At 45.2% G+C, this 64,004-nt stretch overlaps 1 protein-coding gene across 11 annotated transcripts; it reads left to right on the top strand.

The window, feature by feature from the left end:
- The first annotated feature begins 1,718 nt into the window (after nucleotides 1-1,718).
- Nucleotides 1,719-55,590, top strand: LOC139273624 (zinc finger protein 436-like). 11 transcript variants are annotated; one of them, XR_011595255.1, is made up of 4 exons: nucleotides 1,719-1,805; nucleotides 2,542-2,772; nucleotides 8,710-8,813; nucleotides 55,388-55,590. XR_011595255.1 is itself a non-coding variant. In XM_070890590.1 (4 exons), the coding sequence occupies exon 4, from the start codon at nucleotides 22,014-22,016 to the stop codon at nucleotides 22,938-22,940; it is 927 nt and encodes a 308-aa protein (XP_070746691.1). In that variant the 5' UTR covers nucleotides 1,719-1,805; nucleotides 2,542-2,772; nucleotides 8,710-8,813; nucleotides 21,659-22,013; the 3' UTR covers nucleotides 22,941-23,596. The 11 variants fall into 11 exon arrangements, 6 of the variants coding, with proteins under 6 accessions (XP_070746691.1, XP_070746693.1, XP_070746695.1 ...); XM_070890590.1 differs by lacking the exon at nucleotides 55,388-55,590 and adding an exon at nucleotides 21,659-23,596; XM_070890593.1 differs by lacking the exons at nucleotides 1,719-1,805; nucleotides 55,388-55,590 and adding exons at nucleotides 1,828-1,858; nucleotides 21,659-23,596.
- The last annotated feature ends 8,414 nt before the right edge of the window (nucleotides 55,591-64,004 follow it).

Below are 64,004 nucleotides of genomic sequence, written 5' to 3' on the forward strand. Positions count from 1 at the left end.
TCACTGAAAGTGGGCACGCAGGTACAGCAGGCGGTGAAGAAGGCAAATGGTATGTTGGCCTTCACAGCTAAGGGATTTGAATATAGGAGCAGGGAGGTCTTACCGCAGTTGTACAGGGCATTAGTGAGGCCTCACCTGGAATACTGTGTTCAGTTTTGGTCTCCTAGTCTGAGGAAGGATGTTCTTGCTATTGAGGGAGTGCAGCGAAGGTTCACCAGACTGATTCCAGGGATGACTGGGCTGTCATATGAGGAGAGACTGGATCAACTGGGCCTTTATTCACTGGCATTTTGAAGAATGAGAGGGGATCGCATAGAAACATATAAGATTCTGACGGGACTGCACAGGTTAGATGCGGGAAGAATGTTCTCGATGTTGGGGAAGTCCAGAACCTGGGGACATAGTCTTAGGATAAGGGGTAGGCCATTTAGGACTGAGATGAGGAGAAACTTCTTCACTCAGAGTTGTTGACCTGTGGAAATTCCCTACCGCAGAGAGTTGATGCCAGTTCATTGGATATATTCAAGAGGGAGTTAGATATGGCCCTTACGGTTAAGGGGATCAAGGGGTATAGAGAGAAAGCAGAAAAGGGGTACTGAAGGAATGATCAGCCATGATCTTATTGAATGCCGGTGCAGGCTCGAAGGGCCGAATGGCCTACTCCTGCACCTATTTTCTATGTTTCTATAACTAAATCCGTCTGTTTCCACCTCTGTAACATTGCCCGCATCTGCCCCTGCCTCAGCTCATCTGCTGCTGAAACCCTCATCCATGCCTTTGTTACCTCTCGTCTTGACTACTCCAACGCACTTCTGAATGGCCTCCCACATTCTAACCTACGTAAACTTGAGATCATCCAAAACTCAGCAGCCCATGTCCTAGCTCGCACCTAGTCTCGATCACTGATCACCCCTTTGCTCACTGACCTACATTGGCTCCCGGTTAAGCAACGCCTCAATTTCAAAATTCTCATCCTAGTTTACAAATCCCTCCATGGCCTCGCCCCTCCCTATCTCTAATCTCTTTCAGCCTCACAATGCCACATGATATCTGCGTTCCTCAAAATCTGCCCTCTTGAACATTCCTGATCAGAACTGTTCAATCATCGGTGGACGTGCCTTCAGCTGCTGGGCCCCAAGCTGTGGAACTCCCTCCCTGAACCTCTCTGCATCTGGACATTTCTTTCCTCCTTTAAGACTCGCCTTAAAACCTACCTCTTGGACCAAGGTTTTGGTCATCTGCTGTAATTTGTTCTTATGTGGCTCGGTGTCAAATGTATGTGTTGTGTCCTGTAACACTGCTGTGAAGCGCCTTGGGACGTTTTACTCCGTTAAAGGCGCTCTATACAGAAAAGTTATTATTAATACTTCAGGAGTGTGCGATTGAGTGAGCTGGGAGTCCGGCGCAGGCGCACTACGAGCGGTCCCGCCTCTCAGCACCGACCGCCACATGTGATGTCACGTGGGTTGTGGGCGGGGCTATGACGTTTCCTGGCAACGGTTGAACGGCAGCAATTTTTGAAATCAGGAGCCACGTGACCCCCGAGCTGCCCAGCGCGCCTTCATCACAGGGGCACTGTGGCGCTGCCGGCTCCTATTGGTGGGAGTGGCTGGCAATCTGCTGCGTGCAGCTAATAGACGGTCCGGATGCTCTGAGAGTCATTAATTTTTGCAGGAACGCGCTCTGTGGCCGCAGTGCGCATGCTCGGTGCCTCCACACCCCCAGTCCCCGGATGCGGCGCAGTTTGCTGTGGGCAGCGGTTGGACAATGTGGGGAACGGGGGGCCGCAGGGAACCGGACTGATGGTGGGCGGCTGGGGCTGGGGTAGAGCGTTCGGCCGGCGGGCGGGGAGGGTGCGGTTCGTCTGTGAGGGAAAATACCGAACTGAACACAGCCCCGGAACTCAGGGTTTGGGGACATGCGGGAGATAGAGTGAGCTCAGACAGTGTGTAACCCGGGGGCCCAGTGAGATCAGACAGTGTGTAACCCGGGGGCCCAGTGAGATCAGACAGTGTGTAACCCCGGGGGCCCAGTGGGATCAGACAGTGTGTAACCCGGGGGACCAGTGCGATCAGACAGTGTGTAACCCGGGGGCCCAGTGAGATCAGACAGTGTGTAACCCGGGGGCCCAGTGGGATCAGACAGTTTGTAACCCGGGGGCCCAGTGAGATCAGATAGTGTGTAACCCCGGGGGCCCAGTGAGATCAGACAGCGTGTAACCCGGGGGCCCAGTGGGATCAGACAGCGTGTAACCCGGAGGCCCAGTGAGATCAGACAGCGTGTAACCCGGAGGCCCGGTGAGATCAGACAGCGTGTAACCCGGAAAGGATGGGCCCAGTGAGATCAGACAATGTGTAACCCGGGGAGAATTCTGGTGATTTTCTGAGAGTCCAGATGAGCGGGACAGAGATCTGAGGAAAAGGACGGAATCAAACAGAAATACTGGACATATACTTTTCTGAAACATTGTAAAAACACTTTATACTGCATTCCACTTCACAACATTAATATTTTTCTAATTTTCTGCCCTGCCATAATTAGATCTCCCGGTAAATGGCGGAGTAATTGAGAAAGTTCCACAGCTGGAAGGAAACAGGGATTGTGGACTGAGAAACAACAGCAGGTGAACCAGCACAGGATTTTGAGAGCACCAACCAGTGAGCCCCTTCTGATTGAAAGCGCTTCAATAGATCGACTGGGGAGAAAGATAAGAGAAAGTGCCATTTACTCAGATACACACCGGTCCTGTAGACAGTACACACAGGTTACAAGGTAAGGCAGGAAATGAGACTGGGAGAGTGACCACCGAGCACAATTATCCAGCATGAGGCCGTGCAATGGGATGTGAAGTGAGATCAGTTTCTGTCTCTCAACACACAGTCACAGTGAATCTTGTGTGTGTTTTAGAGTAAAGGGCTTTGATCTAAGAGGTGACTCCAGTTTGAGGCAGAGCCCAGCAGATGGACCGGTCTCTACATTAGGTGGGACTGAACTCACACCGACACCATCAGATCTCAATGTTCAAATATTTCCCATCTGGTGAGAAAGCCATTGGAAAGATTGAACCGGAAGCACGTTGTCAATTCACTGATCACGATGCACAGACCAATCTGAAATACCAGCACGACCTATCACCGATAGAATCAATTATTCATTCATGAACATTTAGAATTATAAGTAAATATATTGATAACTACGAATATTGAAGTATTGATCACTCGAGGTATGTAGTATTCTAATATACTGAAACACAGATATGGAGAGTTGCAATTTATTGATTGGCATTGTACTTGACCTCGGGATGAGCTTCTGAACCCGTATTCCCTCAATCACCAAGTACGTTTACTTCCACCTCTAACACCAGTGGTCTCTACCCTTTCCTCAGCTCATCTGCTCAAACCCTCATCCGCTCAAACCCTCATCCATGCCTCTTTTACCACCACATTGGACTACTCCAGTGCTTTTCTGATCGGCCTCACACCATGCACTCTCCGTAAATTTAAGTTCATCAAAAACACTCCTGCCCGTATCCTTATTCAAGAACACAAGAAATAGCAGCAAGCGTAGGCCGTATAGCCCCTCCCATCTGCTCCACCATTCAGTAAGATCTCTATTCGATAGAGATTTTCAAAGACTCACAAAAGTGAAGAATATCACATCTCAGTTTTAAATGGCAGATCTCTTATCCTAATAAAGTTCGAGACTATCCAGCCCTTGTCAATCCTTCTAAGAATTTTATATGTTTCAATTATATCACCTTCCATTCTTCTAAACTCCAGAGAATATAGGCCTATTCTACGCAATCTGTCCTCAGCCCTCTCATCCCAACTTGTACCAATTTCCTTTCACCCATCACCCCTGAGCTCGCTGAACTACATTGGCCCCTGCTCCATCAATGCCTTGATTTCAAAATGCTCATCCTTGTTTTGAAATCCGTCCAGGACCTTGCCCCTCCCTATTGCTGTAACCTCCTCCAGCCCTACAACCCTCAGAGATCTTTCCATTCCTCCAATTCTGGCCTCTTGAGCAGCCCCAATTTTCATCCCTCCAATATTGGTGGCCGTACCTTCAGCAGCTGAGGCCATAAGCTCTGGAATTCCCTCCCTAAACGTCTCTACAATACTCCTTAATACCTATCCTTTTGAACAAGCATTTAGTCACTTGTGCTAATATTTCTTTACATGATTGGGTGTCAAATTTTTGTTTGATAAGGTGCTGTGAAGTGCCTTGGGACATTTTACTACATTTAAGGCACCATATTAAAGCAATTTGTTGCTGATAACTGAAGATATTTCGAATTGTAATGACTCTCACTGGGGTACAGTTTCCTCTGGCACTGACTCTCACTGGGGTACAGTTTCCTCTGGCACTGACTCTCACTGGGGTTCAGTTTCCTCTGGCACTGACTCTCACTGGGGTACAGTTTCCTCTGGCACTGACTCTCACTGGGGTACAGTTTCCTCTGGCACTGACTGTCACTGGGGTACAGTTTCCTCTGACACAGATTTACTGTGTATCTAATTCGTGCTGTCCCTGCCCTGGGAGTGCTTGATGGGACAGTTTAGAGGGAGCTTTAACCTGAAGCTGATCAGGAGCTGCGGGTGGAAAGTTTTCAGTGCAGTGGCAGATCGTACTGCTGCTGAATTTTAATTGATAAGCTGCTCAGCACGGTCGAGGCGGACACTGAAGTTTGCCCTGCAGCAGTGTAGAGGAAACTTTACTCTGTATCTAACCCATACTCCACCTAGTCTCTGGGAATTTAGTGGGATTTTGAAAGCAATTGCTTGGGTAGATAGAGAGAAAGTTATTCTGCTTGGGGTGTCTAGGACGAGGGAACATAACCTTAAAATCAGAGCCAGGCCATTCAGGAGAGATGTTAGGAAACCCTTCTTCACTCAATGGATGGTTGAAGTGTGGAATTTCCCACAATAAGCAATCGATGCTTGCCCATTGAATAATTTTGGGCTGGTTGTGATTTCTGCCCAGTGACCCATTGTTTGTTCCCTTGGATTGGATCTTTATTTATTCCTATGGTTTCGTTTCGGTTTCGTTTCAGTTTCATTGCTGGACCCACCACTCAAAAGCACTTTGTCTGATCTGCCCCTGGGAATGAGCAGACTCCTCCCTCATCTCCCACACTGTACCGTGTCTCCTCCTCTTTCCCCCTTGGTTGTGTTCCACACTCTGGGCCTTGGGCCTTCCCTGGGGATTCTCAGTATGAACAGGGGGATGTGTATTGAGACAGGATATCCCAGCTCTCCTCCTCTTTTCCCCCTTGATTGTGTTCCACACTCAGGGCCTTGGGCCTTCCCCGGGGATTCTCAGTATGAACAGGGGGATTTGTATTGAGACAGGATGTCCCAGCTCTCCACCTTTAAAGGGACACGGAGAGGACCACCTGGGCTAAATGGCCTGCTTTATGACATCACTGCAGTGCCTAGCAACCAACCTCCCTGAGCCTTGCTCATTATGGGCTGGCAGTGTCTGATGGGACAATGTCGAGAGAGAAAGACTTGGATTTATTTAGTGCTTTTCAAGACCATCGGACCTCTCAAAGCGTTTTACAGCCAATGAAGTACTTTTGGATTGTAGTCACTGTTGTAATAAAGGAGATTTACTCTGTATCTAAACCCGTGCTGTGCCTGCACTGGGAGTGTTTGATCGGATAAGGTAGACTGAGATTTACATGTTTATCTAACTTGTGCTGTACGTGCCCTGGGAGCTTTTGATGGGATAGTGTAGAGGGAGCTTCACTCTCTGCCTAACCCATGCTGTACCTGCCCTGGGAATTTTGGACGGAGCAATGTAGAGGGAATTTTATTCTGTATCTAACTCACCCTGTACCTGCCCTCGCAGTCTTTGATGGGACAGTGTAGAGTGAGGTTTACTCTGTATCTAACCGGTGCTATACCTGCCCTGAGAGTGTTTGATGGGGCACTGTACAGGGAGCTTTCCTCTATCTAACCCGTGCTGTACCTGCCCTGGGAGTGTTTGATGGGACAGTGTAGAGAGAGCTTTACTCTCTGCATAACCTGTGCTGTACCTGCCTTGTGAGTGATTGATGGGACACTGCAGATGGAGCTTTGCTCTGTATGTAATCCATGCTCTCCCTGCCCTGTGAGCGTTTGATGGGTTGTTGTAGGGGAAGCTTTTCTCTGTATCTAACCCGTACACTACCTGCCCTGGCATTATTTGAAGGGACAGTGTAGAGGTAGCTTTACTCTGTATCTAACCAGTGTCGTAACTGCCCTGGGTGTATCTTGTGGGATAGTGTAGATGGAGCTTTACTCTGTGTCTAATCATTGCTGTACCTGCCCTGCAAGTGTTTGATGGGGTAGTGTAGAGGAAACTTTACACTCTTTTTTACAGAAACATAAAAAATAGGTGCAGGAGCAGGCCATTCGACCCTTCGAGCCTGCACCGCCATTCAATATGATCATGGCTGATCATGCAACCTGAGTACCCCACCCTGCCTTCTCTCCATACTCCCTGATCCCTTTAGCCATAAGGGCCACATCTAACTCCCTTTTGAATATGTCCAACGAACTGGACTCAACAACTTTCTGTGGCAGAGAATTCCACAGGTTCACAACTCTCTGGGTGAAAAAGTTACTTCTCATCTCGGTCCTATATGGCTAGCCCCTTATCTTTAGACTGTGATCCCTGGTTCTGGACGTCCCCAACATCGGGAACATTCTACCTGTATCTAACCTGTCCAGTCCCATCAGAATTTTATAAGTTTCTATGAGATCCCCTCTCATTCTTCTAAATTCCAGTGAGTATAAGCCTAGCCGATCCAGTCTTTCCTCCTATGTCAGTCCTGCCATCCTGGGAATCAGTCTGGTGAACCTTCGCTGCACTCCCTCAATAACAAGCACGTCCTTCCTCAGAACAGGAGACCAAAACTGCACACAATACTCAAGGTGTGGTCTCACCAAGGCTCTGTACAACTGCAGTAAAACGTCCCTGCTCCTATATTCGAATCCCCTCGCTATGAAGGCCAGCATGCTATTTGCTTTCTTTACTGCCTGCTGTACCTGCATGCCTACCTTCAATGACTGATGCACCATGACACCCAGGTCTCTTTGCACCTCCCCTTTTTTCAAAACTGTCACCAGATAATAATCTGCCTTCCTGTTTTTGCCCCCAAAGTAGATAACCTCACATTTATCCACATTATACTGCATCTGCCATGCATTTGCCCACTCACCTAACTTATCCAAGTCACCCTGCAGCCTCTTAGCGTCCTCCTCACAGCTCACACAGGCACCCAGCTTAGTGTCATCTGCAAACTTGGAGATATAACACTCAATTCCTTCATCTAAATCATTAATGTATATTGTAAATAGCTGGGGTCCCAGCACTGAGCCCTGCGGCACCCCACTAGTCACTGCCATTCTGAAAAGGACCCATTTATCCCGACTCTCTGCTTCCTGTCTGCCAACGAGTTCTCCATCACTTCAGTACATTACCCCCAATACCATGAGCTTTAATTTTGCACACTAATCTCTTGTGTGGGACCTTGTCAAAAGCCTTTTGAAAGTCCAAATACACCACATCCACTGGTTCTCCATTGTCCACTCTACTAGTTACATCTTCAAAAAATTCCAGAAGATTTGTCAAGCATGATTTCTCTTTCATAAATCCATGCTGACTTGGACCGATCCTGTCACTGCTTTCCAAATGCGCTGCTATTTCATCTTTAATGATTGATTCCAACGTTTTCCCCACTACTGATGTCAGGCTAATCGGTCTATAATTACCCGTTTTTTTTCTCTTCCTCCTTTTTTAAACAGTGGTGTTACATTAGTTATCCTCCAGTCCATAGGAACTGATCCATAGTCGATAGACTGTTAGAAAATGATCACCAATGCATCCACTATTTCTATGGCCACTTATTTAAATACTCTGGGATGCAGACTATCAGGCCCCGGGGATTTATCGACCTTCAATCCCATCAATTTCCCTATCACAATTTCCCGCCTAATAAGGATTTCCTTCGGTTCCTCTTCCCATGAGACTCTCGGTCCCCTTGCATTTCCGGAAGGTTATTTGTGTCTTCATTTGTGAAGACAGAACCAAAGTATTTGTTCAACTGGTCTGCCATTTCTTTGTTCCCCATTATAAATTCACCTGAATCTGACTGCGAGGGAGCTACGTTTGTCTTCACTAATCTTTTTCTCTTCATATATCTACAGAAGCTTTTGCAGTCAGTTTTTATGTTCCTGGCAAGCTTCCTCTGATACTCTATTTTCCCCCTCCTAATTAAACCTTTTGTCATCCTCTGCTGAATTCTAAATTTCTCCCAGTCCTCAGGTTTGCTGCTTTTTCTGGCCAATTTATATGCCTCTTGCTTGGTTTTAACACTATCCTTAATTTCCCTTGTTCGCCATGGTTGAGCCACCTTCCCTGTTTTATTTTTACTCCAGATAGAGATGTACAATTGTTGAAGTTCATCCATGTGATCTTTAAATGTTTGCCATTGCTTATCCACCGTCAACCCTTTAAGCATCATTTGTCAGTCTATTCTAGCCAATTTACGTCTCATACCATCGAAGTTAACTTTCCTTAAGTTCAAGACTCTAGTCTCTGAATTAACTGTGTCACTCCATCTTAATAAAGAATTCTACCATATTATGGTCACTCTTCCCCAAGGGGCCTCGCACAACAGGATTGCTAATTAGTCCTTTCTCATTACACATCATCCAGTCTAGGATGGCCAGCCCTCTAGATGGTTCCTCAACATATTGGTCTAGAAAAGCATCCCTAATACACTCCAGGAAATCCTTCTCCACCGCATTGCTACCAGTTTGGTAAGTCCAATCTCCATGTAGATTAAACTTGCCCATGGTAACTGCTGTACCTTTATTGCATGCTTCCATAATTTCTTGTTTGATGCTGTCCCCAACCTCACTTCTACTGTTTGGTGGTCTATACACAACTCCCACTAGCGTTTTCTGCCCTTTGGTATTCCGCAGCTCCACCCATACAGATTCCACGTCATCCAAGCTAATGTCCTTCCTTACTATTGCGTTAATTTCCTCTTTAACCAGCAACGCTATCCCACCTCCTTTTCCTTTCTGTCTATCCTTCCTGAATGTTGAATACCTCTGGTTGTTGAGTTCCCAGCCTTGGTCACCCTGGAGCCATATCTCCGTGATGCCAATTATATCATATTCATTAATTGCTGCCTGTGCAGTTAATTCGTCCACCTTATTACGAATACTCCTCGCATTGAGGCACAGAGCCTTCAGGCTTGTCTTTTTAACACACTTTGCCCCTTTAGAATTTTGCTGCAATGTGGCCCTCCACTTTTACTTTTCTTCTTTCTATCTTTTGCTTCTGCCCCCATTCTGCTTCCCTCTGTCTCCCTGCATAGGTTCCCATCCCCCTGCCATATTAAGTGTCATTCTCTAGTCTATCCTAGCCAATTCACGTCTCATACCGTTGAAGTTTCTTTTCTTTAGGTTCAGGACCCTAGTCTTTGAATTAATTGTGTCACTCTCCATCTTAATGAAGAATTCTACCATATTATGGTCACTCTTCCCCAACGGGCCCCACACGTCAAGATTGCTAATTAATCCTCTCTCGTTACACAAGACCCAGTCTAGGATGGCCTGCTCTCTAGTTGGTTCCTCGACATATTGGTCTCGAAAACCATCCCTAATACACTCCAGGAAAGCCTCCTCCATCGTATTGCTACCAGTTTGGTTAGCCCAATCAATATGTAGATTAAAGTCACCCATGATAACTGCTGTACCCTTATTGCAGTCCCTAATTTCCTGTTTGATGCCATCCCCAATCTCCCTACTACTGTTTGGTGGTCTGTACACAACTCCCACTAACGTTTTCTGCCCTTTGGTATTTCGCAGCTCTACCCATATAGATTCCACATCATTCACGCTAATGTCCTTCCTTGATGTTGCGTTAATCTCCTCTTTAACCAGTAACGCTATCCCACCTCCTTTTCCTTCCTGTCCGTCCTTCCTAAATATTGAATTCCTCTGGATGTTCAGTTCCCAACCTTGGTTACTTTGGAGCCATGTCTCCGTAATCCCAATTGCATCATACCCGTTAACAGCTATCTGCGCAGTCAGTTCATCCACCTTATTACGAATGCTCCTCGCTTTGAGACTCAAAGCCTTCACGCTTGTTTTTTTAACACTCTTTGTCCTTTTTAAATTATGTTGTAATGTGGCCCTTTTTGAGTTTTGCCCTCGATTTCTCTGCCCTCCACTCTTGCTTTTCTCCTTCCTACTTTTTGCTTCTGCCCCCTTTTTCCTTCCCTCTGTCTCCCTGCATAGATTCCCATCCCCCTGCCATTTTAGTTTAAACCCTCCCCAACGGTATTAGCAAACACTCCGCAGAGGACATCGGTTTTGTTCCTGGCCAGTTGCAAAACGCCCAGTTTGTACTGGTCCCACCTCCCCCAGAACCGGTTCCAATGTCCCAGGAATTTGAATCTCTCCCCCTTGCACCATTCCTCAAGCCACGTATTCATCTGAGCTATCCTGAAATTCCTACTCTTGACTAGCACGTGGCACTGGTAGCAATCCTGAGATTACTACTTTTGAGATCCTACTTTTTAATTTAACTCCTAGCTCCCTAAATTCAGCTTGTAGGACCTCATCCCGTTTTTTAGCTATATCGTTGATGCCTATATGTACCACGGCAGCTGGCTGTTCACCCTCCCCCTCCAGAATGCGCTGCAGCCGCTCCAAGACATCCTTGACCCTTGCACTAGGGAGGCAAAATACCATCCTGGAATCTCGTTTGTGGCCGCAAAAACACCTATCTATACCCTTTACAATCGAATACCCTATCACTATAGCTCCCCCACTCTTTTTCTGCCCTCCTGTGCAGCAGAGCCAGCCCTGGTGCCATGGACTTGGCTGCTGCTGCCTTCCCCTGATGAGTCATCTCCCCCAACAGTACCTAAAGTGTTAGATCTCTTAATTTCCAATGAAATACGAACTCCGATGGTAGTTTTAACTTTTTAATCTTAGCAGAGAGCAACAAACTGCTGGCTGATTGCCAGTTTCTTTGTCTTACTGAGACACATGGTCAAAATGGCTGTATTTTATACCTGGATCAATTTACAGAAAAGAACTCGCCTTCTTTGACCTTATTGACTCAATCGAAAGTCTTTTAACGTTTTAATTAGCTCGCTACTCAAGGTCCGAAAATGTCAAGTTGATTGATGAGTTAATGCAACATGCCGAACTGCGTAGCAGCCTTGACTTGGAGGTCTGTGAATTTTCACAGTCTGTCTTAATGAGCCTGTTTGAATACTCTATCAATCCCCCCTTTGATTCTTTCACAAACTGAATCATAAAACATCAGGTATCACTGGTTAAACATTCTACAAAATAATTTCATACATGTTAATAGAGTTTCCTTCTAAAATTTGTTGATGTGTTTCGCCACATGTCCGGACTAGTAGCTTCCACACAAATTTACACCAACCCGAGTTCCATCGTGGCCACAATGGAAGTCTGGTTTTAATAGGTTAATTAACCTTATTCCAATTTAATCCAAATCAATATTTTAATTCAACCAGTAAACAACCTTTCCTTAAGCATAACATACTCCTGTTCCACATACAGATGGTCTGCTGGGACCTGCAAGGTGTCTCACCTGCGGGACAGCAGCTACAGCCGCCTGGCGCAACAACATTTAATCAACATAAACAAACAATATAAAAGTAAAACAATTACAACAAATAGAATTAAACCTTCCACCAATGAAGTTCCTATTGAACCTAGCCATTCAGTGGCTCCACTCCACAAAGTGAATGATGGGGGTTGCTTAAGTTTTTCTACCTCCTATTGGATATGCTCCGCTAAGTGGGTAATTTCTTCGGAGCTATCTGGGATATATGTGCAACACTCAGTTCCGAGTAGGGTGCAAGTACCTCCCTTTTCAGCCAGGATGTAATCAAGGGCCAGTCTATTCTGTAGGGCGACTGCGGATTGCTACCATTTCTGCATTGATTTTAACTAGGGCCTCCGAGGTATCATTGGCTACTCGTTCCACAACGGATGCCATGTTAATGGATTCCCTTGCCAGTTTGGCGGTCCCATACCCAGGGATCAGGATGGCAAAGAACCTCTCTGTTTCTGTGATAGCTCTCTTAGGACGGTGTAAATGTTCCGACAGTAACTTTATATGATACATATAAGGCACAATGTAGGCTAAATAGCAGGATCCCATCCAATTCTGGGGCAGCCAAGGGTAGGCCTATGGCCACACACCCAATAGGTGCCATTATATGCAATGAATGTTAGCTGTTTCTTTGTCAGCAACACTCCGGGGCCTGTCCAGGCTTTTCCATTTGTTTTATTCAGAATCCCCGTTACGTTAAAAATTCCCACATCGGCCCAGTTTGGACGGTTCCGTGGCTTGATTATATTATAATTCCGGGAGCAGTTACTATACCCCATATTTTGGCCTCCTTTGATGTTTCTAATCAGACAGACCGATTTCCCCGGTCTTCCTAGTCCCGTTGTATTAGTGATAACAAAAAATGGGGGCCGTTTGGAATTATTGTAGCACGGTTGGTACCCCCCTTCAAAGGTAGTCAGATTGTAACCTGCTGACTTCCATTTACGTGCCCAGTTTTCCGTATCCTGAAATGCATTGCCTGTTTTATTTTAATTAATTATCCACTCAGCCATTTCCGAGATATTCAAGGGAACTGGCCTCAAGGGAATCCCTCCCTTTGAGTGAATAGGAATATGTGCACACACCCAACAACTAGAAATGTTACCTTGTTTGGCATAAATGTATGATGTATATAAAAAGGTATTTACATGTAATTCCCTTGCTACCCTACTATTTCCCTTTGGTGCAGAGGGTCGGCTAGTAAGAAGTAGGCCTATGCCTATAATACCTACAATCAATAATTAGATTTCAGCTTCAGTTACGGGTGCTCGTTTAACGGATCCAGGCTTTCTTTCCTTGGACTTTAACAGCTGCCTGGGTGGTCAATAACACTTGATAAGGTCCCTCCCACTTGGCACCCAAAGGTTTTTTATGCAACTTTTTCACATACACCAAGACTCCCGGGATGATGTCGTGTCCTCCTTCGGGTGGATTACCCCAAGCTGCCGATACCTGTCGGGAAACAGAACTAATAGCATTGGTTAAGTTCTGACAGTATGATAACAAAGTGTCACTCATTAAGTGAACATCAGCTTTCCATAAATCGTTGGTTCCTGGCAGCGGCATGGGTCTTCCTGTTAAAATTTCAAATGGGCTTAGACCTGTAGTTCTGTTCAGGGTTGCCCTAATGCTACATAGCACTATTGGTAGTGCCTGGGGCCATGGTTATCCTCCTTTGTGATTTGTGCTTTGTCGATGCTGGCTTTATGTCCTTTCAGCCGAAGGTGATCCAGCAAAGCTCGTAAATCTTGTTCATGCTGTACTTCCGTGTTTGAAGCTAGCAGGATATCGTCTACATATTGTTGGGGTAAGCATGTTAATTCCGCCCCTCTGTCTAAAAGACAGTCCACATCCTTATCGCCCACCCTCACAGTTATATATATCCCATCTCCTCTCTGTTGTATTAGTGCGAGGAGGGGGGCCAGGGTGGGCTCTAATCGTTTTTTGCTATCCCAAGTAACTCCTTCTGTTGTTGTATTGTCAGTCGCTTAAATGCTTCTATGAGGTCGTTATCTTGTGACAAGCCTGGCTTGTTGGCTGAATTGTATCCCTGGCTGCGACCTCTTCCCCAGCCACGACCTTTCTGTTTTGCCCTGCACGTCTTGGCCCAATGACCTTCTTTCCCACAATAATGACATTTTCAGGGTAATTTTCCTCATAACTGTTTATCGGAATCCTGGGATTTCCATCCCATAGCCTGTGCAGCTCGGACTTCAGCTCCCATATCCCGATCTAATTGGTTACATCGATCCACCAATGCTGCAAAGGTAGTTCCTCTACCTTCCCAGTCCGGTAACACTACCTTAAGCATTTTGGACAGTTCTGGCTTTAGACCTGCCACGAAAGCTGCTTTCAGGGGTCCAAACGCTTGTTCATCCATTTCCTCATCCGTATTATTCATACCCGAATGTTCTAGCCACGTGCATCTAAACCGCTCGTCATACTCCAGGACCTCCTCTGTTCCTTTCTGTTGGCAGACTGCAATTTTTCCCCAGTCTGTCTTAGCTGGACTGAAGGCTTGCAGCCAGTGTTTAATCGTCTCCCATCCTGCATCTAATTCTTGCTCATTCTGCCCCAAAGCTTCATCTACCTTGTCGTGCAATTTTCTTCCCTGTGTTTTTGGCACCATTATGGTCAAAATTTGCACTCCGTCCCAGGGATGAAGTTGATATATATTTCTTAAGCGGTCCAATTGGTCCCACGTTTTTACTCCCCCTTTCTTTGGATTGGGCAATTCCTTGGACCATTTATCAATTTTCTCTGGGTCTGCCGGATCATGAACTAAGTATTCTTCGTACACCCTTCTCTTTGTTTTTTTGGTTCCGCCCTCATCCGCAGTCTCTTCTGATTTGACTACAACTCGTCTTTTTTTAAATGGGGCAAAGCGCACCCCTAATTCTTCATCATCCTCCGACACTGTATTGTCGGAGGATTCAGAAACCGTATCTATTCCTCGGTTGTGTCTTCGGGTTTGCGCTTTTAATTTATCCAAACATGGGTACCCTGGGAATTGATCAATACATTTTCCTTTTCCTATTACTGTCTCTTGACCTAATGATTTTTTCCATTCTTTAATTTCACCTTTAAGATCTTTAACTTCCGCTTCCAGCTTTTCAAGTTCAAGCTTTTTCTGTCGCAGCTGTGCACAAACTGCTTGCAATTGATCCTTTGTACTGGTCAGTTCTCGATCATGTTGGGAACGCATTATAATTTCATTCCAGTTTCGAATCTGTCCCATAACCGCTAGGGACCATCTAGTTCGCTCTTTATTTTTCATATGGGTCGTTTTTCCCCAGACCCTTTTAATCTCGTCCAAGGACCATTGTCCTTTGGAGGTTCCGTACTTTTGTTCGATCTTAATACAGGTTTTAGATAAGTTGAATTGTTGCTCTATGTATTCTTTCAACTGTTCAAGAATTAAATCTAAAGAAACTTCAGGTGGTGCCTGCCCACCTTTAACAGTTGTAGGCAATTCTTTGCCCTTATCTCCTGCTGCCATTTCTTTACTGAGTTCTTTACTGGGGTCTCGAGTTGAAGGCCTGCTAGCCGATCAATAGGTCGGTGATTAATTAACTAACACACCGCCGAAGTTTAGACGTCTATGGGACCTCGAGCCGACTACCAACCGGAGGGTTCGCAAACCGGAGGTTTTCGGAATCGCATAGAAGGAGAGGCAAATTTAGACTTTTGACCGAGGACTTTTTAAAAAAAAAAGTGGAGTCCTTACCTCAATATATAGGTCCGATGTCCAAAATTCAGTTTCTTTCCTCAGCGATCCTGCTCGCAGCGCCAAAATTGTTAGATCTCTTAATTTCCAATGAAATACGAACTCCGATGGTAGTTTTAACTTTTTAATCTTGGCAGAGAGCAACAAACTGCTGGCTAATTGCCAGTTTCTTTGTCTTACTGAGACACATGGTCAAAATGGCTGTATTTTATACCTGGATCAATTTACAGAAAAGAACTCGCTTTCTTTGACCTTATTGGCTCAATTGAAAGTCTTTTAATTGGCTCGCTACCCAAGGTCCGAAAATGTCAAGTTGATTGATGAGTTAATGCAACATGCCGAACTGCATGTAGCAGTCTTGACTTGGGGGGTCTGTGAATTTTCACAGTCTGTCTAAATGAGCCTGTTTGAATACTCTATCACAAAGTGGTGTATCTGTTTTGGAGGGAGATGACCGCAGAGGACCCCTGCACTACCTTCCTTCCACTGCTCTGCCTGATGGTCACCCATTCCCTACCTGGCTGTGTAACCTTTACCTGTGGTCCAACTCACTAAACTTGCCATTCACGACATCCTCAGCATCGCGGATGCTCCAGAGTGAATCCATGCGCAGCTCCAGTGCCGCAATGCGGTCTGTCAGGAGCTGCAGCTGGATACACTTCCTGCACATGTAGTTGTCGTGTCCCTGATTTCCCAAATAGCCCAGGAGGAGCATGACACTGGTCTGGGCTTAACCCTTAGATTAACTTAATTGGTAACAATGCCAAAGGTTTCTGACTGATCAGAAAAAGAAAAAAGATGAAGAAAAAGAAAAACTACTCACCAATCAACCAGCCAATCCCTTACCCTCTTGGCTGTGACATCACACTACGATTCCTTTTTACTTCTTTCTTACTTTTGACCCTGCGGCAGCTGCAGCTCGCTGCTCCTCCCCGAACTGCCGCTGACCTGGGACCCCGCTGGGCCTTTATAGGTCGCTGCTCACTCCTCCCCGAACTGCTGCCAACCTGGGACCGCTGCTGGGCCTTTATAGGCCGCTGCTCGGTCCTCGCTCGCTCCTCCCTGAACTGCCGCCGACCTGGGACCTCCGCTGGGCCTTTATAGGCCACTGCTCCTCCCCAAACTGCTGCCGACCTGGGACCGCTGCTGGGCCTTTATAGGCTGCTGCTCGGTCCTCCCCGAACTACCGCTGACCTGGGACCACGGCTGGGCCTTTATAGGCCGCTGCTCGGTCCTCCCCGAACTACCGCTGACCTGGGACCACTGCTGGGCCTTTATAGACCACTGCTCCTGCCCGTCCTGTACCTGCCCTGTGAATAATTACTAGGATATTGTAGAGGGAGCTTTACTTTGTGTCTAACTCGTACTGTACCTGCCCTGGCAGTCTTTGATGGGACAATGTAGAGGGAGTTTTACGCTGTATCTAACCCGTGTTGTACTTGCTCTGCAAGTGTTTGATGGGATAATGTATACGGAGATTTACCGTGTACCGAACCTGTGCTAACTGGGCAAGTAGTGAGGAGGACTCAAAGAATCTACAAAGGGATATAGACAGGTGGGCAAAAAATTGGCAGATGGAGTATAATGTTAAAAAAATATGAAGTTATCCAATTTGGTAGGAAAAATAAAACAGGAAATTATTATTTAAATGGGGAGTGATTACAAAATGCAGTAGTACAGAGGGATCTGTGGGTCCTTGTAACATGAAACACAAAAAGTTAGCATTCAGGTACAGCAATTAATTTGGAAGGCAAATGGAATGTTGGCCTTTGTTGCAAGGGGGATGGAGAATAAAAGTAGAGAAGTCCTGCTACAACTGTACATGGCGTTGGCTGCGAAGTCAGGTCGCTCATTGCAGTGCGGGCAGGCACAGCAAGAGGGGTGAAGGAGCAAGAGTTTGTCGAAGGAAGTGACCGGGGCCCAGGAGAGGCGTGAGTTTGGGACCTAAAAGGGTCGAGGGTCCAGGGGCAGCACGGGCCAGCCCACACTGCTATATGTGTGCGCGCTCGGTCCGTGCAGCAGAGCTGGTCTCCAGTCGTCTTGGATAACCCTTGCCACTGGACCAAGACCAAGCTCTGTCAAGCCCGTGTGGTGGCTGGTGTGCAACGGCCACCACATGTTTAAAAAAAAATCCACGCACAGACATCTTCCACCCTTCAATATATAGTTTGGGACCTGCAATATTAGGGCCTTGATTGAAACACCTGTGAAATCATTGAACTCATCCCTTTTTGGCGTTGAAGCAAGTCATCCTCGATTCGAGGGACCGCCGAAGAAGAGGGGATTCGGCGATGGTAATGCCTTTGAATGTTATGGGGCGGTGGTTAGACTCTCGCTTGTTGGAGATAGTCATTTCCTGGCACTTGTGTGGCGCGAATGTTACTTGCCACTTATCAGCCCAAGCCTGAATGTTGTCCAGGTCTTGCTGTAAGCAGGCATGGACTGCTCCATTATCTGAGGAGTTGCAAATGGAACTGAACACTGTGCAGTCATCAGTGAACATTCCTAGTTCTGTTTTCATACCTTTGTAGTCGCCTTTATTTAGAATCAGAACACTGGGTTGAGATCTGACTTTCTCACCCTCCAACTGAATTTGAAATTCAACCATGTTATGTTCACTTTTTCCAAGAGGATCCTTAACTACGAGATCATTTATTAATCCTGTCTCATTACACTACCAGATCTAAGATAGCCTGCTCCATGGCTGGTTCCGCAACGTACTGTTCAAGGAAACCATCTCAGAAACACTCTATGAACTGTTGGTCAATTTGATTTGTCTAATGAATATGAAGATTAAAATCGCCCATGATTATTGCCGTACCTTTCTTACAAGCATCGATTATTGCTTGATTTATACTCCATCCAACAGTGTAGCTACTGTTAGGGGGCCTATAGACTACACCCACCAGTGACTTCTTCCCCTTATTATTTCTTATCTCCACCCAAACTGATTCTACATCTTGATCTTCTGAGCCAATATCATTTCTCACCACTGCACTGATCTCATCGTTTATTAACAGAGTTACCCCACCTCCTTTTCCTTTGTCTATCATTCCAAATTGTCAAATACCCCTGAATATTCAGTTCCCAGCCTTGGTCACCTTGCAACCACGTCTTTGTAATAGCTTTCCGATCATACTCATTGTGCCGTTAACTCTTCTATCTTGTTACGAATGCTCCGTGCATTCAGATAAAGAGCTTTTCATTTTGTCTTTTTACCATTTTTCGCTGCTTTGACCCCACGGTCTGTTCCACTCTTATTTTTATACATTCTGTCCCTTCCTGTTACACTCTGGTTATCATTTCCCCCACCGCTACCCTGCTCTATTGCCTTCTCCTTGCTCTTTGACTTTTTAAATTTACGCTCACCTGAACCCTCCCACCCCCCAACCCCCCCCCCCCCCCCCACTATTTAGTTTAAAGGCCTCTTTACAGCCCTAGTTATTCGCTTCGCCAGGACACAAGCACAAGCCTGGTTCAAGTGAAGCCTGTCCCAACGGAGCAGCTCCCTCTTGTCCCAGTACTGGTGCCAGTGCCAGTGCCCCATGAATCGAAACCCATTTCTCCCACACCGGTCTTTGAGCCACGTATTCATCTCTCTGATCATATTTACCCTATGCACATTTGCACGTGGCTCGGGTAGTAACCCAGAGATTGCTGTCTGGGTTCTGCTTTTTAATTTAGCCCCTAACTGCTCAAAATCCCTCAGCAGAACCTCTTTCTTTGTTCTACCTATGTCATTGGTACCTACGTGGCCCACGACAACTGGATCTTCCCCCTCCCACTCCAAGTTCCTCTCCAGCCCAGAGGCGATGTCCTGAACCTTGGAACTGTGCAGGCATCACAGCCTTCAGGACTCCCGCTCATGGCTGCAGAAAACTATACTGTTTCCTACCACTACAGCATTTCTTTTTACTCCCCCCCACCCCCCTTGAATGGCCTCCTGTACCACGGCACTGTGGTCAGTTTGCTCATCCTCCCTGCAGTCCCTGCCTGTGTCCAAGCAGGGAGCACGAATCTCGTACCTGTTGGACAATTGCAAGGGCTGAGGATCCTCCATCACTACCCCCTGCATCCCCACAGCTGCCTCGCTCGTAGTCACACCCTCCTGTCCCTGACCATGGGCCAAAGTTGAATTAATTAATCTAAGGGGTGTGACTGCCTCCTGGAACACAGGGTCCAGGTAACTCTCCCCCTCCCTGATGTGTCGCAGTGTCTGCAGCTCGGACTCCAGCTCATCAACGTGGAGCCGAAGTTCCTCGAGCAGCCAACACTTACTGCAGATGTGGTCACCGTGGACCTCAATGGGGTCAACCAGCTCCCACATGCAGCAGCAGTAACACATCGCCTGCCCTGCCATCTCGAATGTATTTAGTTAAGTTTTCACGTTTTGAAAGTTTAGATTTTTAATCCCAGCTCTTAATTTAAACCAATGCCAAGAAAAGAGAGAAAAACTGACCAACCAATCACTTCCCTGCTTTCCTGTGATGCCACACTTTGAATCTTTTTATTTCTTATCCTCCCAGGTCACTTGGTGCTCATTCGGCTGTCTGCTCGGCTGACTCACGCCCTTTGTAGGCTTGCCGCTGATCCCACTCTCGCGCCCTTTCCGAAGGGATGGGCATAAGTAGGTTTTTTCCCTCGTGTTGTTTCTCTCACCACCTGGTCAGTAGTGGTGCTACCGAGCCAGTCTTGATGGACATTGAAGTCCCCCACCCAGAGTACATTCGGTGCAGCTTGCTACTCTCAGTGCTTCTTCCACGTGGTGTTCAACATGGAGGAGTACTGATTCATCAGCTGAAGGAGGGCAGTAGGTGGTAATCAGCAGGAGGTTTCCTTATCTATGCTTAACCTGAAGCCACGAGACTTCATGGGGTCCTGAGTCAATGTTGAGGACTCCGGGCCACACCCTCCCGACTGTATACTACTGTACCGCTACCGGTGGGACAGGACATACCCAGGGATGGTGATGGAGGAATCTGGGATATTGGCTGAAAGGCATGATTCTGTGAGTATAACGATGTCAGGCTGTTGCTTGACTAGTCTGGGCCATCTCTCCCAATTTTGGCACAAGTCCCCAGATGTTGGTGAGAAAGACTGGGCTGGGTGGGCCATTGTCGGGTCCGTAGCCGGTGCGGAGGTCGATGCCGAGTGGTCCGTCCGGTTTTATTCTTATTATTGTTTTTCGTAGCGGTGGATCAATTGATGAATCAATATGATCTTATTGAATGGTGGAGCAGGCTCGAGGGGACAAAGGGCCTACTCCTGCTTCTAATTCTTATGTGCTTATACCCTAGCCCAGACCCTGTTTCTATATTAAGAGCAATGGTCCCAACACTGACCCTGGGGACACCACTGTTTACATCCCTCCAGTCTGAAGAACATCCATTAACCACTACTCTCTGTTTTCTAACCTTTACCCAACTTCCTCTCCACACTGCCCCACTCTCTTTAATACCATGAGCCTTAATTTGATCAACAAGTCTCCTATCCGGCACCTTATCAAACATCTTTTGACAATCCATCGACACAACATCCATTGCATTTCCTTTCTCGCTGCACTTTGTTATTTCCTGCAATAATCCCTGCTGTCTATCCTGAATGAATCCATTTCACTACCAAATGTTGCAACGTTTACTTCTGTAGCTAGAATCCCCCTGCGCACGGGACCGGGCTGTGCTCTGAGCAGGCGCAGTGCCAATGTTGGAGGTGGTCTGAGGCGGAAGTGACATTCTGCGAGTTGGTAGGAGCTTGTGGGCTCAGCGGAGGAATTAGACCCCTGGGTGGGCTGGGCAGCTTCATAAACACTGGTGTAGGCCTCAGGCCTCAAATATGAGCCCGCAGGCTCCATGTTTGACCTGCGATGATAGACCCGACCGCTCGGGGTAACTAGCTGAATTCTTGGACAGGATCAGGGCGCCTGTGTGGCCATCTTGGTACAGGAGCAGAGGGCAGGCGGGGCTTTAGGGTCCCAGTGACCTTGAGAGAAAATCATTTCCTCATTTATTCTCAGTCTGCACACATGGGATGTAGAACTGAACCCAACCAGAGAAGAGGGAGTGAGAAAACTGCAGATGGAAGAAAGAAATGATGGAGGTGGTGCGATGAGTTTGGATTTCACCACAGGGTGGAGGGAGAGTGTGTGGGATGGGAATTTACAGCTTTGGGGAACAAGAGACGAAAGAATGTTCCATAAAAAGTAGGATTGTCTGTCCTCAATTTCTATCCTGCACTTCCAGTGCTGACTTTCGTAAACACCTTTTACAGGATATTAGAAGAGGAGGATTTACAGATGGGAAACTCGAACCAATCATATCAAGATCTGACAGAGTCACTCGATTCACTTGAATATCATCAGCCTTTGAATGTGAAAGGAGAAACGTTTGTCTGCTCTGTCTGTGGGAAAAGATTTCAAACATCAATGTGACTGGAAAAGCACCGAGACACACACACCCGAGTGAGAGTGTTCCAGTGCCCTGATTGTGGAAAGAGCTTCAACCAGTTACACAGCCTGAAAAAACATCGCATCATTCACAGCGGGGAGAAACCGTACACGTGTTCTGTGTGTGGACGAGGCTTCAACTGATCGTCAAACCTGGAGAGACACAAGGACACCTGCACCATGGAGAATCCATGGAAATGTGGGGACTGTGGGAAGGGATTCAATTGTCCCTCTGCGCTGGAAACTCATCGACGCAGTCACACCAGGGAGAGGCCGTTCACCTGCCCTGCGTGTGGGAAGGGATTCACTCGTTCATCCCACCTCACTGAACACCAGCGAGTTCACACTGGGGAGAGGCCGTTCACCTGCACTGTGTGTGGGAAGGGATTCACTTATTCATCCAGCCTGCTGGCACACAAGCGAATTCACACTGGGGAGAGACCGTTCACCTGCTCCGTGTGTGAGAAAGGATTCACTTGTTCATCCAGCCTGGTGAGACACCAGCGTGTTCATACTGGGGAGAGGCCGTTTACCTGTCCCGTGTGTGGGAAGAAATTCACTGCATCTTCACACCTCATTGAACACAAGCGAGTTCACACTGGGGAGAGACTGTTCGTCTGTCCCGTATGTGGGAAACGGTTTGCTAAATCATCTCATCATCTGAGTCACCAGCGAGCTCACACAGGAGAGAGGCCGTTCATCTGCTCTGTGTGTGGAAATGGATTCACTAATTCATTCGAGCTTCATGCTCACCAGCGTATTCATACCGGGGAGAGACCTTTTACCTGTTCTGTGTGTGGGAAGGCATTCATTCGTTCATCCCACCTCACTGAACACCAACTTGTTCACACCAGTAAGAGACCGTTTAAATGTTCTGACTGTGAAAAGAGCTATAAAAGCAGAAATGATCTGATGAAACACCAACGCACTCACACTGGGGAGAGGCCGTTCATCTGCTCCGAGTGTGGGAAGGGCTTCACTCTTTCTTCCAACCTGCTGACACACCAACGCATTCACACTGGGGAGAGGCCATTCATCTGCTCCGAGTGTGGGAAGGGCTTCACTCGTTTATCCAACCTTCAGTCACACCAGCGAGTTCACAAGTGACTGCAGGGGTTGGATTCTGCTTTTATTGTTGCCGTTAATCACATCCAGGACTGAACCATGTTCACTTGGACAGTTGGAGTTTGTTGCTGCTGGTGTAATTAATCCCTCTAACTGGGCTGGAGTTTAATTTTCTGGATATCATAGAATCATAGAATGGTTACAGCACAGAAGGAGGCCTTTCGGACCGTCGAGCCCGTGCCGGCTCTCTGCAAGTCCCACTCCCCACCCTTTCCCCGTGGCCCTGCAAATGTTTTATTTCCGGTACTTATCCAATTCCCTTTTTGAAAGCCACAATTGAATCTGCCTCCACCACCCTTTCAGGCAGTGCATTCCAGATCCTAACCACTCGCTGCTTAAAGAAAAGTTTTTTCTCATGTTGCCTTTGGTTCTTTTGCCAATCACCTTGAATCTGTGTCCTCTGGTTCTCAATCCTTCCGCCAATGGGAATATTTTCTCTCTACTCTGTCCAGACCCCTGATGATTTTAGAGCACCTCCATCAAATCTCCTCTCAACCTTCTCTGTTCTAAGAAGAACAACCCCAGCTTCACCAGTCTATCCATGTAACTGAAGTCCCTCATCCCTGGAATCATTCTTTTAAATCTTTTCTGCACCCTCTGTCAAACAACGATGAAATAAATCAGCTTTGTTTCCTACATACAGTGAGTCGATTCCTTGATTTCTCCACGAGGAGACTAATTGATGTCCTGTTACCGACTGTTCCTTTTCTCCTTTGTATTTATAAAGTGCCTTTCACGGCCTCTGTTTTAGTGATGTTGGTTGAGGGATAAATGTTAGCCAGGACACCAGAGAGATTTCTTCAAAATAACGTCATGGAATCTTTTATGCCCACTTGAGAGGTCAGATGGTTCTGATTCTCAGAAGATCAAGATGTAGAATCAGTTTGGGTGGAGATAAGAAATAATAAGGGAAATAAGTCACTGGTGGGAGTAGTCTATGGGCTCCCTATCAATAGCTACACTGCAGGACAGCATCTAAATCAAGAAATAATGGAGGCTTATAAGAAAGATACTGCAATAAGCATAGACGATTTAAATCTTTATATTGATTGGATATATCAAAATAAAGATTAGGTAGCCTTGAGGAAAAGTTCATAGAGTGTATTCGGGATGTTTTCTTAGAACAATGCGCTGTGGAACCAACCAGGGAGCAGACTATTTTAGAATTGGTAATGTGTAATGAGACTGAGATTAATTCATGATCTCATAGTAAAGGATCCTCTTGGGAAGAGTGATTATAGTATGGTAGAATTTCAAATTCGGTTTGAGGGTGAGAAACTTGGGTCTCAAAATAGTGTCCTGAAAAATAAAGGCAATTACAAAGGAAGGGTAAGACAGTAGATAAGGAGTGGCAGATATTTAAGGAGATATTTCATAACTCAGCAAAGATATATTCCAATGAGAAAGAAAGACTCTAAGAAGGATGAACCATCCATGGCTAACTAAGAAGTAAAGGGTGGTATCAAATTGAAAACAAAGGCATACAATGTTGTGAAGATTAATGAAGGCCAGAAGATTGGGAACTTTTTAGAAAATAGCAAAGGACGACGAAAAAAAAGGGAATAAATTGAGAATAAACTAGCAAGAAATATAAAAACAGACAGTACGAGCTTCTACAGGTATATAAAAAGGAAGCGAGTAGCTAAGTTGGTTCCTTAGAAGAGGAGACTGGGGAATTAATAATGGGAAACAAGGAAATGGCAGAGAATTTGAATAAATATTTTGTATCGGTCTTCACTGCAGAAGACACTGAAAGCATCCCAATAATTGATAATCAAGGGGCTATTGGGAGGGGAGAACTTAAAACAATCACTATTGCTAGGGAGAAAAGGTACTAGGCAAACTAATGGGACTAAAGGTGGACAAGTCCCCTGGTCCTAATAGCCTGCATCCTCGGGTCTTAAAAGAAATGGCTGCAGAGATGGTGGCCACATTGGTTGTAATCTACCAAAAATCCCTGGATTCTGGAGAGATCCCAGCAGATGTAATTCCCCTATTTAAGAATGGAGGGAGACAGAAAGCGGGAAACTGCAGACCAGTTAGACTAACATGTCATTGGGAAAATGCTGGAGTCCATTATTTAGAAAATCATAATGCAGTCAAGCAGAGTCAGCATGGTTTTATGAAAGGGAAATCATGTTTGACAAATTTGATGGCGTTCTTTGAGGATGTAATGAACAGGGTGGATAAAGGGGAACCAGTAGATGTCATGTATTTGGATTTCCAGAAGGCATTCGATAAGATGCCACATAAAAGGTTACTGCGCAAGAGAAGAGCTCATGGGATTGGGGGTAATATATTAGCATGGATAGAGGATTGGCTAACTAACAGAAAACAGAGAGTAGGGATAAATGGGTCATTTTCAGGCTGGCAAACTGTAACTAGTGGGGTGCCTCCACAGGGATCAGTGCTGGGGCCTCAACTATTTACAATCTATATTAATGACTTGTATGAAGGGATCGAGTGAATGTAGCTAAACTTGCTGATGATACAAAGATAAGTGGGAAAGCAAGTTGTGAGGAAAACTCAAATAATCTACAAAGGGATATAGATCAGCTTAGTGAGTGGGCAAAAGTTTGGCAGATGGAGTATAATGTGGGAAAATGTGAGGTAATCCACTTTGGTAGGAAAAATAAAAAAGCAAATTATTATTTAAATGGGGAGAGATTAGAAAATGCTGCAACACCGAGGAATCTGTGGTCCTTGTACATGATGCACAAAAAGTTAGCATGCAGGTACAGCGTAATTAAGAAGGCAAATGGAATGTTGGCCTTTATTGCAAGGGGGATGCGTATAAAAGTAGGGAAGTCCTGCTACAACTACACTGTTGGTGAGACCACACCTGGAGTACTGCGTACAGTTTTGGTCTCCTTATTTAAGGAGGGATATACTTGCATTGGGGGCAGTTCAGAGAAGGTTCACGAGGTTGATTCCTGAGATGAAAGGGTTGTCTTATGAAGAAAGGTTGAGCAGGTTGGGCCTATATTCATTGGAGTTTAGAATGAGAGGTGATCTTATTGAAACATATAAGATTCTGAGGGGGCTTGACAGGGTAGACGCAGAGAGGATGCTCTCCCCTGTGGAGGAATTTAAAACTAGGGGGCATAGTTTCAGAATAAGGGGTCGCCTATTTAAAATGGAGATGAGGAGGAATTTCTTCTCTGAGGACCATGAACCTTTGGAATTCTCTGCCCCAGAGAGCTGTGGAAGCTGGGTCATTAAATATATTTAAGGTGGAGATAGACAGATTTTTGAACGATAAGGGAGTCGAGGGTTATGAGGAGCGAGTAGGGAAGTGGAGTTGAAGGCAAGATCAGATCAGATCAGCCATCTTATTGAATGACGGAGCAGACTCGAGGGGCCAAATAGCCTACTCCTGCTCCTATTTCTTCTGCTTTTATGGGGTCTCATGTGAAAGAAGGCACCCCCGACAGTGCAGCGCTCCCTCTGCACTGCATTGGAATGATTTTATGCTCCATGCTCTGGGGGTGGACTTGAACCCACAACCTACTGACTCAGAGACTACCACTGAGCCACAACTAACACCGCATTGCTCGGGATTATTTGAGTTCTCTTGCCGTCTGTTACTCCCACGGGCAAGTCCGAGCTCCCCATACCTTCAAGAGTGCCTCTCCTAGCCTTGCGATCAGAGAATCATAGAAATTTACAGCACAGAAGAGGGCCATTCGGCCCATCATGTCCGTGCTTGCTGACAAAGAGCCTTCCAGCCTGATCCCACTTTCCAGCTCTTGGATCGTAGCCTTGTAGGTTACGACACTTCAAGTGCATATCCAAGTAATTTTATAAATGCTATGAGGATTTCTGCCTCGACCACCCTTTCAGGCAGTGAGTTTCAGACCCCCACCAACCTTGGTGAAAATATTTCTCCTCAAATCCCCTCTAAATCTCCTACCACTTACTTGAAATCTATGCCCCATGGTTATTCAACCCTCTGCTGAGGGAAATAGGTCCTTCCTATCTGCTCTATCTAGGACCCTCATAATTTTATACACCTCAATTAGGTCTCCTAAGTCTCCTCTGTTCCAAAGAAAACAACCCCAGCCTATCCAATCTTTCCTCATAGCTAAAATTCTCCAGTCCAGGCATCATCCTCGTAAATTTCCTCTAACCTCTCTGGGGCAGTCACATCTTTCCTGTACTGTGGTGACCAGAACTGCACGCAGTACTCTAACTGTGGCCTAAGTAGTTTTTTATACAGTTCAAGCATAATCTCCCTACTCTTCTATTCTATGCCTCGGCTAATAAAGGCAAGTATCCCGTATGCCTTCTTAACCACCCCCCTTTGTCCCTCTACACTTCTCAGTGTCCTACCATTTATTGTGTATTCCATTTCCTTATTAGCCCTCCCCAAATGCATTACCTCACACTTCTCCGGATTGAGTTCCATTTGGCATTGTTCTGCCCACCTGACCAGTCCATTGATACCTTCCTGCAGTCTACTGCTTCTTCATTATCAAGCACAGGGCCAATTTTTGTATCATCTGCAAACTTCTTAATCATACCTCTTATATTCAAGTCCAAATCATTGATTATATATATATCACAAAAAGCAAGGGACCAAGTACTGAGCCCTGCGGAAGCCCACTGGAAACTACCCTGGGAGGGTGGAGAAGGAGATTTACTCTGTATCTAAACCAGGCTGTAGTTGGCCTGGGAGTGTTTGATGGGGAGTATAGAGGGAGCTTTACTATATATATATATATATATATATATATATATATGTAGAGGGAACTTAACTCTGTACCTTGCCCGTGCTAAATATGACCTGGGAATGTTTGATGGGACAGTACAGAGGGAGCATTACTCTGTCACTAACCCGTGTTGTCTATGCCCTGGGAGTGTTTGAAGGGTCAATGTGGAGGGAGCTTTACTCTGTATCTAATCCCTGCTGTACTACATGTCTTATTACATTAATATATTTGCAGAATTGGCATATAATGAATTTCAACACTGATAAATGTGAGATATTGCATTTTGGTAACAGAAATAAGGAGGTCACATATTAGTTGGAAAACCAGAATCTAAATGGGGCAGAAGAGCAAAGTGATCTCGGAATACAAATGCAAAAATCACCAAAGTAGCAACGTAGGTTAATAAGGCCGTTAAAAAGAGCAAACCAAGCACTCGGGTTTATTTCCAGGGGGATTGAATTAAAAAGTAGCTAAGTTATGTTGAACTTGTATCGAACCTCGGTTAGACCACATTTGGAGTACTGTGTACAATTGTGATCTCCATATTATAAAAAGGATATAGAGGCATTGGCGAGGGTGGAAATTAGGTTTACAATTATGATACCAGAAATGCGAGGTTATGCCTATTAGGAAAGGATGAACAGGCTGGGTCTCTTCCTCTTGAAAAGAGAAGATGACTTTTGTTTTAATTCGTTCATGGGATGTGGGCTTCGCTGGCAAGGCCAGCATTTATTACCCATCTCTAATTGCCCTTGAGAAGATGGTCGTGAGCCACTTTCTTGAACCGCTGCAGTCCGTGTGGTGGAGCGGTGCGGTCAGGGCGAAGGAGCGGCGAGAGATTGTAGAGGGACATGATCGGGACCTAGGAGAGGCGTGAGTTTGGGGACCAGAAGAGGCGAGGGCGCAGGGGCAGCACGGGCCGTCCACACTGTGTCATATGTGCGCATTAGGTCCGTGCAGCACAGCTGGTCTCCAGTCGTTTTGGTTAATCCTTGCCACTGGACCAAGACCTAGCTCTGTCAAGCCCGTGTGGTGGCTGGTGTGCAACGGTCTCCATACGTTAAAAGAAATCCACGCACAGGCATCTTCCACCCTTCAACATGTAGTACGGGACCTGGAATTTTAGGTCCTTCATTGAAACACCTGTGAACTTTTTGACGTGGAAGCAAGTCATCCTCGATTCGAGGGACTGCCTATGATGATGGTGAGGGAGGGAGTGCCAGGATTTTGACCCAGCGACGAAGGAACGGTGATATTCTTACATATCAGGATGGTGTGTGACTTGGAGGGGAACGTGCTGGTGGTGGTGTTCCCATGTGCTTGCTGCCCTTGTCCTTCTAGATGGTAGAGGTCACTGGTTTGGGAGGGGCTGCCGAAGAAGCACTCTCATATCTCCACCTGTTTCTTTCTCAATTTCTCTCTCTTCCCCCACCTTCTCTCTCTCTCTCTCTCTCTCTAATTCACATTTGCTCTATTAAGAACATAAGAAATAGGAGCAGGAGTAGGCCATTTGGCCCTCGAGCCTGCTCCGCCATTCAATAAGATCTCTACCTCTCTCATTTCTCTCTGACTCACTGTCTCTCACTCTTTCCACCTTTCTCTTCTCTGCTTCTCTGTCCCTCTTTCTGCTATGTTCTCAGTCTACCTCTCTCCGCCTCTTTCACCCCTCTCTCTTCTCTCTGCCTTATTCTCTTCTCTCTTGCCATCCCGGCCAATATCTTATCTTCCTTTCCTCTCTTTCTCTGCCTCATTCTGTCTCTCCCACTCCCCCTTTTGGATTTAAGTCTCTCTGTCTCACTTACTTTGCTGTCTGTTTGATCTCACTCTGTCCAGCTCTCTCTCCCTTCCGTGTCAATCTTCCTCTCACTCATTTGCTCTCTCTCCCTTCGTGCGGATTGGAAGGTACCAAATATAACCCCACTATTTAAGAAAGGAGGGAGAGAGAAAACAAGGAACCACAGACCAGTTAGTCTGACATCAGTAGTAAGGAAAATGCTAGAATCTATTATAAGGATGTGGTAACAGGGCACTATTAAAAATAATAATAGGATTGGGCAGAGTCAATACGGATTTATAAAACTGAAATCATGTTTGACAAACCTGTTAGCGTTTTTTGAGGTGGTAACTAGCAGAATAGATAAGGGGGGAACCAGTGGATATGGTGTATTTGGATTTTCAGAAGGCATTCGACAAGAGATAATTAAACAAAATTAGAGCTCATAGGATTGGGGGTAATATACTCACATGGATTGAGGATTGGTTATAAAATCATAAAATAGTACAGGACAATATAAGCTTAAACCAAAGTAAGTAATAGAACAGGTTAGATTATAATGTGTGATGTTTATACCTATAATTATGAAACTAATAAGATACAACAACTAACAGCAGGCAGGGGAGTTTAGGGATAATTGGAAAATTACTGAAGAAAAGTAACTGCTGGGAACCAGGGAAAGTGTACTTGTAAATCACAGATTAGAGAAGTTCCAGCTGTCTTTTCCCAGCTTCCTGCCAAAACCCAGAGATGGATCACTGCAGGGTATAAAAGTGAGGGGAGACTGATGTAAGGGGGCAGTCGGGACTGGAGACACCTAAGATCAAGCTCAGGGCGCCCGAGGTTCCATCCAGTGGGCTGACCTTGTGTCATTTACTGTGGACACGAGCATGGATTGAGGATTGATTAACGGACAGAAAACAGAGTAGAAATAAACGGGTAATTTTCGGGTTGGCAGGCTTTAACTAGTGGAGTGGTACGGTAAGGATCAGGGCTTGGGCCCCAGCTATTCACAATATATATATCAATGATTTGGATGATATCCAAGTTTGCTGATGATACAAAGCTAGGTGGGAATGTAAATTGTGAGGATGATGCAAAATGCAAAGAAACTTCAAAGGGATATAGATGGGCTAAGTGAGTGGGCAAGAAGATGGAAAATGGAATATAATGTGAAGTTATCCACTTTGGTAGGAAAAATAGAAAAGCAGAGTAGTTTATAAATGTTGAAAGATTGGAAAATGCTGTTGTTCAGAGGGTCCTGGGTGTCCATGTATATGAATCACTGAAAGTTAACATGCAGGTACAGGAAGCAATTAAGACAGCAAATGGTATGTTGACCTTTCTTATAAGAGGATTTGAGTATAAGAGTAAAGATGTCTTACTGCAATTACATACTGCCCTGGTGAGACCACATTTGAAGTATTGTGTACAGTTTTGGTCTCCTTGCCTAAGAAAGGATATACTTGCCATTGAGGAATGAAGGTTCACCAGACTGATTCCTGGGATGAGGGGATTGTCCTATAAGGAGAGATTGAGTGGATTAGGCCGACATTCTCTGTAGTTTAGAAGAATGAGAGGTGATCTAATTGAAACATACACAATTCTTAAAGGGCTTGACAGGGTAGATGCAGGAAGGATATTTCCTCTGGCTGGGAGTCTGGAACCAGGAGTCACAATCTCAGATTAAATGGTCGGCCATTTAGGACTGAGATGAAGATAAATTTCTTCTCTCAGAAGATGGTGACTCTTTGGAAGTCTCTACCCCAAAGGGCTATGGATGCTCAGTCTTTGAGTATATTCAAGACAGGTTGATACATTTTTGAATATTAAGGGGTGAAGGGATATGAGGGAAGTGGAGTTGAGGTAGAAGATCAGCTATGATATTCTTGAATGGTGGATCAGGCTCGAGGGGCCGAATGGCCTGCTCCTATTTTTTTATGTTCTTATAACGTAACATAAGTGGATTGGAGTCACTGTTAATCTAGTGGAAAACTTGCTTTAGGTTCTAACTTCTGCTGCACCTCTGACACAGTTGACTACTCCATCCTCCTCCAGTGCCTCTCCACCAATGTCCAGCTAGGTGGGACTGCACTCGCCTGGTTCCATTCTTACCTATCTAATTGTAGCCAGAAAATATCGTGCAATGGCTTCTCTTCCCACTCCTTGTTTCCCTCTTATTTCTCATCTATATACAGAAATCAGTTTCTGTATGTATGCTGAGGACACCCAGCTCGACCTCTCCACCATTTGTCTTGACCCATGCTTGGTATCTAAATTGTCAGATTGCTTGTCCGACATCCAGTACTGGATGAGCAGAAATTTTCTACAATTAAATATTGGGAAGACCGAAGCCATTATCTTTGGTCCCCGCCACAAACTGCATTCCCTAACCACTGACTCCATCCCTCTCCCTAGCATCAACCTGAGGGAGAACAAGATTGCTTGCAACCTAGGTGTCATATTTGACCCAGAAATGAGTTTCCAGCTACATATCCGTGGCATAACTAAAACCGCCTTGTTCCACCTCCGTAGCATTACCCACCTCCGCCCCTGCCTCAGCTCTTGTGCTGCTGAAACCCTCACTCATGTCTTTGTTACCTCTAGACTTGACTACTCCAACTCACTCCTGGCCGGTCTCCCACATTCCTCACTATGTAAACTTGAAGTCATCCAAATCTCAGCAGCCCCCCATGTACTAACCCACCGCATCAAGTCAAGATCACCCGTCATTCCTGTGCTTTCTGACCTACATTGGCTCCCAGTTAAACAAAGCCTCGATTTCAAAATTCTCATCCTTGTTTACAAATCACTCCATGGTCTTGCTCCTCCCTATCTCTCTAATCTTTTTCAGCCTCACAACCCCACAAGATATCTTGCTCCTCAAATTCTGACCTCTTGAACATCCCTCATTATAACTGCTCAACCACCATTTTCCAATCCTCTCTGGCTTTAGATATGGTGCTGGAGGACTACTAATGTGGTACTTTTGTTTCAGAAGGGAGAAAGGGATAGACTGAGTAATTACAAACCAGTCAGCCCAACCTCCGTGGTAGGAAAATTATTGGAAAAAATCCTGAAGGACAGGATAAACCTTCACTTAGAAAGATACGGATTAATCAAGGACAGTCAGCACGGATTTGTTAAGGGAAGGTCGTGTCTAACTAACTTGATTGAATTTTTCGAGGAGGTAACCAGGAGGGTGGATGAGGGCCAAGCGTATGATGTAGTGTATATAGATTTTACAAAGCTTTTGATAAGGTCCCACATGGCAGATTGGTCACGAAAGTAAAAGCCCATGCGATCCAGGGCAAAGTGGCAAGTTGGATCCAAAATTGGCTCAGAGGCAGGACGCAAAGGGTAATGGTTGATGGATGTTTTTGTGACTGACTGGAAGGATGTTTCCAGTGGGGTTCCGCAGGGCTCAGTACTAGGCCCCTTGCTTTTTGTAATATACTTGAATATAGACTTGAATATAGGGGGTATGATTAGGAAGTTTGCAGATGATACTAAGCTGTGTAGTTGATAATGAAGAAAGCTGCGGACTGCAGGAAGATATCAATCAACTGGTCAAAACAGTGGCAAATGGAATTTAATCCAGAGAAGTGTGAGGTAATGCATATGAGGAGGGCTAACAAGGAAAGGGAATACACATTAAATGGTAGGACACTGAGAAGTGTAGAGGAATAAAGGGACCTTGGAGTGCATGTCCACAGATCCCTGATAGTAGCAGTACAGATAGATAAGGTGGTTAAGAATGCATACGGAATGCTTTCCTTTATTAGCCGAGGCACAGAATACAAGAGCAGGGGGTTATGCTTGAACTGTTTCAAAAAAAATAGCTGGAGTACTGCGTGCAGTTCTGGTCACCACATTACAGGAAGGACATGATTGCACTGGAGAGGGTACAGAGGAGATTTATAAGGATGTTGCCAGGAGTGGAGAATCTTAGCTATGAGGACAGATTGGATAGGCTGGATTTGTTTTCCCTGGAACAGAGGAGGCTGAGAGGAGACCTCATTGAGGTGTATAAAATTATAAGGGCCTAGATATAAAGGGGATAGAAAGGGCTTATTTCCCTTAGCAGAGGATTCAACAACCAGGGGGCATAAATTAAAATAATTGGTAGAAGATTTAGAGGGGATTTGAGGGGAAATTTCTTCACGCAGAGGGTTGTGAGGGTCTGGAACTCACTGCCTGAAAGGGTGGTAGAGATAGAAACCCTCCCCCACATTAAAAAAATACTTGAAATGTGCACTTGAAGTGTTGTAACCTGCAGGGTTACAGCTGGATAGCCTCTTGTTGGCCGGCACGGGCACGATGGGCCAAAATGACCTCCTTCTGTGCTGTAAACTTCTATGATTCTACTTCCAATATAAATAGCTGTGACGTGGTGCATTTTGGTAGGTGGAATAGGAGGCCACGTACTCCGTGTCAGGTGTGGCTCAGTGAGTAGCACTCTAACCTCTGAGTTATAAGATTGTGGGTACAATTCCCACACCAGGGATTTGAGCACAAAAATCTAGGCTGACAATCCAGTGCAGTGCTGAGGGAGTGCTGCACTATCAGGTGCCGTCTTTCAGAAGCGACGTTAAACCACAGCCCCGTCTGCTCCCTCAGGTGCATGTAAAAGGTCCCGTGACACTATTTCGAGGAAGAGCAGAGGAGTTATTCCCGGTCTCCTGGCCCGTATTTATCCTTCAACATTACAAAAACAGATTGTCTGGTCGTTATCCTCTAGAGGATGAGATGGGGAATTAATAATGGAGAACAAGGAAATCACAGAGATGTTGAACAAATATTTTGCATCGGTCTTCACGGTAGAAGGCACTAAAAACATCCCAATAGTGGATAATCAAGGGGCTATATGGAGGGAGGAACTTAACACTATCACTAATGAAGTCGTACTCGGTAAAATAATGGGACTAAAGGTGGACAAGTCCCCAGGACCTGATGACTTACATCTTAGGGTCTTAAAAGAGGTGGCTACAGAGATAGTGAATGCATTGATTGTAATATACCAAAATTCCCTGGATTCTGGGACAATCCCAGTGGATTGGAAAACCGCAAATGTAACGCCTCTATTTAAAAAAGGAGGCAGACAAAAAGCAGGAAACTATAGACCAGTTAGCCTAACATCTGTCGTTGGGGAAAATGCTGGAGTCCATTATTAAGGAAGCAGTAGCGGGACATTTGGAAAAGCATAATTCAATCAAGCAGAGTCAGCATAGTTTTATGAAAGGGAAATCATGTTTGACAAATTTGCTGGAGCTCTTTGAGGATGTAACGAGTAGGGTGGATAAGGGGGAACCAGTTGATGTGGTTTAATTGGATTTCCAGAAGGCATTCGATAAGGTGCCACATAAAAGGTTATTGCACAAGATAAAAGTTCACGGGGTAGGGGGTAATATATTAGCATGGGTAAAGGATTAGCTAACTAACAGAAAACAGAGAGTCGGGATAAATGGGTCATTTTCCAGTTGGCCAACAGTGAATGGTGGGGTGTCGCAGGGTGCGAGGTCCTCAACTATTTACAATGTATATTAATGACTTGATGAAGGGACCGAGTGTAATGTAGCCAAGTTTGCTGATGATACAAAGATGGGTGGGAAAGCAAGTTGTGAGGAGGACACAAAAAAATCTGCAGAGGAATATAGACAGGCTAAGTGAGTGGACAAAAATCTGGCAGATGGAGTATAATGTGGCAAAATGTGAGGTTATCCTCACATTGACCCACTTTGGCAGTAAAAATAGAAAAGCAAATTACAATTTAAATGGAGAAAAATTGCAAAGTGTTGCAGTACAGGGGGATCTGGGGATCTGGGGATCCTTGTGCACGAAACACAAAAAGTTAGTATGCAGGTACAGCACGTAATCAGGAAGGCAAATGGAATGTTAGCTTTTATCGCAAGGGGATAGAGTATAAAAGCAGAGAAGTCCTGCTACAACTGTACAGGGTATTGGTGAGGCCACACCTGGAGTACTGCATACAGTTTTGGTCTCTATTTAAGGAAGGATATACTTTCATTAGAGGCTGTTCAGAGAAGGTTCACTAGGTTGATTCCGGAGTTGACTTATGAAGATGGGTTGAGTAGGTTGGGCCTATACACATTGGAGTTCAGAAGAATGAGAGGTGATCATATTGAAACATACAAGATAATGAGGGGGCTTGATAAGGTGGATGCACAAAGGATATATCCACTCATAGGGGAACTAAAACTAGGGGACATAGTCTCAGAATAAGGGGACCGCCCATTTAAAACTGAGATGAGGAGGAACTTTTTCTGAGGGTTGTAAATCTGTGGCATTCTCTGCCCCAGAGAGCTGTGGAGACTGGGTCTTTGAATATCCTTAAGGCGGAGATAGACAGATTTTTGAGTGATAAAGGAATACAGGGTTATAGGGAGCGGGCAGGGAAGTGGAGCTGAGTCCATGATCAGAACAGCCATGATCTTATTGAATGGCGGAGCAGGCTCAATGGGCCGAATGGCCTACTCCTGCTCCGATTTCTTATCTTCTCATCACATTGCTGTTTGTGGGAGCTTGCTGTGCGCAAATTGGTGCTGCGTTTCCCACACTACAACAATGACTACACTCCAAAAGTACTTCATTTGCTTTAAAGCTTTGTTTTGAGATGTGTGGTGGTGGTGAAAGGTGCAATATAAATGCAAGTCTTCCATTTTTGGGAAAAAAGTGTCTAAATGGTGTTGAGGAGCAAAGAGATCGAGGGCAGGGGGGGCAATTATTTGGGCTGGAGGGCCATTTAACAAAGTTTTGGTGAGCTGTTGAGTGCCGCCCACCAATATTCCACCAATCGCTGGGTCCCGCGCAGACCGATCCCCAGCTCCTGCCATTGGAAGAGACACTGCGCATGTGCAGCTGCATCGTGCCCGGCTGTGCAGCAAATTTAAAGGGACCGTGCGCAAAAAAAATTAGAACATTGCATAAACATAAATTTATGTAGTAGTCAGATGCTATCTTACATACACATCTTGTATCTGGTACTGCTTAGAAATGAAACATAGAAAATAGGTGCAGGAGTAGGCTATTCGACCCTTCGAGCCTGCACCACCATAGAATATGATCATGGCTGATCATGCACTTCAGTACCCCATTCCTGCTTTCTCTCCATATCCCTTGATCCCTTTAGCCGAAAGGGCCACATCTCACTCCCTTTTGAATATATCTAACGAACTGGCCTCAACAACTTTCTGTGGTAGAGAATTCCACATGCTCACAACTCTGAGTGAAGAAGTTTCTTCTCATCTCGGTCCTAAATGGCTTACCCGTTATCCTTAGACTGTGACCCCTGGTTCTGGATTTCCCCAACATCGGGAAGATTCTTCCTGCATCTAACCTGTCCAATCCCGTCAGAATTTTATTTATTTCTATGCGATCCCCTCTCATTCTTCTAAATTTTGTTGAATATAAGCCTAGTCAATCCAGTCTTTCTTCATATGTCAGTCCTGTCATCCCAGGAATCAGTCTGGTGAACCTTCGCTGCACTCCCTTAATAGTAAGAATGTCCTTCCTCAGATTAGGAGACCAAAACTGTACACAATATTCAAGGTATGGCCTCACCAAGGCCCTGAACAACTGTAGTAAGACCTCCCTGCTCCTATACACAAATCCTCTCTCTATGAAGGCCAACATGTCATTTGTCGCCTTCACCGCCTGCTGTACCTGCATTTCAACTTTCAATGACTGATGTACCATGACACCCAGGTCTCGTTGCACTCCCCTTTTACTAACCTTTCACCATTCAGATAATCTGCCTTCCTGTTTTTACCACCAAAGTGAATAAGCTCACATTTATCTACATTATACCGCATCTGCCATGTATTTTCCCACTCACCTAACCTGTCCAAGTCACCCTGCAGCCTCTTAGCATCCTCCTCACAGCTCACACTGCCACCCAGTTTAGTGTCATCTGCAAACTTGGAGATATTACATTCAATTCCTTTGTCTAAATCATTAATGTATATTGTAAATAGCTGGGGTCCCAGCACTGAACTTTGCGTTACCCCACTAGTCACTGTCTGCCATTCTGAAAAGGACCTGTTTATTCCTACTCTTTGCTTCCTGTCTGCCAACCAGTTCTCTATCCACGTCAGTACATTAACCCCAATACCATGTGCTTTAATTTTGCACACCAATCTCTTGAGTGGGACCTTGTCAAAAGACTTTTGAAAGTCTAAATACACCACATCCACTGGCTCCCTCTTGTCCACTCTACTAGTTACATCCTCAAACAATTCTAGAAGATTTGTCAAGCATGATTTCCCTTTCATAAATCCATGCTGACTTGGACCGAATCAAAGATAAAAGTTGAAAATGTTGTGGTATCTTCTGGTCTCTCTAAATCAGTGCTGTGAAATAGAACTGTAGCCCCTTTAGAGCCTGTGTCAGCATCATTTTCCCACCTCAGTCATCATTATGTCCCTCTGCAAAGATTACTAATGCCGTCCCAATTGGTGCGAGATGAGAACTCCCCTGCCATTGTACCGGGAGAAGAAAGATGCAGAGCCAGTCACTGTGTTCGGTAAAAGATTTGTGGAGATCAGCAGTCATGACTCCACTCTAAATTGGATACGGCATATTCTAATACGCAGTGCATTCTGGGTACTGATGTCTGCCATTGGCGTCTAGAATTACGGAACGGATCCTTTTAAGATCGGGCCAGAGAGAATCGCTTTGGCGAATTATTAATTTGAATGAAGTATTACTATGTTTTTTCTTTGGCTGCAGTTCGGGTCTGTCTCTGACTCATGAGAAGTGAAAGTGGATAGACGAATGTGCAGCTCGAGATCCGGCTCGCTTTCTATTTCTGTCCCATCCAGCGGGCCGGATGGAATGTCTTGGCAGGCCGGAAATGGTCCATGGGCCGTATTTTGCCCACCACTGATCGAGGGGGACAGATGCACAAATCATTAAAAGCAGGTTAACAAGGCAATGGAAATGTAAATAAAGCACTGGATCTCATTTCTAGAGTAAGAGAATTGCAAAGTAGCGAAGTTTTGTTAAACGTATATAGAACTTGGTTGGACCACACTTGGAATACTGTGTTCAGTTTTGGTCTCATATTATGAAAAAGATATACAGGCACTGTGGCTGTTGCAAAAAAGATTTCCAAGGATGACACCAGAAGTAAGAGGTTATAAGTATCCAGAATGGCTGAACATGCTGGGGCTCTTTCTCTAGAAAAGAGAAGGCTCATAGAGATCTTTATAATTATGTTGCTGTTTGTTAGGATCAATGTAGAGAAGATGTTACCACTTGTGGGGAGTCCAAAACTAGGAACTAAATATAAGATAGTCACTAATAAATCCAATCAGGAATTCAGGAGAAACCTCTTTACCCAGAGAGTGGTTAGAATGTAGAGCTTGCTAGCACATGGAGTTAAGGTGAATAGCAGAGTGCCTTTAAGGGGAAGCTAGATACGTACATGAGGGAGAAAGGAATGGAAGGATATGATAGGGTGAGGTGAACTAAGGTGAGAGAATGCTCGTGTGGAGCATAAACACCGTCATGGACATGTTGGGAGGAATGGCTTGTTTCTGTGCAGTAAATACTATGTAATTCTCTAGTGAATTCTGAAAAGACGTGTTACAGCATTCGAAACAATCTTCAGCAGTCGGCTGGGTGTCACAGAGGGTCAAAACACTGACCTTTCACCCCTACCAATCTGAAGGATGTGTAAAATGAATGTGGGGAGTTCAAACACAGTCCTTGGTGAGATTTGTACCAAACCAAGCCCGAAATCAGCAGACAGACTGACGAACAAGTGCCTTTAAAAGTCTGCTTAAACCCTTAACCCATGTGTGTGTTTCAGCATGTCTGTGCATGTGTGTGTTTGTCTTTGTGTGTCAATATACAGACACAGAACCCAACCTAACAAAAATCAGTCAGTCTGAGTCTTGAACGCTTCAGTTGAGCTCCAGCTTTTTGGGGGAGAGATTTCCAGATTGCGACTGACGTTTGTGTGAAGAAGTGCATCCTGGCCACACCCCTGAACGGTCTCGCTTTAATTTTAAGTTTATTCCTTGTTCTGGACTCTTCCACCAGATGAAATAGTATCTCTCTCTCTCTCTCTATCATCATAAACATGTCAATAATATCATCCTTCATTTTCTATCTTCAAGGAAGTAAAAGACTTGTCTATGCCACCTGCCCTCATAATTTAACCCTTTTAGCCCCGGTATCAATCTGCTGAATCTGTGCTGCACCCCCGCCAAAGCTAATACATCATTCGTGAGGTCCAGAACTGAACACAATTCTCTCGATGACCTCTTCCTTTGCATGGTTTAGTTTGCGTGGATGCAATTCATCCAGTCCCGAAGATTTATCGTTTCTAAGTTTTCCTAGTTTATAAATTCAGGAACAGAAATGGTTTAGAGTAGGGCTGGGGACAGAGTGACAGTAGTAATGCCAAGGTAATGAGGATGTGCTCAGTATTGTATGTGCCCTGGGAGTGCTTGATGGTGACACTGGAGATAAAGTGGAGGAAGGAACATCGGAACAGGAACAGGCCATTCAGCTCCTCGAGCCTGTTCCCCCATTCAGTGAGATCAGGGCTGATCTGACTCTTAACTCCTTCTACCTGCTTTATCTCCGTATCCTTTTATACCCCTGCCCCGAAAAATCTGTTCATCCACAGCTCCGAGCTTCTCGCCAGTTAGAGAAGTGTATATGTGTCTATCTTTGTGGCTGTGTATGTGTTTATGTATATATTTTGATATATGAATGTGTATGTGCTTCTGTGGGTATGTCTCTACATGTGTGTATGTGTCTGTGTGAGATTGTCTCTTCCTCCTTGTTCTATTGGTCACTAAATACAGTTTAGTATCAATGTGTCTCGGCCATTCACCTCCCCAGAAAGTGCTGAATTTTCTGTTTCAATTGGTGCATTCTAATCAATTTGATTCTGGTATTTAACAGCAGAAAACAACTGTTCCAGAGTCTCAGCAAATGAATCTCTATTTGGATTAGTTCACCCTATGGAGCAGTTGCCAGGACTGAACAGGAGTAGGCCATTGAGCCCCTCGAGCCTGTTCCCCCATTCAATGAGATGATGGCTGATCTATGACCTTACTCCATATACCCACCTTTGGCCAGATCCTTTAATACTTTTAGTTAACAAACAGCTATCAATCTCCGATTTAAAATTAACAACTGACCTAGCATCAATTGGTGTTTGAAGAAGCGAGTTCCAAACTTCTACCACCTATTATGTATAAATGTGTTTCCTCATTTCACTGCTAAAAGTTCTGGCTCTAATTTTTAGACTATGCCCCGAGTCCGAGAATCCCCAAGGGAAATAGTTTCTCTCTATCTACCCCATCTGTTCCGCTTAATATCTTAAACTTCGATCAGATCAGCCCTTAACCTAAATTCTAGGGGATACAGCTCTAATTTGTGTAATTTTTCCTCATATCTTAAACTTTCGAGTCCGAGTATCATTCTGGTAAATCTACGTTGCACTCCCTCCAAGGCCAATATAACCTTCCTAAGGCATGGTGCCCAGAACTGCTCTCAATGCTCCAGGTGTTGGCTAACCAGGGCTTTGTATAGCTGCAGCATAACCTCTACCCCCTAGTATTCTAGTGCTCTCGATGTAAAAACCAGCATTCCATCAGCCTTTCTGATTATTTTCTGTACTTGTTCATGACATTTTAATGATCTATGTACCTGGACTCCCAAGTCTCTGTGGACCTCCACTGTTTTTAGCTTTTCATCATTTACTAAGTACCCTCTTGTATCCTTTTTAGGTCCAAAGTGTCTACATTGAAATCGATTTGATGCAGTTTTGCCCATTAACTTAATCTATCGCTATCGCTATCCCTTTGTAATTTGATGCTTTCAACTACACTGCCTGCAATGCCGCCTATCTTTTGTCAGGGGCAAATTTCGATATATGACTTTCTATGCCATCAACTAAGTCATTGATAAATACTGAAGATAGTTGAAGCCCCAACACAGATCCCTGTGGGACACCACATCCTGCCAACTTGAGAACCAACCTTTGTCCCTACCCTCTGTCTCCTACAGCTCAGTCAATTTCCTAACCAGGTCAATAATTTGCAATGAATTCCTACTATCACCACATTCCTCCACCCTGCTTGTGATCCACTTATCTGTGATGTTACAAGACAAAAGCTAAATTCCAATCTAGTGATTATTTACCTTATTCAACGAATACCTACCAGTGAATTCGTACTATCACCAAATTAATCCACTCGGCTTGTGTGAACGATCCAGTGATGGATTCCCACCAGCCCGAGCTCTCTCTCTCTCTCAATCTACTGGGCCTTGTTTTTCATTATTTTTGACAGCCTGTGTCTGTTTTTGAAGCAGTTTGGTCATTTTGTGCATTTATCTGAAACTTTTGAATAATTGGCAAAATGATCTGCTGAGTGTATTTCCAGAGAACACCTATGCCGCGAGGGAGCAGGGTTCATAGCCAGGTTAAAATAGAATAAACCCAAACTCACATTCCAGAGATTGACAGGTACTGAAACAAAACCTACACTCACATATTAGAAACTGACAGGTACAGAGTAAAACCCACACTCTCCCACCATAAACTAAGGATAAAAAAAACACACTCGCATACTAGAAACTGACAGGTAGAGTAAAACCCACACTCGCATCACAGAGACTGACAGGTACAGAATAAAACCCACATTCCCATAGCAGAGACTGACAGGTACAGAATAAAACCCACACCCAGTTATCAGAACAATAATATGCAGCAAGTAAAACCCATAGTCCCCTATCAGAAATGACAGGGGCACACTCACACACCAGAGACTAACGGAAAGAGTAAAACTCTTTAGGAAATCCCACTCCAGTGTCTGGCTCACCGAATCATTTTGTTGGTAATTCGGATTATAATTAAAATCCTCTCAATGTGGCCTATTTAATTAGAGATAAAATCAACTTATGAAACAATCCCATTTTTGCTGATTTAGATGTGACAAAAAGATGTCTGAGCATGCGCTAAATACATGCTGCTCCGCTCCTCCCATCCCCGCCCAGTGTTTAAACCGACGGGAAGGGCCCAGGCGAGCTCCCCTCATCCAGCTCTGTCAGCGGCTGCAGTTTCCTCTGTGCTGGGCTGATGATCGTTGAACACATCAGGGAGCAGAAATATCCCGGGCCAGAGTAAGAGAGCAAACAGCAGCCTCCTTACAGCAGCTCATCACATTGGGACTGTGTCCGCAGATGGGCTTTGAGTCGGGGTAAGTTCAGCGGCAGTCGGGGGCTGTTTGTAAGGGGCAGAGTGGAGCAGGAACTAGTTCCGGAACATGGAGTGAGTGGGAGAAGGGAGAGGCCATTCTCGGGCTGTGTGTGTACGGTGTAAGGTAACAGAGAAAGTAAATCACCTCGCTCTTTCAAATCAGTGCTGCTTTCTTTCCCCAAATCAGTAGTGGATGTTCCTGTTGTTCTTGGATAGTGAACAGTGGAAACACAGCCTGACAGTGAGGATGTGAGGAGTGTCACAAAGTGCATCTATTGCAGGCACCAGGATAGGAGTGTGACAGGAGACATTTCAAAAATGGGTTATTTTGTTTTGGTGTGTTGAATTCTCTAGAACCATGTTGCAGCTGATCGAGAGATACATTGTCGCTCCCTCAGATACATCTGTGACATTCTGTTAACTGTACAGGCTCTCAGCTCTGTTTCATTAGACTGAAAACAATTGTTGTACAGCCCAGGTACCTGTGCTTATAATCCAGGAAGCGATTCAGAATTTTACAGATTGTCCCATGTGAGTGGGAGATATAAACCTGGACTGTGCCAATCGGGTGTTCCCATTCATGGACCAGTGCTGGGTTTGGGTTGTGTCTGGATGCTGATAACTTACTATCGAACCGTCTGACACAGCTGGTGTGGGGAATCTGATCACTCGCTGCACCTCCGCCACAACCGTCCCGCTCCTCTGCTCATGGTCGTGGCGGAGGTGTGGTGAGTGATCGAGGCGGAGGGACATTGAGGGATCGTGGCTGAGATTCGGTGGGTGATCGTGGCGGAGGTTCGACGAATGTTTGGTGTGGATGTGCAGTGGGAGATCATAGCGAAGGTGCGGCGAGTGTTTTGTGGCGGAGGAACGCTGAGAGATCATGGCGGAGGTGCAGAGAATGAGGGTACAGGGCCCAGAAGAGCCGAGGGCCCAGGGGCAGCACAGGCCAGTCCTGGTCAACCCTTGCCACTGGATAAAGTCCTAGCTCTGTCAAGCCCGTGTGGTGGCTGATGTGTAATGGTCACCACACGTTAAAAAAAATCCACGCACAGGCATCTTCCACCCTTTCAAATGGAGTTCAGGACTGGAATATCGGGTCCTTCATTGAAACATCTGTGAACTCACGTGGAAGCAAGTCATCCTAGTTCGAGGGACTGCCTATGATGATGATGATGAGAGAATCTGAGTGCCGCTGCACTGCAGTGAGGTCAGACAATGTCACTGTTTGTATCGCGCATTCCTCTCTCCAGATACTTTACTTTATTATAAAAATATACATTAATTATAACTTTATTGTTATAGTCTAAGGGCACCTGTCCATGACTTGTACCTAATATTTTTCTCATTATTCTTGGAGCAAAATACTTCACCCCCAGAATAAATGTGATCTTTCCTCCACCCGGAACACAAGGAACAGTGCAGGCAGCTCCTTCTCACACACAGTAAGTACATTATCACTCACAGCGCGCAGAGACACAGAACTGACCTCAATCATATTGTCACAGGCAGCAGAAGCTGTCAGTCCCACAGTGATCCAAATCCCAAAGTTACATTATGAATCTTACAGTCACTTGGAACAGTACAATAAGTCCAAACATATCGCTCTGAGAGGCAGATCCATTTTCACCCCCTTACTCACACACAAGGACTGACTGACACGGTGTCAATCCACACTGGTGTCGGTACACTGACTCTCAAACCCAGCAACTAACATACAAGAGCAGGGAAACGGAGGTAATGGACTGAACCAAACCTCCTCCTGAGACAATCACAGATAATCGCAAACTAGCATAGGCCTAAAGAAGGAACAGAATCCAACAGTCACACAGAGCAAGAATAGCACGTACAAGAGACTGTCAATTACATAATGAATCTCGCACTCTCACACATCACCATTCTAATAGAGGCAGAGTGAATCTCACACTCTCAAACAGTAGCAGAAACTGACAGCTACAGAATGAACCCCACACCCACAAACAGTGCCATGGACTGAGAGACACAGAATGAACCCCACACCCACACAGTGCCAGAGACTGAGACACACAGAATGGACCCCACACCCACACACAGTGCCATGGACTGAGAGACACAGAATGAACCCCACACCCACACAGTGCCAGAGACTGAGACACACAGAATGAACCCCACACCCACACACAGTGCCAGAGACTGAGACACACAGAATGAACCCCACACCCACACACAGTGCCATGGACTGAGATACACCCACACAGTGCCAGAGACTGAGACACACAGAATGGACCCCACACCCACACGCAGTGCCAGGGACTGAGAGAGACAGAATGATACATACTCTCGGGCACACTGAATGACAGATTGAGATTGAATCACAATCACATATGGTAACAGACTGACTGACTGGCAGATATAGGTTAAAATCCATACTCACATATCAGAAAGTGACTGGTACAGAGTAAAATGGATATTCACATAACTTTTATTCTGTACCTCTCAGTTTTTGTTAACACATTCTGTAAGCCAATAGATACAGAATAAAATACACACTTGCATTCCAGAGTCAGACAGCTATAAAGTAAAACACACATTCACATACCAGAGACTGGAAGATATGACTAATATCCACACTCCTGTACAAGAAACTGGCAGGTACTGATTAAAATATACAATCACATCCTGGAAACTAACAATTGGAGAGTAACAACAACAGACAAATACCAGAAACTGACAGGTAAAGATTAAAACCAAACTCACATTCCAAAGACTGACAGATACAGAATAAAGCCCACACTGACACCACAGAGAATGACACATACAGTCTATAACACACTCACACATGAGAAAATGACAGATACAGAGTCAAACCCATGTTCACATCCCAGAGAGCGACAGCTACAGAGTAAAATCAACAGCCACATAAAAGACACTGACCGATGCAGAGTCAAACACACGCTCACATCCCACAGCCGAACAGGTACTGATTAAAACAGACTCACACATCAGAAACTAATAGATACAGCACAAATGCAGCACTATCACAGCAGAAACTGACAGGTACAGATTAAAACCCCCTATTCATATACTAGAAACTGACAGGTACAAAATAAAACCCAACTCAGATTTGAGAAAATGAAAGTTACAGCGTACAACCCAGACTCACGTCGCAGATATTAACATACAGAGTAAAACTCACACTTTCATCCCAGAGCCTGAATGATAGAGGAAAACCACACTTGCATACCAGAAACTGACAGATACAGAGTAAAACTCACACTCTCACATCAGAGACGAACAGATACAGAGTAAAATCCACACTTGCATCACACAGACAGACAGCTATAGAGCAAAATCCACACTCCCATACCAGAGACTAAGCTATACAGAGTAAAACTTACACTTACATAAAAGACAAATAGAGATACTCACTCTCTCATATCATAAACTGACATATATAGGCTAAAATCCACTCTCGCATATCAGAAACTGGCATGTAGTGATTAAAGCCCACATTAACATACCAGAAAATGACAGATACAGAATAAAACCCCACTCACATACCAGAGTCTGACAGATACAGAGTAAAACGCACACTCACATCCCAGAGACTGAGAATTACAGAGTTTTACCTACATTCCCATACTGGAAACAGACAGGTACATGCAAAAAAATCACACTCACATCCCAGAAACTGGCAGGTACAGAGGAAAACCCATGTTACAAATTTAGAAAATGACAAGTACAGAATAAAACTCACATAACAGAAACTGACACGTTCTGAATAAATCCCCAACCACATACGAGAAACTGACAGGTACAGGTTAATACCCACATTGACATACCAGAGACAGACAGATACAGAGTAAAATCCACACTCACATCCCGGAGACAGGCAAAAACAGAGTGGAACTCGCAGTCACATTCTAGAAGCTGACATAGTGTATAATAAAACCCACTTTCGCACACCAAAAATTGAAGAAAGAACAACACTCACGTATCAGATACTGACAGCTGGAAGAGAATAAGAAATAGAAGCAGGCCATAAGACCCCTCGAGCCTGCTCCACAATTAATTACATTCATGGCTGAACTTCACCCTGAACTCCTGCCTGATACCCATTTTCCTTGATTCCCTTTGTTCTCTGTCTTAAATATACTCATTGACTGAGTGTCTCAGACCTATGTGTATAGAATTCCAAAGATTCACATCCCTCTGAGTGAATACATTTCTCCTCATCTCAGTCCGAAGTGTCTGATCCCTTATCCTGAGACTATGACCCCTAGATCTAGACTATCCAGCAAAGGGAAACATCCTCACAGCATCTACCCTGCCAAGCCTTCTAAGATTTTTTTTTAGGTTTCAATGAGCTCAGCTCTCCTAAACTCCAGAGTGTATAGGTGCATTTCACTCAATCTCCCTATCCCAGGATTCAATGTTGCACCCCCTCTAATATCCTTCCTTGGGCAATGAGACCAAAACTGTGCCCAGTAATCCAGGTGTGGTCTCACCAAAGCCCGACATAATTGCAGCCACACTTCTTTACTCTTATACTCCAAACCCCTTGTAATAAAGGCCAACATATACTTTACCTTCCTAATTGCTTGCAGTAGCTGCAAATTAACTATATGTGATCCGTGTACAATGTCACTCAAATCCCGCTGAATAACTACATTTACTAGTCTCTCTTTTAAACATTCTGCTTTTCCATTCATATAAAAATTAACACACACTCACATCCCATAGTCTGAACAATACAGTGTAAAACCCACACTCACATCCCATAGTCTGAACTATACAGTGTAAAACCCACACTCATATCCCATAGTCTGAACAATACAGTGTAAAACACACACTCATATCCCATAGTCTGAACAATACAGTGTAAAACACACACTCACATCCCATAGTCTGAACTATACAATGTAAAACACAAACTCACATCCCATAGTCTGAACTATACAATGTAAAACCCACACTCATATCCCATAGTCTGAACAATACAGTGTAAAACACACACTCATATCCCATAGTCTGAACTCTACAGTGTAAAACACACACTCACATCCCATAGTCTGATCAATACAGTGTAAAACCCACACTCACATCCCATAGTCTGAACAATACAGTGTAAAACACACACTCACATCCCATAGTCTGAACAATACAGTGTAAAACACACACTCACATCCCATAGTCAACAATACAGTGTAAAACCCACACTCACATCCCATAGTCTGAACTATACAGTGTAAAACACACACTCACATCCCATAGTCTGAACTATACAATGTAAAACCCACACTCATATCCCATAGTCTGAACAATACAGTGTAAAACACACACTCATATCCCATAGTCTGAACTCTACAGTGTAAAACACACACTCACATCCCATAGTCTGATCAATACAGTGTAAAACCCACACTCACATCCCATAGTCTGAACAATACAGTGTAAAACACACACTCACATCCCATAGTCTGAACAATAGTGTAAAACACACACTCACATCCCATAGTCAACAATACAGTGTAAAACCCACACTCACATCCCATAGTCTGAACTATACAGTGTAAAACACACACTCACATCCCATAGTCTGAACTATACAGTGTAAAACACACACTCACATCCCATAGTCAACAATACAGTGTAAAACCCACACTCACATCCCATAGTCTGAACTGCACAGTGTAAAACCCACACTCGCATCCCATAGTCTGAACTGCACAGTGTAAAACAAACACTCACATCCCATAGTCTGAACTGCACAGTGTAAAACACACACTCACATCCCATAGTCTGAACTGCACAGTGTAAAACACACACTCACATCCCATAGTCTGAACTATACAATGTAAAACACACACTCACATCCCATAGTCTGAACTATACAGTGTAAAACACACGCTCACATCCCATAGTCTGAACTATACAGGGTGACAGATTGAGCAGAGACCGTGGCCTCTGAGCTTCCAGAACAGCCTCGAGGCTTCACTCTCCAGCATTGAAATACTTGCCTGCTCCCCCCACCCCGCCCCCCTCTCCCCGCCCAGTGTTTAAACCGACAGGAAGGGCCCATGCGACCTCCCCTCCACCAGCTCTGCCAGCGGCAGCCATTTCCTCTGTGCTGGGCTGATGATCGTTGAACACATCAGGGAGCGGAGATATCCCGGGCCCGAGTAAGGGAGCAAACAGCAGCCTCCTTACAGCAGTATATCACATTGGGAATGTGTCTATAAATGGGCTTTGTGTCGGGGAATCGGGGGCTGTTTGTAAGAGGCAGAGTGGAGCAGGAAGTAGTTTGGGAACATGGAGTGAGTGGGGTAAGGGAGAGGAGATATCCCGGGCTGTGTGTGTACAGTGTAAGGTAACAGAGAAAGTTAATCACCGCACTCTTTCAAATCATTGCTGCTTTCTTTCACCAAATCAGTAGTGAATGTTCCTGATTCAGTCCCAATCTCACCGTGACTGCTGTTCTTGGACATGAACAGTGGAAACACAGCCTGACTGTGAGGAGTGTCACAAAGTGCATCTATTGCAGGCAGCAGGACAGAAAGTAGACATTTCAAATTTGGTAATTTTGTTTCAGTGCGTTGAGTTCTCCAGAACCATGTTGAAGATGATCGAGAGATACATTGTCACTCCCTCAGATACATCAGGATCCGGGCTCTGTGACATTCTGTTGTCTGCACAGGCACTTAACTCGGTTCAAATAGACTGAGAACAATTGTTGTACAGCCCAGGTACCTGTGGTTATAATCCAGAAAGCGATTCAGAATTTTACAGGTAGTCCTATGGGAGTGGAAAGATATACACCGCGACTGTAACAATCGGGTGATCCCATTCATGGACCAGTGCCGGATTTGTATTGTGTCTGGATGCTGATAACTTTCTGTAGAACCGTCATACACACCTGGTGTGGAAAATCTGAGTGCCGCTGTACTGCAGTGAGCTCAGACAAGGACCCTGTTTGTATCACGGTTTCCTCTCTTCACATACTTTACTTTATTATAAACATAAACATTCATTACTACTGAAGGATATCCTTATTAGGGGGAAATTGTATTAGGGAAATTGATGGGATTGAAGGCCGATAAATCCCCGGGGCCTGATAGTCTGCATCCCAGACTACTTAAGGAAGTGGCCCTAGAAATAGTAGCTGCATTGGTGATCATTTTCCAACAGTCAATTGACTCTGGATCAGTTTCTATGGACTGGAGGGTAGCTAATGTAACACCACTTTTGAAAAAAAGGAGAGAGAGAGAAAGCGGATAATTATAGACCAGTTAGCCTGACATCAGTAGTGGGGAAAATGTTGGAATCAATTATTAAGGATGAAATAGCAGCGCATTTGGAAAGCAGGCACAGGATCGGTCCAAGTCAGCATGGATTTATGAAAGGGAAATCACGCTTGACGAATCTTCTGGAATTTTTTGAGGATGTAACTAGCAGAGTGGACAAGGGAGAACCAGTGGATGTGGTGTATTTGGACTTTCAAAAGGCTTTTCACAAGGTCCCGCACAAGAGATTGGTGTTCAAAATCAAAGCACATGGTATTGGGGGTAATGTACTGACGTGGACAGAGAACTGGTTGGTAGACAGGAAGCAGAGAGTCGGGATAAACAGGTCCTTTTCAGAATGGCAGGCAGTGACTAGTGGAGTGCCGCAGGGCTCAGTGCTGGGTCCTCTGCTCTTTACAATATACATTATCAATTCAGATGAAGGAATTGAGTGTAATTTCTCCAAGTTTGCAGATTACACTAAACTGGGTGGCGGTGTGAGCTGTGAGGAGGATGCTAAGAGGCTGCAGGGTGACTTGGACAGGTTAGGTGAGTGGGCAAATGCATGGCAAATGCAGTATAATGTGGATAAATGTGAGGTTATCCATTTTGGGGGCAAAAACACGAAGGCAGAATATTATCTGAATGGCGGGAGATTAGGAAAAGGTTCATCAGTCATTGAAAGTTGGCATGCAGGTACAGTAGACGGTGAAGAAGGCAAATAGTATGTTGGCTTTCACAGTTAGTGGATTTGAGTATAGGAACAGGGAGGTCTTACTGCAGTTGTACAGGGCTTAGGTGAGGCCTCACCTGGAATATTGTGTTCAGTTTTGGTCGTCTAATCTGAGGAAGGATGTTCTTGCTATTGAGGGAGTGCAGCAAAGGTTCACCAGACTGATTCCAGGGATGGCTGTACTGACAAATGAGAAGAGACTGGATCAACTGGGCCTTTATTCACTGGAGTTTAGAAGGATGAGAGGGGATCTCATAGAAACTTAAGATTCTGACGGGACTGGACAGGTTAGATGCGGGAAGAATGTTTCCGATGTTGGGGAAGTCCAGAACCAGGGGACATAGTCTTAGGATAAGGGGTAGGCCATTTAGGACTGAGATGAGGAGAAACTTCTTCACTCAGAAAATTGTTAACCTGTGGAATTCCCTGCCGCAGAGAGTTGTTGATGCCAGTTCATTGGATATATTCAAGAGGGAGTTAGATATGGCCCTTACGGCTAAAGAGATTAAGGGGTATGGAGAGAAAGCAGGAAAAGGGTACTGAGGGAATGATCAGCCATGATCTTATTGAATGGTGGTGCAGATTCGAAGGGCCGAATGGCCTACTTTGCACCTATTTTCTATGTTTCTACTTTATTTTCTATTCTCCCCATCAGTTGTCCATATCATAACTAATATTTTTCTGGTATTCTCAAAGCAAAATACTTCATTGATGCAGTATAAAGGTGATATTTTTTCCACCCGGAACACAATGAAAAGTGCAGGCAGCTCCTTCTCGCATACAGTAAGTACATTATCTCTCACAGAGCGCAGAGACACAGAACTGGCCTCAATCCTATTCTCACAGGCAGCAGAAGCTGTCAGTCCAACAGTGATCCGGAGTGGCTGAGTTACATTGTGAATCTTACAGCCACAAAGAGCGGGAGGATCAAATGCTGTTTCACTATTGAAACAGACCACATTCATATACCAGATACTGAAATATACAGAATAAAACCCACACTTGCACACCAGAAACTGATAGGTATAGATTAAAACCCACACTTTTTACCAGAAACTGACAGATGCAGATTAAACCCCACACATATACCAGAAACTAACAGCTATGGGATAAAACCAAGACTCAAATACCAGAAACTGACAGGTACAGATTACTCCCCACGCTCACATATCAGAGACTGAAAGGTACATCTTAAAACCACTCTCACATATCAGAGATTGACAGGTACAGAATATCACCCACACTCACATACCAGACACTAATAGGTACAGATTAAAGCCCACAATAATAGACCAGAAATTGATAGGTACAGAGGAAACCTTACCCTCACATACCAGAAACTGACAGGTTCAGATTAAAGCCACATGTTTTTTTAACCAGAAACTGACAGGTGCAGATTAAAACCCACACTTGCATACCAGAAACGGACAGGTACAGGATAATTCCCACACTCATACCACAAACTGATACATGAGATTACCCCCACACTCATACCAGAAACTGACAGGTACAAGTTACCCACAATCATATACCAGAAACTGACGGGTACAGATTAAAACCCACACTCACATACCAGAAACTAATAGGTACAGATTAAAGCCCACAATCATATATCAGAAACTGACAGGTACAGATTAATCGCCACACTCATATACCAGAAACTGACAGATACTGAATAAAATACACATACATATTCCAGAAACTGACCGGTCCAAATTAAAACACACACTCACATACCAGAAACTGACAGGTAGAGATTAAACCCACACTCACATACCAGAGATGGGCAGGTGATAAAATACACACTCATATACCAGAAACTGAAAGATACAGAATAAAATACACAGTCGTATACCAGAAACTGGTAGGTACAAAATAAACCCCACATTCGCATACCAGAGATTGAAACGTATAGAATAAAATACACACTCACACGTCATAAACTGACAGTTACAGAAAAAATACACAGTCACATACCAGAGACTGACAGGTATTGATTAAACCTCACATTCACAAAGAAACAGAGCAACATAGAAAATAGGTGCAGGAGTAGGCCATTTGGCCCTTCGAGCCTGCACCATCATTCAATAAGATCATGGCTGATCATTCCCTCAGTACCCCTTTCCTGCTTTCTCTCCATACCCCTTGATCCCTTTTAGCCGTAAAGGCCATATTTAACTCCCTCTTGAATATATCCAATGAACTGGCATCAACAACTCTCTGCGGTAGGGAATTCCACAGGTTAACAACTCTCTGAGTGAAGAAGTTTCTCCTCATCTCAGTCCTAAATGGCTTACCCCTTATCCTTAGACTATGTCCCCTAGTTCTGGACTTCCCCAACAATCAGGAACATTCTTCCAGCATCTAACCTGTCCAATCCCGTCAGAATTTTATATGTTTCTATGAGATCCCCTCTCATCCTTCTAAACTCCAGTGAATACAGACCCAATCGATCCACTCTTTCCTCATATGTCAGTCCTGCCATCCCGGGAATCAGTCTGGTGAACCTTCGTTGCACTCCCTCAGTAGCAAGAACATCCTTCCTCAGATTAGGAGACCAAAACTGTACACAATATTCCAGGTGAGGCCTCAGTAAGGCCAGGTACAACTGCAGTAAGACCTCCATGCTCCTGTACTCAAATCCCTTAGCTATGAAGGCCAACATACCATTTGCCTTCTTCACCGCTTGCTGTACCTGCATGCCAACTTTCAATGACTGATGTACTATGACACCCACGTCTCATTGCACCTCCCCTTTTCCTAATCTGCTGCCATTCAGATAATATTCTGCCTTCCTGTTTTTGCCACCAAAGTGGAGAACATCACATTTATCCACATTATACTACATCTACCATGCGTTTGCCCACTCACCTAACCTGTCCAAGACACCCTGCAGCCTCTTAGCGTCCTCCTCACAGCTCACACCGCCACCCAGCTTACTGTCATCTGCAAACTTGGAGATATTACACTCAATTCATTCATCTAAATCATTAATGTATATTGTAAAGAGCTGGGGTCCCAGCACTGAACCTTGCGGCACCCCACTATTCACTGCCTCCCATTCTGAAAAGGACCAGTTTATCCTGACATTCTGCTTCCTGTCTGTCAACCATTTCTCTATCCACATCAGTACGTTACCCCCAATACCATGTGCTTTAATTTTGCACACCAATGTTTTGTGTGGGACCTTGTCAAAAGCCTTTTGAAACTCCAAATACACCACATCCACTGGTTCTCCCTTGTCAACTCTACCAGTTACATCCTCAAAAAATTCTAGAAGATTTGTCAAGCATGATTTCCCTTTCATAAATCCATGCTGACTTGGACCGATCCTGTCACTGCTTTCCAAATGCGCTGCTACTTCATCTTTAATAATTGATTCCAACTTTTTCCCCACTACTGATGTCAGGCTAACCGGCCTATAATTACCCATTTTCTCTCTCCCTCCTTTCTTAAAAAGTGGTGTTACATTAGCTACCCTCCAGTCCATAGGAACTGATCCAGAGTCGATAGACTGTTGGAAAATGATCATCAATGTATCCACTATTTCTAAGGGCTACTTCCTTATGTACCCTGGGATGCAGACTATGAGGCCCCGGGGATTTATTGGCCTTCAATCCCATCAATTTCCCTGGCACAATTTCCCGCCTAATAAGGATTTTCTTCAGTTCCTCCTTCTCACTAGACCCTCGGTCCGCTAGTATTTCCGGAAGGTTATTTGTGTCTTCCTTCATGAAAACAGAATCAAAGTATTTGTTTAACTAGTCCACCATTTCTTTGTTCCCCATTATAAATTCACCTGAATCTGTCTGCAAGGGACCTACGTTTGTCTTCATACCAAAAACTGACAGGTGCAGATTAACCCCACACTCACATACCAGAGACAAACAGGTACAGAATAAACTCCACACTCAAATACTAGGGAGTGACAGGTACAGATTAAAACCCACAATCACATAACCGAAACTGAGAGTTAGAGAGTGACCCCCACAATCATAGACCATTAGCTGACAGGTACAGATTAAACGCCATACTCATATACCAGAGATAGATAGGTACAGAATAAAATACACACTCAAATACCAGAATCTGACACCATCAGTTCCCAGGAGATCCAGACCGCCGTGCGCCTGCTGCTCCCCGGGGAGCTGGCCAAGCACGCCGTGTCGGAAGGGACAAAGGCGGTGACCAAGTTCACCAGCTCCAAGTAAAATTCCATGCTGTTCTGAGAGAACAAACCCCAACGGCTCTTTTAAGAGCCACCCACAACCTCTCTGAAAGAGCTGCACAAGTGGATCACCCTTTAAACTCAATTTACTGTAATTATTTCCTGAACATATGTGTTTGAGAACCTTTGCAGTTCCTACTGTGGATTTAGTTTCGAATTCTCATAATTCTCACTGTCTGGTTTGACGTTAGGGCCGCTGCTGAATTTCCCGCCATTCAAGCTACAAACACGGTTCCTGGTCGCTCTTTCCCATTTACTGCGCCTGGCAAGGAATTGGGAGCTTGTTCAGGGGATGAGACTCAGATTTCAGTCACCTCATTCTCTTGCAAGCCCCTTTCAAGTTTATTTTTTTATTCCTGTTGCGTGTCAATCTGTTTATTAACCCGAGACTCCCCGCAGTGTAACAAACCAGAATGGGAGTTCGTACACAGACCAGAACATGAGCAGTTTGAACACTCTGTCCCTCTTCTCTTTTCCCAGTTCTGGTCTCACTCCCGCCTGTGCGGAGGATCGATCCGTGGTTTGTGATTCTCAACTTTTACAGTTTGAGCTGGAATGTGTCCCGTTACAGAATCAGTGGAGATTGATTGCCATCCATTACAGACAGTTTGAAAGTGAACGCGAATTTAATCCTGATTATAACAGCCTGGAATTTGTAAGGGAAATATGGAATAAAATAAAAGGAAATAAAACCTATTTGTAAATCTTTGGCTAATGGTGAATTTATTAACATAATCCGCACTTTAAAAAATTATTGGTGGGGTTTTTGAAATTAAAAATTGTTCGAGGTGTGACTGTTGAGGACAGGAATTTCCGCCCTCGTTTCATTGGTGGGCTCAACAGACAATGGGTAAGGCGAGAGATTAACATTCAGCGGTGATTTCAGTAAAGAATCACCATGACTGGAAAAGGTAAAGGAGGCAAAGGACTGGGTAAAGGTGGAGCCAAGCGACACCGTAAAGTGCTCCGTGATAACATCCAGGGCATCACCAAACCAGCCATCCGCCGCCTGGCTTCCCGTGGCGGTGTCAAGCGGATCTCGGGCCTGATCTACGAGGAGACCCGCGGGGTGCTGAAGGTTTTCCTGGAGAATGTGATCAGGGATGCGGTCACCTACACTGAGCACGCCAATCGCAAGACGGTCACTGCCATGGATGTGGTGTACGCTCTGAAACGGCAGGGCCGCACACTCTATGGATTCGGCGGCTGAATAACGTGACCCTTTCCCCCAAGCACAACACAAAGGCTCTTCTCAGAGCCACCCACCGCCTCACAGAGAGAGCAGCGACCTGGGGAACGGGGGCGAGATAGTTGATTTACATTTTGTTCTGTATAGATATGTTTTTTGCCAAGATCTATATCATGGCGTTAGGTGTTTTAAATCAGCATATACATAATGGACGGAATGTCCTTTTAGTGTTCGAATCATAGACATTTACGGGGCATTCCAGATGAAGGTAATACTGAAACACCTAATGTAGTTAGAACATAATAAATAGGAGCAGGTGTAGGCCATACGACAGTGCCGGGAAGCCACTTGGGACCTTGTCCATAATTTAATACAAATACAGGATCATTGATTTCAATCTCACGTGACACATTTGTGCCATCATGGTATGCACTTTGTTGAAGCCGCCTGCTCTCTACCTGTTCCTGTAGATCAGGATGAACTGACGAGAGCCTTGTCTTAAGTGCTCTTTTCATGAGCAGTTCAGCAGGTGGGATCCCAGTGAGTGAGTGTGGTCTCGTGCAGTAGGTAAGTAGGACTCGGGATAGGTGAGTTGGCAGTGAGCCTTCAGTTACCCTCTTCAAATCTTGCTTGATGGTTTGCACTGCTTCTCTACCTGACCATTGGACGCTGGTTTAAACGGGGCAAATGTGACATGTTTGATCCCGTTACGGGTAATGAATTCTTTGAACTCAGCGCTGGTAAAACATGGCCCGTTTTCGCGCACCAGGACATCGGGTAGGCCGTGTGTGGCAAACATGGCCCGCAGGCTTTCAGTAGTGGCAGTGAACGTGCTCGCCAACATTATCTCACATTCAATCCACTTGGAATACGCGTCTACAACCACAAGGAACATTTTACCCAAGAACGGGCCTGCATAGTCGATGTGTACCCTACACCACGGTTTGGAGGGCCAAGACCATAAACTTAGCAGCGCTTCCCTGGGTGCATTGCTTAACTGCGAGCATGTATTACATCTGTGAATACAGGACTCTAAGTCCGCATCAATACCGGGCCACCACACATCGGATCTGGCTATCATTACGATGCCGAGGTGGGTACTATGGAGGTCATTGATGAAGGTATCTCTGTCCTTCTTGGGGACCACTACTCATTTGTCCCTGCCTGTATAGACATTTCATCTTTACACTGCTGGAATGGCTTTATCTCTTCCTGCATTTCAACTGGGGCACTGGACCAGCTCCCATGAAGCACAAAGCTTTTGACTAGAGATAATAAGGGGTCCTTGCTTGTCCAGGTTTTGATCTGCTGGGCAGTGAAGGGTGATTGCTCACTCTCAAATGCTTTCATAACCATGGCTAGATCTGTGGGCTGCGCCATTTCCACCCCCGTGGTGGGCAATGGCAGCCTACTGAAACCATCGGCGCAGTTTTCTGTGTCTGGCCTGTGGCGGATGGCTTAGTTGTATGCGGACAACGTGAGCGCCCATCTCTGGATGCGGGCTGATGTGTCAGTATTTATCCCTTTACTCTCGGAGAATAAGGATATAAGTGGCTTATGGTCAGTTTCCAATTCGAATTTTAGCCCAAACAGATATTGATTCATTTTCTTTACCTCATTGACACACCCTAACGCTTCTTTCTCAATCAAGCTGTAGGCTCTCTCAGCCTTAGACAGACTCCTGGATGCATAAGCAACCAGTTGCAGTTTCCCGATTGTTGCAATATATGCCCGACACCATATGACGACGCATCACATGCTAGTACCAAACGCTTACATGGATCATACAACACAAGCAATTTGTTTGAGCATAACAATTTTCTCGCTTTTACAAAGGCATTTTCTTAGCTTTTACCCCAAACCCATTCGTCCCCTTTTCATAGTAAGACATGCAGTGGTTCTAACAGTGCTGAGACCCGGTAAGAAGTTACAAAAGTAGTTCAGGAGTCCCAGAAACGACCACAGCTCTATCACGTTCTGTGGCCTCGGTGCATTATCGATTGCCTCCGTCTTCGCATTGGTGGGCCTGATGCCATCGGCCGCAATCCTCCTTCCCAGGAACTCGACTTCAGGTGCCAGGAAAACACACTTCGACCATTTTAACCTGAGCCCCACGCGGTTGAGTCGACTGAGAAGCTCCTCCAGGTTCTGCAGATGCTCGACTGTGTTCCACCCGGTGACCAAGATGTCGTCCTGGAAGACCACGGTGTGTGGGACCAACTTCAGTAAACTTTCCCTGTTTCTCTGGAATATCGCCACCGCTGATTGGATTCCAAACGGGCATCTGTTATAAACAAAAAGACCTTTGTGTGTGTTGATGCAGGTGAGGGCGTTTGATGATTTCTTCAGTTCCTGCGTCATGTAGGCTGAAGTCAGATCCAGCTTTGTGAACGTCTTTCCTCCTGCCAGCGTTGCAACAAGGTCATCAGCCTTTGGTAGTGGGTATTGGTCCTGCAGGGAGAAACGATTGTTAGTTACTTTGTAGTCGCCTCAGATTTTGACTGTGCCATCTCCCTTGAGGACTGAGACGATAGGACTGGCCCATTCATTAAACTCGATCGGTGAAATGATGCCCTCTCCTTGCAGCTGATCTAGCTTGATCTCTACCCTTACTCTCATCATGTACGGTACTGCTATCGCCTTGTGGTGGATGGATCATGCCCCCGGAATTAGATGGATCTGCACTTTTGCTCCTTGGAATTTCCTGATGCCTGATTCGAACAGCAAAGGAAATTTGTTTAAGACCAGAGCACACGAAGTGTCATCAGCGGGCGATAGCGCTCAGACGTCATCCCAGTTCCAGTGTATCTTTCCCAGCCAGCTCCTGCCGAGCAGCGTGGGACCATCGCTCGGTACCACCCAGAGTGGTAGTTTGTGCACCGCTCCATCGTAGGAGACCTTTATGGTAGCACTGCCGATTACAGGGATCAGTTCTTTCGTGTAAGTTCTTAGTTTTTTATGAACTGGAGTTAAGACTGGCCTTGAGGCCTTGTTGCACCACAACATTTCGAAAGTATTTTTGCCCATGATGGACTGGCTTGCACCTGTGTCCAGCTCCATTAACACCGGGTGTCCATTTAATTCAACATTCTGCATTATCGGGAGACAATTCGTGGTGAATGTCTGCACTCCATGTACCTCTGTCTTCTCGATCTGAGGCTCTGGTTCGTCGTGATCCTCTGTGGATCTGTCCTCTTCTGCAACATGGTGGTTTTAGGTTTAATATTCTTTGCAGCTCACCTGCACAGTCGATGGAGGTGTCCCATTGTTCCACAACCCTTGCAAATGTACTCTTTGAATCGGCATGAATGGAAACAATGATCACCCCCGCAGCGTCAACAAGGTGTTAATGGCCTTGCATTCATCACCCTTGATGGTAGACTCTGAGACATCTGCAGGTATGTGTGACCTGCCCTTTGCATTATGATTCAAAAACAACATCACTTTGTTCACAGTACTTGTAGCAGCACTTGTGTGCTGAGAGATTTGCTTCATATTGTCACTGGTGGCAATGAATGCCGGGCTATCGCTATGGCCTTACTCAAGGTTGGGGTCTCTACAGTCAAAAGTTTGCGAAGTATGGTTTCGTGGCCAATGCCAAGTACGAAAAAGTCTCTGAGCATGTGCTCCAAATGTTCTTCAAATTCGCGATATCCTGTAAGGCATCTTAGCTTGGTGACATAACTCGCCACTTACTGGCCGTCAGACCTTTTGTAGGTGTAGAACCGGTACCTCGCCATCAGAATGCTTTCCTTCGGGTTCAAATGCTCTCAGACAAGTGTGCACAAATCATGGTATGATTTCTCTGTGGGTTTTGCTGGAGTGAGCAGTTTCTTCATGAGGACATACGTTGGTGCCCCACAGACAGTGAGGAGGATCGCCCTTCATTTGGCAATGCTTTCTTCCCCATCTAACTCATTGGCCACAAAGTATTGGTCGAGTCGTTCCACAAAAGTTTCCCAATCATCTCCCTCCGAGAATTTCTCCAGGATGCACACTGTGCTCTGCATCTTTGGGTTCGCTATCTGTATCTCATTGCCAGTTGTAGTAGATGGAGAACGAGTCAGACTGAACACTGAGCTCAAAGTAAAGTGTGACCGTAGTCTTTTGTTGCAAGTCTCCAGAGTGCCTCTCCAACCTGTGAAGCCTCCTTAAATATCTGTGCTCCCTTGGGACTCCAGGGGATGAGCCCTTTGGTGGGTGTACAGAGTAAATACAAGTATACATATATAACAGTAAAGAGTTGGGGTCCCAGCACTGATCCCTGCGGCACCCCACTGGTTACTGATTGCCAACCCGAGAATGAACCATTTATCCTGACTCTCTGGTTTCTGTTCATTAACCAATCCCCTATCCATGCTAATATATTACCCCCAACCCTGTGAACTTTTGTCTTGTGCAGTAACCTTTTAGGTGGCACCTTGTTAAATGCCTTCTGGAAGTCCAAATACACCACATCCACTGGTTCCTCTTTATCCACCCTGTTCATTACATCCTCAAAGAATTCCAGCAAATTTGTCAAACATGACTTCCCCTTCATAAATCCATGCTGTTACATTCATGTTGCAGCAGTGACAGATAAGAAAGGTGTTGAATTAAACGCTGGGTGGAAGCTAGCATCAGGGCGGAAGGACAGTGAGGGGCTCTTGCCTTCACAGAAGGACTCTCATGTCCTGATCAGAAGTGACCCTCAGGCAATCTCGGTTACAAACCGGTTAATGACTCGAACATGTAGAAATGTAGATCGACAAACACAGCTGTTCAGATTATTGAATATATACAGGAAAAAACGTGAGTGAACCTTCCTCATAAGTCCGGCCATCATTAACCATTTTTGCCTGAGAGCAGAATAGAAACATAAAGAACAGATTATAAATCGGGAGGGGATGTCATTGATGACCTTATTCAAGAATTTGAGATTTTGGCGAGCAATAAATCTGATTGGATGTTTAAAGATACCAATCAGAGAGATACAGAACAATGGAAATTGACAACGCGGCCAATGAACCAATCACAGTCATGGCCTTCACCCATCCCTCATTAGCATAGGGCTGTGGGCGGAGTGTGGGGCTGCCTATAAAATGCGAGCCCGGAGCAGAATTTCCTTCATATCTGTACCTTACTGAACAAGACGATGCCTGAGGAAAAGAAACCAGCTTCGAAAAAGGGTGCCAAGAAAGTAATCAAGAAAACATCACCGAAGGGTGGCAAGAAGCGCCGAAAGTCGAGGAAGGAGAGTTACTCCATTTACATCTACAAAGTGATGAAGCAGGTTCACCCCGACACCGGCATCTCCTCCAAGGCCATGAGCATCATGAACTCGTTTGTGAACGATATTTTCGAGCGCATCGCGGGTGAGGCTTCCCGCCTGGCCCATTACAACAAGCGCCGCACCATCAGCTCCCGGGAGATCCAGACCGCCGTGCGTCTGCTGCTACCCGGGGAGCTGGCCAAGCACGCCGTATCGGAAGGGACAAAGGCGGTCACCAAGTACACCAGCTCCAAGTAAAACTCCACGCTGTCCTGACGGAACATAATCCCAAACACAACGGCTCTTTTAAGAGCCACCCACAACATCATTGAAAGAGCTGCACAAACACATCACCCTTTAGACTGAATTTACTGTAATTATTTCCCGAACAATTATGTTTGAGAACCTTTACAATTCCAGCTGTAGATTTAGTTTTGAATTCTCATAAGTAGCTTCACTGACGGAGTCGACCTTGGCGTCGCTGGAATTTCCCGCAGTGAGTAAACTACAAACACGGTCCCTGGTCGCTTTCCCTTTGCTCTCAGACCCGTTCATTCACAGAGCCTGCCGACGAATTTATTTTGGGAGGGCGGGGAAACTCCGATTTCAGTCACACGTTCTCACTCAAGCCCTTTTCACGTTTTGTTTTTATTCCGTTGTGGCTCAGTCCGTTTATTAACCCGAGACTCCCTGCAGTGTAACAACCCAGAATGGGAGTTCTTAGATACTAGAACAGGGGCAGTTTGAACACCCTGTCCCTCTTCTATTTTTACAGAATGACTCTCAGTTCTAGTCTCACTCCCACAGCAGCTCCTATGAAAAAAAGTTCACTTTTACAACGATGGAGCTGGAATGTGTCCCGTTACAGAATCAGTGGGGACTGAGTCCCGCCCGTTACAGACAGTTTGAACCTGAAGCCGAATTTAATACTGATTGTAAGAGGCTGAAATTTGCAAGGGAAACATGGAATCAGACAAAAGGAAACAAAAAGTGTTTTGAAGTATTTGGCTAATGCTTAAGTTACTAACATAATTATTGGCGGGATTTTTGAATTTAAAAAATCGTTTGGTTCTGACTTTGAGAACCAATAATTTTCGCCCTACTTTCATTGGTGGACTAAAGAGGCTGTGATTGGTCATCGGAAACGACCAATGAAATTCACCACAGAGTGACCAATCACAAGTTCGCTCCCTGCATCGCTCCAGAATGTATAAGAAGGGCAGATGTAGGAGGAGTTTCTCATTCTTTCCCTGAGCTTGTGGATTGTGGAAATGTCTGGAAGAGGAAAAACCAGCGGTAAAGCTCGGGCCAAGGCCAAGTCTCGTTCCTCCCGGGCCGGACTGCAGTTCCCTGTGGGCCGTGTTCACAGGCTCCTGCGTAAGGGGAACTACGCTGAGCGTGTGGGTGCCGGAGCCCCGGTCTACATGGCTGCTGTGCTGGAGTATCTGACCGCTGAAATCCTGGAGCTGGCTGGCAACGCGGCCCGTGACAACAAGAAGACCCGCATCATCCCCAGACACCTGCAGCTGGCCATCCGCAACGACGAGGAGCTCAACAAGCTGCTGGGAAAGGTGACCATCGCTCAGGGCGGGGTGCTGCCTAATATCCAGGCTGTGCTGTTGCCCAAGAAAACCACCGCTTTTCCAAGACCAAGTAAAGCGGACAAGATTTAAACTAATAACCCAAAGGCTCTTTTCAGAGCCACTCACAGTATCTGAAAGGGCTTCTTACTGTCTTAATGGAGACCTTGAGTTCAGGTACCAATAAATTGGCCTATTTCAGACCTGTATGCGGGAATTTTCAGTTCCTGGTATCTGCATTATGGTTTTCTGCTCACACAAACTGTTTTGTTAGTAGCTAATAATTAAACTACAGTTGTCAGAGACTCAAAAATTGTATAAATACCGCAACTGGTTCCCTAAATATTTAGTCTATCAATGAAAACTGTATGAAGAGAATCGGCGGTTTTTAAAAGGGCCTAGTTTAATTCTGGTCTGGTTTGAGAGTTTGATGCTGGTTCTGTTCCCGGGATCTCCGGGCTGTTTATTTTTCTCCTTAGCCGGTCAGTTTAGGCCTACACTGAGCAGCCAAGCGCAAGACGGTCACTGCCATGGATGTGGTGTACACTCTGAAACGGCAGGGCCGCACTTTCTATGGATTCAACGCGACCCTCTTCCCCCAAGCACAAAGCAAAGGCTCTTCGAAGTGCCACCCACCGCCTCACAGGGAGTGGAGATGGGGGGAGGAGGGAGGTATAGTTGATTTACATTTTGTTCTGTTTCGATAGATATTTTTCGCCAAGGTCTCTATGTTTTAAATCAGCAAATGCACGATGGACGGAATGTCCTTTGTTTCAGAATTATAGACATCTATCATCGAAGCTTACAGCACGGAAGGAGGCCACTTCGGCCCATCGTGTCCGTGCCGGCCAACAAAAGGCTATCCAGCCGAATCCCACTTTCCAGCTCTAGGTCCGTAACCCTGCAGGTTACGGCACTTCAAGTGCACGTCCAAGTAGTTGTAAATATGGTGAGGTTTTCTGCCTTTACCACCCTTTCAGGCAGTGAGTTCCAGACCCCCACCACCCTCTGCGTGAAGAAATTTCCCCTCTAAACCTTTTGCCAATTACTTTAAATTTATGTCCCCTGTGCTAAGGG

Source organism: Pristiophorus japonicus, chromosome 9 (assembly GCF_044704955.1).
Source record: "Pristiophorus japonicus isolate sPriJap1 chromosome 9, sPriJap1.hap1, whole genome shotgun sequence".
Classification (NCBI taxonomy): domain Eukaryota; kingdom Metazoa; phylum Chordata; class Chondrichthyes; family Pristiophoridae; genus Pristiophorus; species Pristiophorus japonicus.

Bases quoted from the DNA above. Each gene is read 5' to 3' on its own strand.
- LOC139273624 (XM_070890590.1), top strand. From the start codon at position 22,014: ATGGAGAATCCATGGAAATGTGGGGACTGTGGGAAGGGATTCAATTGT.